Source organism: Geotrypetes seraphini, chromosome 4 (assembly GCF_902459505.1).
Source record: "Geotrypetes seraphini chromosome 4, aGeoSer1.1, whole genome shotgun sequence".
Classification (NCBI taxonomy): domain Eukaryota; kingdom Metazoa; phylum Chordata; class Amphibia; order Gymnophiona; family Dermophiidae; genus Geotrypetes; species Geotrypetes seraphini.
Window position 1 is genome coordinate 132,175,344 of NC_047087.1, and position 72,089 is coordinate 132,247,432.

General features: G+C 44.8%; 1 protein-coding gene across 3 annotated transcripts; it reads right to left on the bottom strand.

Moving 5' to 3' along the window:
• Positions 1-8,219: 8,219 nt before the first annotated feature.
• ZBTB21 (zinc finger and BTB domain containing 21) lies at positions 8,220-49,992 on the bottom strand. Of its 3 annotated transcripts, none has more exons than XM_033943142.1 (2): positions 49,834-49,992; positions 8,220-11,967 (listed from the first exon to the last, which is right to left on the bottom strand). In XM_033943142.1, the coding sequence occupies exon 2, from the start codon at positions 11,952-11,954 to the stop codon at positions 8,787-8,789; it is 3,168 nt and encodes a 1,055-aa protein (XP_033799033.1). In that variant the 5' UTR covers positions 11,955-11,967; positions 49,834-49,992; the 3' UTR covers positions 8,220-8,786. The 3 variants fall into 3 exon arrangements, with proteins under 3 accessions (XP_033799033.1, XP_033799034.1, XP_033799032.1); XM_033943143.1 differs by having other exon boundaries at positions 49,875-49,986; XM_033943141.1 differs by having other exon boundaries at positions 49,733-49,835.
• Between the last annotated feature and the right edge of the window lie 22,097 nt (positions 49,993-72,089).

Here is a 72,089-nt window from a genome sequence, read left to right on the forward strand (position 1 = left end):
AGTGTCCCAGACGTTTTCCTCAGTCCACCATGTTTCCGTGATGCCTATGATGTCAACGTTATCTTTTTGTGCCATAGCTTCTTATTCCTAAGGCTCCTTGCGTTCGTGTACATACACTTGAGTTTGCAGCAATTTAACCCTACCCTCTCTTTACTGTCCTATTCCTAATCCACAACCAAACATTGGCTCATATCCTAAGACTTTTAAAAATTTTCTCAAGTCTCTCATGAGGAACTTTATTGGAAGCTTTCTGGAAATCTAGATATGCTACATCAACCGGCTCACCTTCAGTTTGCCCACATGTTTATTCACACCTTCAAAAAAAAGATTAGTGAGGCAAGACTCCCTTGGCAGAACCCATGCTGACTCTGTCTTATTAAACCATGTTTGTCTACGTGTTTCCATAATTTTATTCTTTATAATAGTTTCTACTATTTTGCCGAGCCCTGAAGTCAGGCTTAGCAGTCTGTAATTTTCCAGATCACCCCTGGAACTCTTTTTAAAAATTGTGTTACATTGGCTATTCTCCAATCTTTAGGTCTTTACTGACAGGTTACAGACAACAGTGAGGCTGCCAATATGAATGTTGTAAGTCATGCAAATGTAGTCAGAAAATGTACTACACCATCCCTATATTGCAACACATCACATCTTTAATTTTGTAGTGCACATGTACAGGGAAAAGAAAAAAGGGTTACACCCATAAGGTGGCCTGCCATAACCATGACTATGAGCAAAGCCATCCAGAACAACTAGTCAAAGCAAATTAGGAAATTTTTCATCAACCCAGAGCATATTAAAAAAAACACCCTGACATAACTCTGGGGTCAAGGTTTTGCATAGGTTCATAGAAATATTTTTAATATACTTGATGTATGTCTACGTCAACAGCCAGCATTATAAAGTATATGGGAACATGACCTGTTGGCATGGCTGTGTTGGAGCAGCTGATTCAAAGCAGCTGTCATAGCACAGGACTGCTGGTTGCAAGTATAGGCAGTCCCCGGGTTAAGAACAATTTATGTTTTTAAAACTGTTTTTGTCGGATTTGTATGTAACTCAGAACTTGTAGATGTTAAGATTCTTGCTGCTTACCTCTGCTCCCAGCTGACAAAAGGGCCAACTGCCAGTGTTCCCTCTAAGGTAAGCTTGCACAATCATACACTGTTCTTAATGTGCCATGCATCATTCCTGAATCTGCTACAGGAAAAGTGTAGGAGTCTAAGCCACTGGAAATACTGCTCAGTGAAATCAAATAAAGCCGCAACTGCGTTCTTAAGTATGAGTTGTACTTAAGTCAGGTGTCTTTAACTCGGGGACTGCAAGTATTTTCAGAGAACAGGACTTCTGTATGCCCAGTTGCAGAGGCTGTTCAGGGAGGGGAACTCCCACCCCCCTTCATTGCTCCCACTGATATTAACCTTCAATTGGAGCCTGGGGCAGCCTACCTGAAGTCTTTAGACAGAAGGGAGATGTGGGCTAGCCCTGGTACTGCCTTTGAGGGGGGAGGGAGGACTTCCAGGATCTACCAGGATCTACTAGTCCTCACCCCAAGAAGGGCTGGATTTGTCTGGATTCAGCTCCCAACCCCATCACTACAGCTGGGGACATCGGTATCCAGCACTCCTTCCCCTCCAAAGCACAGGATCTAACAGGACCCAGCAATCCTTCCCTTCCAAATGCACAGTATCTTCCAGGATCCACAAGAATATGCCAGGATCTGAGAGGATCTTGCACTTCTTCCCCTTCACAAAACAGGATCTGGTAGGATCCAGCAATCCTCACCCCAAGAAGGGCTGAATCTGCCTGGATTTGGCTCCCTGCTCCATGAATACGGCTGGAAATACCTGTTATCAGCACTCCTTTCCCACCAACAGTACAGGATTCTGCACTCCTTTCCCACCAAAAGCACAAGATCCAGCACATCATTCCTACGAAAAAGCACAGGATCTTCCAGAATCCAACAGAATATGCCAGGATCTAGCAGTCCTCATGCGAAGAAGGGCTATATCTGCCTGGATTGAGCATCTTTCACTACAAGGCTGGAAACACCTGTATTCAGCACTCCTGCCCCACCAAAAGCACAGCATCATCCAGGATCCACCAGATTATATTACTACTACTTATCATTTCTATAGCACGACTAGGCATAGGCAGTGCTATACATCAAAAAGGAGAGATACTGAGAAGCTGCACAGTGAATACACTTGTAGGTCAATAAGAGAAGTTTGAACTGTATATGGAAATGGATAGGGAGTCAATGAAGTGACTTGAGAGGCGTGGTGTGTACATAGCGACATTGGTGGAATATGAGGTGTGCAGTTGAGTTCTGGACAGATTGAAGCGGGGAGAGATGGTTTAGTGGAAGGCCAGTGAGAAGCAGGTTGCAGTAGTCTAGATGAGAGGTGATGAGGGTCTTAGCAGTGGCCACAGGAAGGGTTGGATTTTAGCAATATTGTAGAGAAATGACAGGTTTTGACAGTCTCTTGATTTGTGAAAAGAAGAGGGATGAATCAAAGATCACCTTGAGGTTGCGAGCTAACAGAACAGAGAGGATGAGGGCATTGCCCACAGAAATAGAGATGGGAGACGAGGAGAGGTGGGCTTAGGAGAAAAGATAAGGAGCTCTGTCTTGGCCATGTTTAGCTTTAGATGGCGGTGAAACATCAGGTAGCTATGTCAGATAGGCAGGCTGAGACTCAGGCCTGAATGTCTGTACAGATTTCAGGTGTAGAGAGATAGATCTGTGAGTCATTGGCATAGAGGTGATACTGAAAGCCATGGGAGATTAGAGCACCAAGGGAAGAAGTGTAAATGGAAAAAAGAAGTGGTCCATGGAGGTACTCCAACTGATAGTGGGATGGTGGTGGAGGAGGATCCACCAAAGCATATACTAAAAGTGCAATGGGAAAGATAGGAAGAAAACCATGAGCTAACAGAGCCCTGAAACCCAAGCGAGGACAGCATATCAATGAGAAGGCAATGATCTACCATATCAAAAGCTTCAGATACATCAAGGAGGATGAGGATGGAGTAGAGACCTTTGAATCTGGCCAGGAGACTTTAGTAAGGGCACTTTATGTAGAATGAAGAGGGCAAAAACCCAATTGAAGCAAGTGGACAGTGCGAGACGAAAGTCAAAACAATGGCTGTGAACAGTACGTTCAATTAGCTTGGATAAGAAGGGGAGGAGGAAATGGGACAATAGTTGCAGGGGTAGGTAAAGTCCAACAAGGGTTTTTTGAGTAGTGGCACAATAGCATGTTTGAAGACGTCAGGCACTATTGCGGTGGAAAGTGATAGTTTGAGGATATGGCAGATAGAGGGGACGACAGTAGTAGAGATAGTGATAAGTACAATAGATGAGTGGGGATGGGATCAGATAAACAAGTGATGAGTTTGGAGGAGAAAAGAAAATGAGTGGTTTATCTTAATGGTGATTTCAGGAAAGGAAGAGAAGGCAATGAGGGCCGAGGGGGGTTGATGGAGAAGCTGTGGGAGGTGGCTCGATTGAGAACTCAAGGTTAATTTTGTGAACCTTGTCATAAATGCACTCAACCATAGTCCTGGGGGAAAGTGACAAAGGGGTTGGAGGTGGGGGACCTTGAATAAGGAATTCAATGTGGCAAAGAGACAGTGAGGGTTGGAGCCGAGTCAGGTGGGTATAGTAGTCTTGCTTGGCTAGGGTTACCAGATGTCCGGATTTCCTCCGACATGCCCTCCCTCTCCCTTCTTTTACCCTCCCCTAAACATAGAAATTTGTGACAGTGTAAAAGCTGATCGAATAAGCAAGGAGCATACTTATCAACTTCAAGCAGAACTGTGCTTAAATTTCAACTGGGTCTGCAAAGAGAGGTCTTTAGAAATACTTTGATCTTTCTGAAGTAACATATGCATATAGGGGTAGATACACACAGAGTGCAAATTATATAATGGTAGTTTTATATGGAACTGCCATTATAGAATACTAGTGAAAGTCCACAGTTTCGAGCACTTGCATCATGCCAAAGGCTGGTATTTAAGTGCTGGCACCTTACTGCTGACAGCAAGGCACAAAATTGCTAGTATTCTATAACCTGTGCACCTAAGTCATAGTCATGTATGAGCCACCTATGCCTCTCCCACAGCCATGCCCCCTGGAAGTTATGCACAACAGAAATCTCATGCACAGCTTCTAGAATAGCCACTAAAGTCTACTGTATGCGTAACTGACAACTGGTGCCAATTAACACCGATTTAAACCAATAATACTCCTATTAACATCCAATTATTGAATTCAATTGAATGTGCAACTGACCTAATTTTATAAACTGGGTACACAACTTTGCACAATAAGCATAAGGATATTGGGGATTATTGAACCATCTCATATACAGCTTCAAAACTATTGTGGTAAAAGCTTCTAGCCACTGAGTTTCTGGTCTTTTCCCCTTGTGTCTTTTAAAAGTATTATAAGCTGCTTCATAAAGCATGATATAAATTTAAACAATAGTTTGAAAAATCTTTGAGTGGATTGATATTATAGAGTGACTAATAGGATTGTGATTCTCAAGATAATGGCACAGATTCAAACAACTTTTAAAGGAGAAGCATTGGACTACAGATTGGAACCTGAGGTCTTTAATAAACTTGAGCAATTCAAAAACATTAGAATCTAGGTTAGGAGATGTCCTCAAATAGGAGGCAGAGCTGCATCAGATGGGATACCCTGGTCAAGGCTGAAGTCAGATGTTGGTGACTGTGGGTCTCCCTAATCCCATAGAATAGTTTTTAAGAGATGAAAGAGGCAAGAAAGAAATTGTTTTCTAGAAACGTGGAGACTCTTTTGCTAAAACATAGTGCATATTTGGTGGACATTAGCATCTGCTAACCATAGATATAAAATAGGATGCTCAGTATTTAGCATGCACTAGGCTTTAGTAAAAAGACCCCTTGATCTTGAGAGGATTGGACTTGCTTTGCACCAGCATAATTTCAGTGGACCAATTTCAGAAGGATGATGATAAGAGATTCCTGGTAACTCTCTGCATTGCCACATTATGTAAAAGGAATATGGGTGATCTGGAAGTGGCAAAAGACACTAAGGGGGAGGACTCATTCACTAAAACTAGAACCAACGTCATGGATAAGTGAAAAGAAAAATGTAGTACTATATTCTTCTTTACCAGGTTTCCATGACTACATATAGGTAAAATACTACAAAACCGATGAAACAAAGACAAACTCTAAATATATAACAAGAAAGGAAAAAATGTGTTCGTCTAGGCAAAGAAAATATTTTCAATGTAAAAAATATGGGGAAATGTGTTTCAGAAGCTTCTTATCAGAGCAGGAAAACAAACTCAAAGAGACTGAGGCTACTACTGTGTATAAGAAGGGGCACGTATACTCCAAACTTTAATTCCAAGTACTGGGAGAGTTGACACATTCTGGTGTCATCTGAAAATAATGATGATATAATTTGTGTGCACAATTCAGTCCAGCTTATTGATGGAGAATGAGGGCCAGATGCAATAAACAGGATCAGTAAGACAGCGTGGGTCCGCTCCAATCCGATCTATTGATGCACTAAATATTTTGCATGAAAATGATTAGTGTGGAGGTTAATCATAATTCTCATCTCTCCCGTCCAATTGATCACTGTGAGAGTGACTCACACGTGCACAGACCCGGCAGGGGAAGCCTGGACAGTTGAGAGGCAGAAGAAGCCTCAACGCAGCCTCCTGCCATTCAGCTGTTCGGGGCAGGACACCTTTTCTTTTCTTTAAATGGGCACAGAAGCTGTGTGCCTGTTACACAAGCACAATATCTGCCCTATTAAAAAAAGGCCCTCCCCCCTGCCCCGCTGATGACGTCCTCCCCGACAAACCAGCACTGGGGACTGACCTCCCCCCCCCCCTCGCATGAGAAAAATATTGGCAGAATGGATGCCCACTCCCTGACAATGGGAGCCCCCCTGCACCAAGCATCACCCCTTTGAACCATCCTCTACCATCCCCCTCCCACCAAAAAAGGTAGGATGGATGCCTCCCCCTCCTGCTACTGGTTGCTCCCCCCCTACGCCCCCCCGGTTCTTTTTTCACAAGTTGGGAGCAGGAGAGATGCAGTGCCACTTGCTCCAAGGTCCGCCAGTCCAAAATGGCAGGCCTTCCCTGCGATGCACTGGGGAGGGAAAGGCCTTCCATTTTGGACTGACGGGCCTTGGAGCAGGTGGGACCGTATCCCTCCTGCTCCCAACTTATGAAAAAGGGACCGGGTGGGTTTGGCTGGGGGTTCGAGGGAGTGGGCATCCTCATGCCTTTTTTTTGTGGAAGGGGGAAGAGGGTAGGGTAGAGGATGTTTCAGGGGCTGGGCTGCCTGGTGCGGAGGGGGGTGGCTCCATTTTCAGGAGGGAGTTGGCATCCCTCCTGCCATTTTTTCTCACACAGGGAGGTGGTGTCGGCATGGCAGTAGGGAGTGGGCATCCCTCCTGATGTTTTCGCTTTCAAAGGGGGGGAGGATCGGTTCCTGGTGCCAGTTCATCGGGGGAGATAGCAGGGAGGGCCATCATTAGCGGGGGGGGGGCTCTCTCTCTTTTTTTAATGAGACAGATATAGTATGTGTGAAATACACACAGAGCATCTGTGCCCATTAAAAAAAGGGCTGAACTATCGGTAGTAGGTAAGCGACTGGTCATGACCAGTCGCTTTCTTTGGATCACTAAAATCCCTGGGTTATTTTTATGTGCATAGCCAAATGATGTTAGTGCATCAATTGATTGGCTAGGGGTTTTAGCTAATTTGTATGGCCGGATCGGAAATTGGGCAATCGAGGGGAAAACACATGGCAAGCCATTTTGTCCATCGGGTCGGCAAATGCCATCATTGCTAAAGCAGTCAAAACTGGTTTAGCAACAATCGCCGACTTTAGTGCATCTGGGCCTGAGTCAAACATGTGAAATATAATTACTGTTAATACTACTAGTGAAAAAATTCACAGGGGTAAGGTTTTCTATAAGATGTTTCCCATTTTGTGGAGGTGGGCAAAGTGCTCAGTATATCTAGACATATAAGAAGAAATTAATGCAGCATATTTTGTTTTTTTTCTGAGATTCATATGATCTCATAAAAAAAATGTAAACTAGACATTCACTACCCCAAAGATGTTGCTTACAATACAGTCCCACTTCATTTGTTTTGGACTTACAGAAGAAAGCAAGCTAGTTTTATATATGCTTACAAAATAATAATAATAATAATAATCAACTGCAGCAAATAAAGAAAATACTAGACAGCAACTTAATTTTATTTTGGACCCTGGCTAGAAACTTTGCTAGTGCCATTTATTCCAGTTAAGTGATTTGAAAAACCGACTGGTATCACATTTGTATTTTCTAGCCACTGTAACTACTATGATTTTAACCAGTTAAAATATAAAACACAAAACACAATGTTTCACAAAAGCATAGAAAGTTGCAGAAAAAATCCTACATTCATACATATATATAAAAAAAAAAAGTTCAACAGTTGTAGTGTGGCATTTCTTAAATGCCTTTCTGCTTAGAACTAGATACATACATTTTATTTTGAAATGTAAAAAATACACAATTTATTCATTTGTATAGATAGGTATTTATATAATGATTATTTTAGATTAAAACTTTGTTCAAAACTGCTATCTTTGGACTAGATGCACTAAGCATTTTCTCAGACACAAAATAGGGAAAACATTTTAGTTCATCTGGCCCCTTAGTCATTACAGTCAAACTGAGTGCAACAATAACGCTTTCTGTCCCAGATCTTAATGCAGTTAGCTCTGTATTTTAAATTTTCACACACACTTGCTCAGATATTGACTCCATACTTGGTACAAAACAGAGAAAACCTGAAATAGTAAACCCTTCAATATCCATTACAATGTTAGTCTGTATTTAAAAATCACAGCTGCAATTTGCCATATTAATAAATGCTGCTTTATAATAATTACTATAAGTATTGAGGCACCAAAAGGACATTACTTCTTAAATACACTAATACAGAAGTACACTTTCATTTCCAGTGACCTCATTAGAACTGTATCACCTGTAACCATGATACTTAATGGCTGCTGACCAGCGTGATGCTCAAACAGTATCTAATATTGCTGATTTGATTTTCTTTAGTACTTTGTACAACCTCCAGGTAGTAAGAAGACAATACCCTCACATTGCATGAAAAAAACCCAACTTTTGTTTCTATTACATATCAGGTTAACTCAGTTGAGGTTCATGGGGTTGGGTTTTTTTTTTATATTATTGCTAAGAATGACTAAGACCTAACACTCCATCCAATTCTTCTTTGAGGTCAAGTGTTGATATTCAGAAAGCTAAATGACTGTTCCCTTCAGATGATGATGATGATTATAGTCCATAGTTCAAATCCAAGCCATTGGCATGTCCTTTTCCATTTCTCTTTTGCAATCACCATGAAACAAGGGATTGTGCATACAAGATGTGATCATTCCGTTCAATATTAATGGAATATCTTATTATCTGTCTAGAAAGGTCTCAGCCCATCAGTTGTAATTCCTATTGTTCTAAGCCTCTTAGAATTCTGTATAATACTACTTCAGTTATTTACTTTACTCTTTACATTCAGCCAGCACTAGCAACTTACTGTCTTCTCTCCGATCAGGTTTTTTTTTAAAATCTACTCCACATTTCTGGACTGCTGTGAGTGCATTGTATGAAGATTTTATGCTTGTGGGATTACAAGGAAATGTCTCCCATTTATCACTTTGTGTTTTCCATTTTATGCGTTCTAGAGTATCTAGAGGTGAGTCCGTTCGTGGCTCCAAAGACTAAATGCAGTTTTGAATGTCCTATGACACAGTTTGCACATATACTGCCTTTTAAAGGTGATAGCCGAAAGTGGTGGGGCATGATAAAAGAGTGTGTCTGATTCTTGGGGAGCAAACAATTTCTCAGTAGTATTTGGGCGCTCATGGATATTTGGCGGGCCATCAGGTTCAATAGGCTGAATTTTGGGCAGAGGAGGTGGGGGAGGAGGTGGAGGCGGTGGTGATGGAGAATTAGATGTTGGACAAGTCTCCACTTCTTTACATGGTAGTTGTTCTCCAGTTTGTGGCATATGTGACTGGAAGTGACTCCACAAACGAAAGTTGGTTCGGAAAGCCTTTTTACACACGTGGCAAATAAATGGCTTAACAGAACACAAGAGCTCTTGGTGACGTTCCAGCTGTTTGTGCACAGTAAATATTTTTCCACATTTTTCGCATGGCCACATGCCAGTTTCTTTATGAGCCGCTACATCCTTAGGCTTTAAATTGGTGTCAGAAATATCATCATCATCATCATCATCATCTTCTTCATCTTCAGGCTCTTCTTTGATCTGAATATTAAATTGTTTGGTAACACTTAGATCTTCAGGTAGGCAAGCAGAGTCCTCAGAATCAAAGTTCATTTGTTCAGAAGAATCACTGAAGACACCATCCTCTTTTGAAGCAACAATGTTATTTATTTTGCCAGAGTCTGAGAGAGATTGTTGTCTTGGAGCATTGCTCATTTCCCCATTGTGATCCAATATGGGAAGAGAGAAGTTTTCTGATGGGGCCATTGTGTTTTGATTATGAACTTCCACTTGATGACGCCAAATACTAAAGGATGACTTAAATGTGCGCATGCACTCAAGACAGGTCAGCTTTTTATATTCACACTTATTTTCATGTTCATGCTTCATATCCGAGGTTGTAAATCTTAAGCTGCAGTAGGGGCAGACAGTGGCATTTCTACATAGTCGTTCATGATTTTCTTGCTCCGATACAGAGGAGAATTTGGTGTTACAGAGCCGACACGTATATATCATTTTGCTTTCAACTGGGCTCTTTATAGCAAGCTCTTTTGGCTTGATAGCTTTGTTGCCAATTGGTTTTTCCCCTGGATGCATTTTGATATGCTGTTTGAATTGTGACAGAAATCGATATGTTTTCCCACAGTATGTACAAATATAGGCACCTTTGGTTCTTGGTCTTAAATTCCTTTTAATTGCTTGGGATTGGGAAGTTGACTGTGCCTGAAAACCCTGTTTGCCTCGTCGAAGCTTGACTATCAAAGCTTTTTTAATCTCTCTTTCTCTTACTATGTCAATTAATTTTCTTTGGAACTTTTCATCTAAGACAGCTTGTGAGCTTGAAGCTGGTGAGGGGTTCTTCACAATACCATGCTGTGTCTGGCAATGTGTCCACACTTTGAAATTTGTATGAAATCTCTTATGACAAATATCACAAGCATATGGTTTCTCTGGATTATGGTACATGTTGACATGGCGATGAAGACCCGCAGTGGATCTAAATATTTTAAGGCAATGTTTGCATTTAAATTTTTTACTGCGTCTCATTTCTTCCAACTCACTATATTCATCTTTATCATCATCAGAACCTGCAAAGTCAGCATCAAGGCATGGACTTGAAATTTCACCCAAGTTATCATCTGGCCCAGAATTGCTCTCAGTTTCTTTCAGTTGTTTGGCGGCTAGTCTTCTATCTGCTCGGTGTCTGCGCTTCGCAGGAAGTCTAATCAAATTCCTCTGACTTTCTTCAGTTTTATACAGAAAGTCTCTACTGGTAGATGGTGAAGTATCTCCCACTGTAAAACTTATTATTTCAGAAGGCTCTAAAAGGGGGCTGTTGGGCTCAGACTTTATTTGCACCTCACTTACTGATGAGTCTACTTCCCTATCAACTGACTGAGAGGCACTAAAGGACCTAAGGCGATGCGAATATAGTACCTGTGCCTTGTCATCTGTGATTGCTCTATCCTTTGAATCTGTTGTGGACAGCTTTTCAGATAAAGAACTAATGTTTTCTTTTACTGAGCCATCAGATGTTGCTAATGAACCATCTAAAGATTTTAAGTCAATAGATGAATAGACAGGAACTTGACTATCCATAGAGAGAGACCTTCGCAAGAGGCTTTTCACAAGTGGGCCGCTCCTATCAATACTCTGGTTTTCAGCTTCTGATTCATTAGATGGGACTACTAATCCTAATTTTGAGTAGTACAGTAAATTCCTGTCCTCACCTTGACTAGTATTACTTCCTTTTCCAAACTGACGTAATAAATATGGAGAGTCTGAAGAACCACGCAGAGAAGGAAAAACATGTTGTGTTTTTTTGGATGACATACCTTTCTCTGTTAGAAGTTCAACATTCACACGTAGCTTATTTGTAGCTTCCTTTACAACCGCAGGCTTTGGCAACAAAACTGGATACTTTTTCACCCCGCCACTTCGACTTTGGTCACTTTGTGGTTTTGATGGCTCAAGAAGTTTTGTGTAGCTGGCAGGATCTTTTAACCATCTCTTTTCATTTTGTAACATACTATATAGTGGTTCAGTTGATTTTGTTGTGCGAGATAGGTTGGTGTTTGTCTTGGATGTAATGGAGGAGGAGGGCTTAGAATGTGGTTTTATGTCACTCTGTGTGTGATTGGCATTCTTCTCTTGTGCTTCATTTCGACTCTGGCAAACAATGACACTTCTTTGCTGAGTACTGTTTTCATCTTCATCTTGAAATGATGTCCTCTTGCTGGGACATGAACCAAAAGGTGCTTGAGGAGTCTTGGACAATATATTTGTGAGGAAGGAGATACCAAGGCTGTAGCCTAGTTCTTGTACAGCTGCAAGACTACTCTTCTCCACAAATAAGGATGAAGAATAAATATAATTTAACACATTATCAAATGCATCCGCTTCACAGAAGTCAAGCTGAAACACAGACTGAGATTCATTCTGTTTATTTGTGAATAGGGAATGGAAGTATTCACTGCTTGCAGCCAAAACATTTTTATGAGCACGAAATTTTTGGTCTCCCACTATTAGAACAACATCACACAGCTGCCCTTTTAGACGTTCCTCATTCAGAGCACTTAAGAGAGAAATAGCATGTGCTGGGTTTATATAATGCAAAATCCCTTCCATGATGTAAGTGTATCTGAAAGACAAAAGGAAACACATTTAATCAATAACTTTTTAAAAAGTATTTATTGCCCCAAACATAACCATAAAATAGGTAAATGTTCAACATGCATTTTGCATGAGATACAATAGCAAAAATATCATGTTAACTGGGTTGTACTAAATTTGAACAGCTTAGCCTTTCCTTAGGATTTTTTTTCCCAATACTGTAGTATGAATTGGATACAGGATGCTAGCAAATTCACCAAAGTGTAGGCCTTGTATAAATTAGAACACTGTTTTTACCTCTATTATGTATAAGAGAATACATTAATCTCCATCACTCTCTGACACCTTAAAACCTGTTGCAATTCCTCCATAGAATTCTGTAATTTCCACTTTTGCGTTTTAAACTAGCAGCTGCATTTGCACTTCTAATTCCATATGTCTGTATACATACATGTAATCAAGATGTACTTTATTGAGATAATGGGGAAAAAAGCTAATTATTTATGTATTTATTTACTGATTGAAGACTTACTATACCACTTTTAGCTGACAAAGCAGGACAAAATGGTGTACAATTCTAAAAAAAAAAAATTCAATAGGAAATAACCTTTCACACTGACAAATCACAGTAAAAGTGTTAGACAGCAGTTAGGAAGTGAGCAGTTCAGACCAGAGAAACCTTATTCTCAGCTGGGGTGTACCTGTTGCAGCTCTGAAGTGTAGAAGGGAAAGCTCTCTATGAATGGATAAAGGCAGTGAGTTCCAGAGTGCAGGGGCTGTAAAAAAGAAGGCACTATGGCACATAGACTCATAGCGGCCCACCTGTGGGCTGGGAAGGACCATACAGTAATCATTGAAGGAGTGCAGTGTCTGGAATGTATGGGATGTTTAAGGATTGTAAATAGGAAGGAGTTCCCATACAGAAGGCTTTGAAAGCTAGAAGCAAAATCTTGAACTTAACTTTGAATTTGACTGGTAAACAATGATGTTCTTTTGAGTAGAGGTGCAACATGCACAGATCGACCGGAATAACAGAGTAGGTGGATGGCAGAATTCTGTAGGGTTTGAAGTTTCATCAGAAGGGAAAGACATAAGCCAGAATAAGGAAAAATTATGTTCTTACCTGTTAATTTTCTTTCCTTTAAATGCAGCAGATAAATCCAGAGACTAGTGGGATAGTAGACATCTACCAGCAGGTGGAGATAGAGAAACTGATTAACAGGTGGTCATATTGGTTGGCACTCCTCCTGTATCTTCAGTATTGCTCCTTGCCCAAGCATCCGGAACTAGGAAATATTGAGCATGTAAAAAACTTCTTTCCATCAACAAATTGCAAAGGGTAAGATACAGGATACAACTACCAACAATAACAAAATGCAAACTTGCAACAGATAAACTGACAGACCGCATGCAGAAAAGGGTGGGGCTCTGGATTCATCTGTTGCATCTAAAGGAAAGAAAATTAACAGGTAAGAACATAATTTTTCCTTCCTTAGCAACAGTAGCAGATGAATCCAGAGACTAGTGGGATGTAGCAAAGCAATCCTCAATCTGGGTGGGAAGAAAATGCAGCCTCCGCAATGACCGCAGCACTGAATTCAGTCTCCGCACGCGCTACGACATCCAACTGATAATGCTTAGAAAATGTATTCTTAAAAGACCAAGTAGCCGCACAACAAATCTCCAAGGAAAGACCCTAGATTCAGCCCAAGAGGTAGCCATCGCTCTGATCGAATGGGCATGAAGCTCTCCTGGCAACTGCTTCCCTGCCATCGAGTAAGCGGAAGCAATGGTCTCTTTGACCCAACGAGCGATTGAAGCCTTGGACGCCGCCATACCTTTGTTGCGTCCCGCGAATAACACAAAGAAGTGATCTGAACGCTGAAAGTCGTTAGTAACCTGTAGATAATGTAGAAGAATTCTACGCACATCTAGGAAACGCAATGAAGAGAAGCGGCCCCCCCAGTCCTCCTTCCGAAAAGCAGGAAGAAAGAGATACTGATTAACATGAAAGGAAGATACCACCTTAGGAAGAAACGTTAGCACAAGCCGAACTGACACCCCTGAATCTGAAATGCACAAAAAAGGAACCCTGCAAGACTCCGAAACCCGTCGGGCGGAAGCCATAGCCACTAGAAACATCGCTTTCAATGTGGCATCCTTCAGAGTAGCATTGGATAACGGTTCAAATGGGGCTTTCTGCAACCCCCCAAGGACAAGCTTAAGACTCCACTCAGGACAGGTCTTCTTAACAGGTGGCCTAATATGGTGTACCCCTTTCAGGAAGCGAACAACATCTGGCTGAGATGCCAGTGAAGAATGAGATAAACGGCCTCTGTAACAAGCAATGGCCGCCACCTGAACTTTAAGGGAGTTGTAGGCCAACCCTTTGGCTACTCCGTCCTGCAGAAAGGAAAGAATATTAGACAGAGAAGCCTGGAAGGGAGAAATACCCTGAGGAGCACACAACGAATCAAAAACCCGCCAGACACGAGCATAGGATGCGGACGTAGATCTCTTCTTTTCTTGGAGAAGAGTCGAAACAACTTGATCCGAATAACCCTTCCTCCTCAGCCGCGACCTTTCAAGAGCCAGGCCGTAAGATCAACGTGGGATGAATTTTACATGTTGATCGGACCCTGAGTGAGTAAGTTCGGAGTCACCGGAAATCGTAACAGATCGCCTATCGAAAGACCAATCAGATCCACATACCAAGGATGGCGCAGCCAATCCAGAGCTACAGGATTACCATGCTCTGAAAGCGAGATATGCAATGCAACACCTGACCTATTATCAGCCAAGGAGGAAACACATAGAGGAGACAACCCCAAGGCCAAAGAAGAGCCAAAGCGTCTACCCCTTCCAACTCCCACTCCCTGTGCCTGCTGAAGAACCGAGGAAGCTTTTTATTTCTAGATGAGGCCATGAGATCTATCTCTGGAAGACCCCACCTCTGAACTATCAGGTCGAATGCCTGATGGGAGAGTTCCCATTCACCGGGGTCTAGAAGATTTCTGCTGAGGAAGTCCGTCTGAACATTTGCTTGCCCCGCAATGTGCGCCGCCGAGAGAAGGGGAAGATGCACTTCCGCCCACTGAAGCAGAACCATCACCTCGCTGGCTAATTGAGGACTTCGTGTACCTCCTTGCCGGTTGATATAGGCCACTGCCGTGACACTGTCCGAAAAGACCCTTGTCGGCCGGTCCTGAATCATGAACTGAAATGCCTGAAGCGCTAGATGGATCGCTCTCAACTCTAGCAGATTGATCGACCACTGAGCCTCCTCCCGAGACCAGACTCCCTGCGCTGATGATTGAAGGCATCGAGTTCCCCATCCCAGTAGACTGGCATCCGTCGTAACTATGACTCAGTCCGGAGTCGCAAGTGGCACTCCTTTGAACAGATTGAACTCGTCAAGCCACCAATGCGTGCTGATCGATGCTTGAGAAGTCCACTGGAGACGACGATTGTAGTCCTGAGACACTGGGGACCACTGCGAGAGCAGGGACTGCTGCAACGGTCTCATGTGGAAGCGAGCCCAGGGCACCACCACCAGAGCCACCACCATTGAACCCAGAACTTGCACATAATCCCACACTCTCGGTCGTGGCGATTGGAGAAGCTGTTGAATTTGAGACTTCAACTTCCCTCCCCAGTCTTTGGGCAGAAACACCTTCCCCACTCTCGTGTCGGAACTGCACTCCCAGATGCTCCAACGATTGGGATGGGGTAAGAGAGCTCTTTTGAAAGTTGATGTCTCACCCCCAAAGATTGAAGAAGGGAAATCACCCTGTGGGTCACCGTCAAACTCTCCTGTCAGGAAGACGCACAGATCAACCAGTATTCCAAGTAAGGATGTACTCAAATCCCCTCTTTGAGAAGAAACGCCGCCACCACTACCATCACCTTCAAAAAGGTGCGGGGTGCTGTAGCGAGGCCAAAAGGCATTGCCCGAAACTGATAATGCTGGCACAGGACCATAAAGCAAAGAAACCGCTGATACGGCAGCCAAATTGGAATATGCAAATAAACCTCTTTGAGATTGAGGGACGTAAGGAACTCTCCTGGTTGAACCCTGCAATGACCGATCGCACCGTTTCCATCTGGAAATGTCTGACTTTGAAAAATTGGTTGATACGTTTGAGATCCAGCACTGGTCTGATCGACCATCCCTTCTTGGGCACAATGAAGTAAATGAAATCACAGCCCTGAGATCCAGAAGAACTTGAAGGGTGACCTGTACTGACTCTCTCTTGGCTGCCCCTGTGCAAGGGGATACCAAGAAAGAATCTGCGACGGGAGAGGAAAACTCTAATTTGGAACCCTCTCAAATAATGTCCAGCACCCACTGATCTGACGTTATCTCGGCCCACTCAGCTAAGAAGGATGACAGCCGACCTCCTAAGGAAATAATGGAGGGAGCTGCTATCCCGACATTGGGGATTGCGTACGGCCAGAGTATGGACTGGCTGAACCGCTGTGCATTTTGCAGGACGAAAGGACGGTTTTCCAGGTCTATCTCTCTTAACATCCCTGAAACGAGGTCTGGCAGACGAGGTTCTCAAAGGAGGTTTCAGCTTATCCTCCGGCAACCTTTGCGTTTTGGTATCCCCAAAATCCTTTACTAACTTATCCAAATCTTCACCAAACAACAGACAACCCTTAAAAGGGAGCTTCATGAGCCTAAGCTTTGAAGCCGCATCCGCCGCCCAGTTACGGAGCTACAAATATCTACGAGAAACTACTGAAAGAGACATTTGTTTTGCAGAAGCACGAATAATATCATATAAGGCGTCCGCCAAATCTGCTAGACCTGACTCCATATCTGCCAAGTCAGATGGAAGAGAAACCCCCGTCTCCATCATCTTATCCGCCAATTGTTGATTCCATTGGAGACAAGCCCATGCAGCATAGGTACTGCACACAGCAGCCTGCAAAGTCACCGCTGCTACGTCAAAGGACATCTTAAGTGAAGATTCAATCTTCCTATCCTGGGCACCTTTTATGCACCCCTCAACCGGCAATGTAGTCTTTTTGGCAACCGCGGCCACAAAAGCGTCCACCCTCGGGAGCTTAAACTTCTCTAGTTCGTCCTGAGCAAGAGGATACAACTGCCGCATGGCTTTTGTCATCCAGAGCCCAGCCTCTGGCATGTCCCATTGAGCTGTAATAAGTTCCTGGATGGCCTCATGAACTGGAAAAGACCTAGGTGGTTTTCGTGTTCCCGCCATAAGGGGGTTAGCCGACCCCGATACTTAAGGATCCTCCTGAGAGATGTTTAACCCTTGCAATGCTTTAGAAATCAAAGAGGAAAGTTCTTCTCTGTGAAAAAGATGGAGCGCTGTAGGATCATCTATTTCCCTACCTAGCGCCTCCTGCATGTCCAAGTCTGGAACTTCACCCTTTTCCAAAGACTCCGGAAGAGCCAGGGCCAAAGGGGAGACCGACGCAGGATCCACGTCATCCGCAGGAGCCAGTCTGCGACGCTTAGCCGGCTGAGACTGCCCAGGAGTAGCAGAAGTAGATGGGAGTAAAGAAAAATTTAAATCCAATGGACGTGCAGGCTGAGAGCTCTGCAATAAAAAGGCCCGGTGCATCAACATAATAAACTCAGGCGAAAAAGCACCCTGAGTCAACCCCGCCGGTACGACCTGCATCTGATCCTGCATAGAAACTGCGTCTGTAACAAGGTCAGACGAACCGCCGACCTTTTCCTAGCTGCCGATGTGCAGTGAAGCGTAGTGGGCTCAACCACGACCGAAGGCGAGCTCGACTGCACTTCATCAGCGCGGGAAACAGCAGACTTGCAAACCAGCAAAGCAAGATCTTCTGCCGAAGCGTCAGCACACTCGGCGGTACACAGACCCAACGGTGTCCTGTGCTTCCCACAGCGCGAACACCTCTTAACCGCCTCTGTCACCATTTTTTTCTTTTCAAAGTACAAACACCAGACGCTGCAAGGTACTACGGAAAACAAACTCATAGAGCCAAACTGCCTACAAATATTGCGGCCAACACTCAAAAACCTGCGAGAAGGAAAAGACTTACTCACCCAATAAACTCTCACCCACCTGAACAGGAAAGAAGTTATAGCTGGCAGTTGTAAGCTGTAAGCTAACAGGAAAGTACTGCACAGCTCACACATTGTGGGACTTTTTTTTTTTTTTTTTTAAAGGAAAGAAGAAAATTAGAGCCCAAATTAAACCACTCAATCCACCGGAAGGGAGGGTGGAGCAGGGACTTGGGATGGCCCAGGTGTAACTCCCAAAGCTAGTACCACTCAGCCAGTCACCCCGGTCAATCTGAAGAGAAAAATTCTCAACAGAAGACAAAGAGTGCACTTCAGGATTGCCTCAGGCACCACCAGAATTCAGGAGCTAGTGGAATAGCTACTATCACCTGCTGGGAGATAGAGCATACTGAAGATACAGGAGGAGTGCCAACCAATATGACCACCTGTTAATCAGTTTCTCTATCTCCACCTGCTGATAGATGTCTACTATCCCACTAGTCTCTGGATTCATCTGCTGCTGTTGCTAAGGAAACAATATTACAATAATGGGTTCACAAAGGGGAGGTCTTGTCAATCCAACCTGATCAGCTTCTTTGACTGGGTGACGAGGAAGCTGGATATTGGAGAGTCCCTGGACGTCGTGTACTTAGATTTCAGCAAAGCATTCGATAGCGTACCACACCGCAGGTTGTTGAGCAAGATGAGCTCTATAGGTTTGGGTGATACCTTGACTACATGGGTGGGGGACTGGCTAGGAGGTAGACTTCAGAGGGTGGTGGTGAATGGCTCCCCCTCCGAAACGACAGAGGTGATCAGTGGAGTACTGCAGGGCTCGGTCTTGGGCCCAATCTTATTCAACATCTTCATAAGGGACTTGGCTGAGGGGCTTCAGGGTAAATTAACGTTATTCGCCGATGACGCCAAATTATGCAATATAGTAGACAAGAACACAACAGGACCTGACATCAAATCCAAGACCGATAGTATGGCACACAACCTCCTCCTACTGGAGAATTGGTCCAGGACCTGGCAACTAAATTTCAATGCCAAAAAATGCAAGGTCATGCACCTTGGCAACAAAAATCCATGTAAGACTTACACTCTTAATGGTGAGAGCCTAGAGAGAACTGTAGCGGAGCGAGACTTAGGGGTAATCATCAGTGAGGACATGAAGACTGCTACTCAAGTGGAGAAAGTTTCATCTAAGGCCAGACAAATCATAGGTTGCATACGCAGGAGTTTCGTTAGCCGTAAGCCCGAAGTCATAATGCCATTATATAGGTCCATGGTGAGACCCCATCTGGAATACTGTGTACAATTCTGGAGACCACATTACCACAAAGATGTGCTGAGACTTGAATCGGTCCAGCGAATGGCCACATGGATGGTCACAGGCTCAGGGATCTCCCATATGAGGAACGGCTGAATAAATTGCAGCTCTACTCCCTAGAGGAACGCAGGGAGAGGGGGGACATGATCGAAACATTCAAATACCTCACGCGCCGTATCGAGGTGGGGGAGGATATCTTCTTCTTCAAGGAACCCACGTCAACACGAGGGCATCCGAGGAAAATCAGGAGAGGGACATTGCATGGCGACACCAGGAAATACTTCTTCACCGAGAGGGTGGTGGATCGATGGAATGGTCTTCCGAGACAGGTAATTGAGGCCAGCAGTGTGCCTGATTTTAAAGCTAAATGGGATCGAAAGGTGGGATCTCTTCACAAAGGGAGGTAGGGGAGGGTCATTGGTGTGGGCAGACTTGATGGGCCTTGGCCCTTATCTGCCGTCACTTTCTATGTTTATTTTCTATGTTTCTATAATCAGGTCTGGATAAAAAATAAAAAGGATAAGAGAGATTGGAAGGAACTGTGATCAAACCAGACTGTACAAAGTTGGCACAATGTGAAGAAGCCCGCTTTATACATAGCTGGAACTTGAGGGGCAAAGGATAACTAGTAATCAAAAATAATTCTCAGGTAAGTTGTGCTTAAGATAGCGTTTCCCAACTTCTTCAAGCCAAGTACTCCCTAGACTGAAAAATTTTTAACTGAGTTCCCCTGAGCTCTGAGCAGCAGAGATTTTGAAATTAACATTTTATTGTTAAACAGGAACTAACCAAGCAACATACATAAAAAATACAGTTCACTGCAACTGGCATACAGACCAAGGCATATTTGGCACGATCTGTTTATATTTCAGTCTCATATAAACTGGCCTCTTTAACAGGTGGTAAGCCATTCTTACAAACTGAGTGAAAATGAAAAATAACACTTAGACAGGGCCTATTTATAATTACAGGAGAAAGGGAAGAGCCCCTCAAAAGTTGCCATTAGTGACCTATTCAGTTTCATCTTTATCCTGGGAAAATGAAACATGAAATCTGACTAGTCACTATGTGCATGTTTTCTCACACACATCCCCACCTGCCCTTAACCACCCTGCCCTTGTCTCTTTCTCTCTCTCACACGCACACACACACTCACAATCTACTTGCCCTTCTCTCTATTTCTCTCTCTCACCTGCCCTCAGCCACTCTGCCTTCACTTCTCAGAGAGCTTGTTAATTTTGCTATCTTATGAGATTGGGAGATTGATATGTGTTGAGGTTCAAGAAGAAATAGCAGTTTCTGCAAAATGTCTAAAGCCGTGTCTGATGCTATAACAAACTATATTAAAAATCTTTTTAATAACACCTCAGTAAGACCACTGCAAAACACTATGCACAAACTTGTGCAAAAAAACCAAAACAAAGAGAGTTGGAACCTTATCATAGCATAAACAGCACTAACTTCCAGGACTCACAGAGCAATAACCTTGTGTGAAAAATGCACTGTAAATATTACACCTAGTGAGAAAAAAGAACAACGGAACTGATGCAAGATTTCTACACAGAAGCATTCCAATTAATAAATTTAGAATGAAATACTTTTTTCTACCTTTGTTATCCGAGTATTTTATTTTTTATCATTCACTTTGGTTGCAATGTCTCTGGGTTTTCTCTATTTTGTTTTCTTCTATCTTCACAGGGTGTCCTGTCCATTTGATATATCTTCTCTCTCCATGCCCACCTCTCTCATCTCCCCTTTGTGTCTTTGTCTTTTTGTATCCCTGTGATCAGTATTGCCTTTCTGTGTCCTCATCCCCTCCCCATCCAACATTACCTCCCTGTGTTTCTGTCTGTATCCTCCCTCCATGCCTAGCATCACTTCTCTGTGCATGGTCTTTCTATTCTTCTCTGTCCACACCCTGTAACCTGGGGCTTGCATAACTCCCTATCTATTTCTTGCCCTCCCCCTGCAATCCACATCTTTCCCTCCTTGAGTCTAGTGTTGCCCCTCTTCCACCGATCCAGTCTCTCTATCTCTCTCTTGCTCTCACCAGTCCAGCACCACATTTCCCTCTTCCACTTTAAGTTCCGTAACATCTCTCCTTCTCCCTCCTCTACCCCCAGTCCAGGAGCACCTCTTCTCCCTTTTCTGCTCCCAGTTCAGTATCACTTGTCCCTCTCACCTCCACTGCCCCCAGTCCAGCAGCACCTCTCCCTATCTCCCCCCCTCATGTCCAACAGCACCTCTCCCTCTCACCTTACCCCATCTAATGTGCAGCACCTCTCCTTCTCCTTTCCTCTGCTTCCAGTCCAGCAGCTCCTCTCCTTCCTCCACTCCCAGTCCAGCAGTACCTCTCCCTCTCATCTCCCCCTATTACCAGTCCAGTACCTCTCCTCACCTCCCTCATCACCCATGTCCAGCAGTACCTCTCTTTCTTCCTCCCCTGTCCCCAGTCCAGCAGCACCTCTCCCTTCCCCTCATCTAGCAGCACCCCCTTCCCCCCTGACTAGCAGCAGAACCTCCCTCCCCCTCAACTAGCAGCAGAATCTCCCTCTCCTGACTAGACTGATAGACAAGTTACAATAATAATAATTTAAAAAAGACCAGCTGCTGCTAGTTGGGGAGGGGGGGGGGAAGAAGTGCTGCCGCTCGGCCAGAATAGGGGAGACAAAATGATAACGGTGGCAGCAAAAGATACCTCGCACCGTGTACCCCCCCCCCCCCCCCGGTATACGTAGTGTTGAGAACCTCTGGCCTAAGAGATGTAAAGTAGAGATTTGGTGAGATAGGGATCCTATAAGCCAACAGGCAATAGTCTTTTCTGGTTTGAGAACTAACCAATTTTCTGCCAACCAAAACGCAATCTTGCCCAAGCATACTTTTAATCCCTTTCACTTCTGACTATGAAGTGAAATGAGATATGCAGGAACGTGAACACAGCTGAAAAACTTGGTTGTAAATTGCATTTCCTGTTTTATTGCCTGTCTACAGTTAACTGAAAGAAGCTTCACTTAGAACAGGGGTGTCAAATTCAATCACATAAGGGGCCGAAATCTAAAACATAGGCTAAGTCGTGGGCCGAATTTTTTTATTAAGATACTTAGGGGTCCTTTTATTAAGGTACGCTAACCGATTTAGCGGGTGCTAAATGTGCACCTTAATAAAAAGGCCCCTTAGTCTTTGTAGAAATATAGAGTTACAACTCCTCCAACCCCACACTGGCTCTGTGATGTAAACAAAATATAAAAGACTTCATCTCTCTTTTATGTCCTAGTTCACGCTTGCTCTCTAACATCTCTTGCAGGATACAAATTTCAAATCTGACATATTATAAATCACAAAACAGAAAATAAAATGATTTTTTCTACTTTTGTTGTCTGGTCATTATTCAAATCATGTTGTGGTCCCAGGCTCTGGTTGTCTTCTGATAACTCGTTTGCCAGGGTATCCTTCTTTCTTCTTCCCTTCCGTTTCCCTTCCCTCCCCCGGAGGTCTGGCATCTTTCCTTATTTTTTTCTCCATCCCCGCAGCTGCAGCGATGGACCCCCAGATCCACCATCTCTCCTTTTCTCAACTACCCTTTCATCCAGCATCTCTCCCTCCTTTCCCACCATCCCAGGGTCCACCATCTCTCCCTTTCTCTTCCCAACTACCCTCCTATCCAGTATCACTATCCCCCCTCCACACCATCCCTTGTGTCCAACTTCTCTCCCTTTCTGTTCCTTCCCTCCCTCCATCCCATTGTCCACCATCTCTCCTCTTGTTTTTAGATCCATTATTTCTTCTCGCCCCCATCAGTCTGGCATATGCACATCTCTTTAGACCCCTTCTTCCCTCCCTCCGTGTGCTTCTACACCAGGGCCTGCCACCGCCGCAACCCCCTCCCCCCCAAAGGCCTACATGTTTCCCCCCTTCTTTACACCAGGGCCCGCCTTCTTTCTTGCGAAGCAGCCTGCAGAGGATCGCCGGTGCTGTAGCAAATCTAGCAGGTTGCCGTCAGTCTCCGCAGCACGTTCCCTCTGCCGCGGTCCCGCCCCTTTTATGACATATGGGACCGCAGCAGAGGGAACGTGCTGTGGAGCTGACCGGTGATCCTCTGCAAGCTGCTTTGAAGGTGAGACCGGGAAGCCGGGATGGAGGGAGGGAAGGAACAGAGGGCAAAATCTCAGGCCATGGGCCTGAATTCGACACCCCTGATCTAAACAGTGTGATAAGACGGTGGCTGTAGCCAGAAGAATGTTAGGCTGTACAGAAAAAGGTGCAACCAGCAGAAGAAGGGAGGTGTTGATGCCCCTGTATAGGTCATTGGACATTGGAGGCTGTATCTGGCAAAGGATATAAAAAGACTTGAAGCGATCCAGAGGAAGGCGATGAAAATGGTAAGAGATTTGAACAAAAAGAAGTATGAAAAGACACTAGAAGACCTAAATATGTATACTCTGGAGGAGGGGAGCATTAATATAGAACCAAATCTTTTCCAGAGAAGAAAAAAATGGTAAAACTAGAGGTTACAGGGAGGAAGACTTAGGAGCAATGTTAGGAAATACTTCTTCACGGAGAAGGTGGTAGATACCTAGAATGCCCTCCCGAGGGAAGTAGTGGAAAGGAAAATGGTGATGGAATTCAAAAAAAGTGTGGGATAAAAATAGAGGACCTCTAATTAGAAAATGAAGGATGTAAATTAAAGAACTAAAGGCCGCTACTGGACGGATCTGCACGGTCTGGGTCCCATATATGGTGATTTAGGTGTAGGATGGGCTGGGATGGGCATCCACTAATATGGAACATGTGGATGTTACTGGCCAGAATTTATGGTAGATATCCTGCAAACAACTGGATGGTTGAATAGGATGGAGTGAGCTTGGATGGCAACTTCAGCATTTGGAACCTAGGACAATACCAGACTTTACAGTCTACGGCCCAGAAATATCAAAGAAGAGACAAGTTAATCTAATCATGTATTTTTTAATGGGTATAACTTATGGGCAGACTGAATGGACCATTCAGGTCTTTATCTGCTGCCATTTACTATGTTACTTCCATTTAAAGCAATGGAAGTAAAACCCAGATGTCTCAATCTGTTCTCCTTACTTCCATTACTTTCCATGCTCTAAAATACATTTTTTGCTCCAATAGGATGCAAAGTCAGTGCTCTATAACTGAAAAGGATAGTAAGATCATTTCAGAAGCCCTACATAACAATTTCACATGTATATAAATAGCGATGTTTATGTGTGTAGCTTGTGGCACTTTACATGTGGAATTGCTGCAGAATGCCTGAATTTAAAGAGGGCATATTTTGGTGGCCCCCAAAAAACAAACATCCCTCCCCTTTTATGAAGCCACATTCGGCTTTTTTATCACAGTGGTAAAAGCTCACATGAATTCTACGAGCGTTGGAACTTTTACTGCAGTAAAAACCTGGATGTCTCAATCCGCAGCAAATACTGCCACAGCTGGCAATAAAAAAGCCAAACACAGCTTCATAAAAGGGGGCCATATATTTTTAAAATTTCTCCATTGAAAGTTACACCTGCTCCAAGACAGATGTGTGAGCTACCTGCTGATTTGTACCTGTCTCTAGTGACTGAGGAGGCAAATGTGCTTATCTAATCTAATCTAATGCTTGGCTTTATATATCGAGACATCAGTCCAAGAAAACTCAACTCGGTTTACAATAATTAACTTATCAAATAGAAACCATAAAGAATAAGACTAAGTTTTGGAACATTAATTTTCAAAGTGTTTAGGAAATAAAATAGTTTTTAAAGATTTACGAAAAAGTTGGAGAGAACCGGAACTCCTTAAAAAGAGTGGAAGATCATTCCAAAGTTGAGAGAGCTTAAAAATCAGAGACTGAGTAAAAATCTTGACTCCTTTTATCCCTTTCTTGGAAGGAAGAGATAATTTTAATTGTTGATTACCTCTTGCAAAGGAAAATCTGTAAATGTTCCAAGATAAAGGGAGAAGAGGAGGAGTAAAAGATACCATATAGGATTTCAAAAACAACACAAGCACATTTGAATTGAAATCTAAAATAAACCGGGAGCCATGTGGTCAAATTTACATTTCCCAAAAATCAATTTTGCAGCAGTGTTTTAAATCAGTTGCAATCTATGGAGACAAGTTTTTGTGATACTGAGGTAAATAACATTACAATAATCGAGATGAGATCAAGTTTCAAGTTTATTAAGTCTTGATGAATCGCCTATAAATTTGCTAGGCGATGTACAATAAAAATAACATGTATTAATAAATGAAACAAGTACAATATTAAAATTGACATAAAATCAAATTTGTTGTATAGACAAGAAACATACTTTCCAAACTACTCAAAAAACCTAAATTCACAATAATGTGAAGGTAAAACAAACACGACATGTGAGGATAAATAGGGAAATAGTTACAATTTTGATAGAGGAGAGGAATAAACATAAAAGGAAAAAAACAAAAGGTGGGAAAAAAGATGGCTGTTTTTTTTTTTTTTTATTTATTCTAAAAAAAAGAAAAAAACCGAAAATGTAAATAAGAATGTCAAATTTTTACTGCTCATAATCACCATACGCATCTTTGAAAAGAAAAGTTTTTAACATTTTTTTGAATTGAGTTAGGTCTTTTAGTTCTCTGATGTGTTGGGGTAGAAGATTCCAAGATTGAGGGGCATTAACTGAAAACATATCCTGTCTTCTAGTTCCTATCATTTTAATAGAAGGAACTGAAAGAAGATTAGTTGAAGAAGAACGAAGAGAGCGTGTCGTACTATAGGGAATAAGCCATCTGTTAATGAATTGGGGTTCGTTGTAGTTTAAGGCTTTGAACACTAGAAGCAACAATTTAAAAGTGAATCGATGGCTTATGGGAAGCCAATGAGATTTAACCAACAGCGGAGTAACATGATCGTATTTTTTTTTTTTGTGAATTAGTTTCACGGCGGTGTTTTGTATGAGCTGCAGCCTTCTTTTTTCTTTCAAAGTTGTATTAAAGAGGAGAGAATTGCAGTAGTCTAATTTCGTCATAACGAGGGAATGAATGAGAATGTTGATTGCTTCTGGTTCTAAGAATTTAGTTAGTGATAATATACTTGACTGAACTAATATGGAAAAATGTCGATGATGAAAGAGATGTCTAACTTTCCTCAATAAACGCAGGTTAAAGAAGCACTTTTTGACCACAGAGTTGATTTGATCCTTAAAAGAAAGAGAGGAGTCAAGAAGGACTCCCAAAACCTTAGCAGAAAACTCAATTTGTAGAGAGGAACCAGAAACCAAAGCTACAGAAGAAAGAAGACAATCCAATTTTGGGCCTAACCATAATACTGTAATTTGGTTTTGGTTGCATTAAGCTTCATCCGGACAGACTGTGCCCAGGCTTGAAGTTTTGATATACAGAGGTTTACTTTAGAAACTAAGTCAATAGTGTCTGGATCTATCTCTATCAGTATGAAAATGTCATCCGCATAAGTGAGTAAAGTTTCCCCAAGATGACAACTTAAGGATATTCAGGGTAGTCATGTAAAGATTCAAAAAAAATTGGAGAAAGTGGGGAACCCTGAGGAACCCCACAAGGAGACTGCCAGGAGTTAGAAGTATTACCTTCAAAATTCACTGAATAAGAGCGATATAGAAGAAATTTAGAGAACCAGTCCAAAACTGCCTGGTGGCGACCGATGTCTGAAAGCAACTGAAGAAGAATGCCATGATGGACTACATTGAACGCTGAAGAAAGATCAAACTTAAGTAGAATTGAGTATTTATTTTGGAGACGGATTTGTTGAATTTTTGAAAGAAGAGAAATCAGTAAGGTTTCAGTACTAAAATTGGAACGAAACCCATGTTGGAATGATTCTAACATTTTTGTCAATAAAGGTATGTTGGCGATTGGGCGATAATAAGAAGGAATTGTAGGATCTAAATCTGCTTTTTTTAGAAGTGTTATTTGTCCCATAGAGTATGAAAAGTATCTGTTTTCCAGAGAAAAGTTCAGAAAGGCAGTTAGCCACATTATAGCTTGAGAGGAGATATTAAGAAATAGATAGGATGGGAAAGGGTCCAATGAACATTTGCATCCTTTCACAAAATCTAGAAATTTGAAATTTGGGTACTAGAGTAAATGAGTGCCAATAGCGATCAGCTGGTATTTCCTTTGTGAAGTGTTTGAAATGTATGGGGAAATACTCAATTTCACTTATAGAAAAAGATTGTCTAATAAGAGATTTTTTTTGGAAAAAGCAAGTTAAGATTTCAGCAGAAGGGGATGAGGAGTGGTCAGTTTTAGAGTCAGTATTAGCCAGGGAGTGGACTTGGATATATTACAACCGTAGTAGGATTTTCTCACTTTCTTGAGTTCAGAATTATAAGATCCGATTGCACATCTCCAATTTGATTTGTCCAAGTCTGAGCGAGATTTTTTTCCATTTTTTTCTAGCTTTCTACAGTTTTGTTTCAAAACTCTGTGGAGAGGTGAAAACCAAGGTGCATCCTGAGCATCAGTTATAGTTTTAGTTACGACTAGGTCTGTGTAACCATTAGGTAAATTGGGCCATCAGCTTCTTGAGGACTGCAAACAGTAGCTACAGACAAAGCAAAGTTCTGATAACCATACAAAATTAAAGATCTATTAGTATTTACTTTTACCCACAGAAAGAATAGATAATTTAGGTCAATTTCCCAAAAGCTGTTTTCTAAAATAATTGGGCTACATACAAATATACCAATTAAGGTTTTATTTTAAAAAAACATGCTTATTTATCTTGAATGCGCCACTTATACAAAAATTGAAGTTTAATTCTATCTTTGGACCTTGTTCTTGACTTGATACCTCTCTACTTTTTTGCTGCTTTGACTTAGGTGGGGTCTTATTCATCCTTCTCTTTGTTTCATAAAGCACAGTTACTTACCGTAACAGGTGTTATCCAGGGATAGCAGGCAGATATTCTCACACGGACAGTGGTAAAAGTGTATAGGCACTAAGATTTTTAGAAATTTTACGACTGCTCACACCACACATCCCCAAGTGCCTTCCTGCCCAACGTCAGCTTGCGAGGTCATCAGTTCTATGACCAAGGAAAGAAGCCAACTAGGAGAGGTGGGCGGGTTCTGAGAATACCTGCTTGCTATCTCTGGATAACACCTATTATGGTAAGTAACTGTGCTTCATCCTTAGACAAGCAGGCAGCATATTCTCACATTTGGGACTCCCTAGCTTTAGTAAAGGGATGGAGGGAGAGTTGGTCTCTAAGGAAATAAACACTTGTTGCCTCACAAGAAAATCAGGTATACTGTCTGATATGAGTAGGCGGAGGCAAGGAAATGAAATAAATACAGACTAAGTAGAAGAGCCCTATCCTCAAGAAGAGGAGAAAGGGAAGACCCCAGCGAATACTATAGTAATGGAGATTGTAAATAATAGATAACCTCATGGCGGCAGGGGAATCCAAGCATAGGCGAGAGATACCAGGAAGATTCAAAAAGAAAATAATAAATGGATACTGGCAAATGCACATATTATGGATGACCAGACCAAAAAGAGTAAGTAAGCCCAGATGTGGCTCGAGAAGACACAGACGGGAGTGAAAGGGAAATTTGTCAAGCAAAATGAAAGCATGGTTACCATTGGTTAGAATAGTTTCAAGGAAACTAGGAAAAAACACAGTAATAAGGAGAGAAAAACATTACTGTGGCCCAAAGAAAGAAATAGTGGCAAACTGGGAACAAAGCTATATGTTAAAAATGCTCCTATTGAGGTCTGTGAGAAAGCACTGGTATGTCTTGACCAGAGTTAGTGCAAGGATGGCAAGAAGTAGAACTTCCTAAGAAATACACTGGAAAAAAGGGAAACCAGCAAAGAAGTGTAGTAAAGCCATTGTGAATGGAATGGAAATGTGCGAAATCCCCTTAAGGAAGGGAAAGCACAATTACTTACCGTAACAGGTGTTATCCAGGGACAGCAGGCAGATATTCTCTACATGTGGGTGACGTCATCCACGGAGCCCCGTCGCGGACAGTGTTTCAAGCAAACTTGAGTGAAGATCTCAAGTTTGCTAGCACTGCCCACACATGCATGCCTTCCTGCTCCACTAGAGGGAGCATCCCCTCCTCGTGGTCTTCAGTTCAGATAGCTAGCAAAGAAGCCAACCTCGGGGAGGTGGGAGGGTTGCGAGAATATCTGCCTGCTGTCCTGGATACACCTGTTACGGTAAGTAACTGTGCTTTATCCCAGGACAAGCAAGCAGCATATTCTCTACATGCGGGTGACCTCCAAGCTAACCAAAAAGGGACGGAGGGAAAGTTGGCAATTTATGAAAACAGATTGCGCAAAACCGACTGGCCAAACTGGCCGTCGCGCCTGGAAAAGGCGTCCAGACAGTAGTGAGAGGTGAAGGTATGAACGAAGACCAAGTGGCAGTCTTGCCGATCTCCTCAATAGGCGTGGACCTGAGGAAAGCGACAGACGCCGCCATTGCTCGGACTTTATGCCCCGTGACCCAACCTTGCAGCGAGAGATCAGCCTGAGCGTAGCAAAAAGAAATACAAGCAGCCAACCAGTTGGATAAAGTGCGCTTGGAAACAGGGCGGCCCAACCGATTAGGATCAAAAGAGGATTAGTGTTATGGATCCAAGATGGCCGAATACTAGTAGGTCTGAGCACACTCTCCCCAAGCTCGGCTTACTTATTTTACTTTTTTTTTGGTATAATTCTACCTTGTTTAGCTATGCCGAAGAGGAGAGGAAGGAGCGCTGGTGGAGCCTCACAGCGCTCTCGAACGGCTGTCTTCGGCAACATTGAAGAGCTTGTCCGGAGAATGCAGCAAACGCCAACAACATCGTCGGGGAGTTCCCTGCAGGAGGCGCGCAGTGGTGGCGAGTCTGCGTCGTTCTCCATGGGGCCAGAAACATCTCTAAGCCCCGACGTGAGAGCACCTCCCCCACGCCCTCAGTCCACCAGTTCGCCGCGAGCGGAGGCACTCCCGGAAGTTGGAGTTTTCCTCCTCCCGGAGGCTCAGGAGATGAAAAGGGGAACTGTGTTGCCGGGGCCCTTGCTGCAGCAGGGAAGCCTGATTGCGGAGACTGAGGAGGAAGCGGAGGGGGAAGCAGGAACCAAACAGGACGTTGGAAGAGACAGTTTGCCAGTGGGTGAGCTAAATCAACCTAAGTTACACTATCTTCAAATAGAGAAGCCCCAGGAGGTAATATTAGACTCTTTGTGGGATTTAGTGGCTAACTTGGCAAAGTCTATAAGTCCACAGTTACAACAATTTGAAAATAAATTTAACAAACATGAGACTGAAATTAAAGATTTGAAAAGAGAAATTGAGGACTCTAAGACCTCAATACAGAATGTATTTCAAGATATAAAGGTTTCTAAACAAACTATTGAGACATTAATTAAAGATAATACTGATTTAAGAAGGAAAATGGAGGTAATGGAAAATTTTTCCCGGAATAACAATCTTAGGCTGATTAATTTTCCTAAGGTGCCTATGATAGCCCCTAGAGAAATGCTTAAGCGTTATATGATTGAAATATTGGAACTTTCTGAAGAAACATTACCACCATTTACAAAAGTTTATTACCTTCCAAATAAGAAATTGCAACAGCAACAACAACAACAGAATACGGGACAGGACTCTATGAATTTATCTAATATTCTGGAAACATCGGATAAAGAATTGGCGGAACCAGCAACTTTACTCATAACAGTAGTGCTCGCGCCAGATAAAAACTGGTTGCTGAGACTTTTCTTTAAGAATAAACAAAAAGAATTTCTAGGTTATAAAATACAGATGTTCCCAGATTTGGCCAAGGAGACCCAGCGGAGGAGACGTGAATTTTTGCTAAGGAAACCTGGTGTTTTGGCTCTAGGGGCTACGTTTTACTTGCGACATCCATGTAAATGTGTAATTAATTATCGTTCACATAAATTTGTCTTCTTTGAGCCATCTCAACTGACAACCTTTCTATCAACTTCAAGTTTGGAGAAAGGTGGAACATGAGTGCTTAGATTAAGGAAAGGTATATTTTCAGTCTACTAGTAATAATTTACTTAATTTAATTTATCTCAGTATTACTTGCCCACCATCCACCTTGAATCCTATTTGTGGACTTGAGTAGAGATTTAGCTTATATTTGATGTTTGATTGAAGTATTATGTTTAATTATCAATTCTTTAGCTGAATTTCCTTTCTGTACAAGTTATGCTTGATTATATTGAAAAAATTCAATAAATATATATAAATAATAGGATCAAAAGAGATGAAAAGTTGGGGAGTCGTCCGATGAGACTCGGTGCAGCGAAGGTAAAAGGCCAACGCCCGCTTACAGTCAAGAGTGTGAAGCGCCACCTCTCCAGGATGAGAGTGGGGCTTCGGAAAAAACATCGGAAGAACAATGAACTGATTGATATGAAAGTCCGAAACAACCTTGGGCAAGAACTTTGGATGAGTACGGAGGACCACCTTTTCATGATGGAATACAGTAAAAGGTGGGTCCGCAATCAGAGACTGCAGCTCACTGACTCTGCGAGCAGACGTGAGAGCAACCAGGAAAATCACCTTCCAGGTGAGGAACTTCAGATGAGCCTTATCAATGGGTTCAAACGGAGGTTTCATCAATTGAGCCAGAACCACATTACGATCCCAAACCACTGTAGGGGGCTTGAGTGGCGGATGAATATTGAAGAGACCCTTCATAAAGCGGGAAACCATCGGATGGATGGAAAGTGGCTTCCCATCAAGCGGCCGATGAAAGGCAGCAATCGCACTTAGATGGACTCGAATAGATGTTGATTTGAGGTCAGACCGAGACAGGTGGAACAGATAATCAAGCACTGACGGCAAGGAAGCAGAGAGCGGTTCCATGCGGTGCTCAGCACACCATGCAGCAAATCTGGACCATTTTTGGGAATAGCATTGACGAGTGGAGCTCTTCCAAGAGGCCTCCAGAACATCCCTCACCGACTGAGAAAAGTCTAAGGCGGAAGACATGTGGAGAGGAACCAAGCTGTTAAGTGTAGAGACTGCAGATTGGGATACAACAGCGAACCCCGACTCTGAGACAGCAGAGAAGGAAACACAGGCAGAAGCAGAGGCTCCCTGACACTGAGCTGGAGGAGCAGGGAAAACCACGGTTGCCTGGGTCACCGAGGAGCAATCAAGATCATGATTGCACGAACCGACTTGAGGTGTACCAGAGTCCTGAGAATCAGCGGAAAGGGTGGGAACGCATAGAGGAACCCGCCCGTCCAGTCGAGAAGGAAAGCGTCCGCCTCGAGACGATCCCGGGAGAACATCCTCGAGCAGTAGCGAGGCAACTTGTGATTGAGGGGCGAAGTGAACAGATCTACTTGTGGAGTTCCCCACCAAACAAACACCTGCTGCAGAGTCCGAGAATGAAGTGACCATTCGTGCGGCTGAAGAAGGTGACTCAATTTGTCCGCCAGACAATTCTGCTCGCCCTGGATATACACCGCCCGAAGAAAGACGTTGTGGCAGAGCGCCCACCGCCAAAGTCGAAGGGCCTCCTTGCACAGCGAGAGGGAACCCGTCCCCCCTTGCTTGTTCACGTAATACATCGCCACCTGGTTGTCCGTACGCACCAGGACGACGCAATCCTGCAGCAAATGACGAAAGGCCACCATGGCGCAGTAAATGGCCCGGAGCTCCAGAATGTTGATGTGGCAGCGACGGTCTGCACTTGACCACAGACCCTGAGTCCAAAGGCCGTCAAGGTGCGTTCCCCAAGCGTACGCCGAGGAGTCCGTCGTCAGAACCTTCTGATGCAGGGCGTGAGAAAAATCAAACCCCTGGACAGATTGGACGAGTTGGTCCACCAAAGGAGCGATCGTTTCAAGGAGGGAGTCACTGCAACGATCCTGCTGCCACTGAGACGCCAGGGTCCACTGAGGGACACGCAGTTGCAACCTGGCAAACGGCGTGACGTAAACGGTGGAGGCCATGTGTCCCAGAAGGATCATCATCTGCCTGGCTGAAACCGACGACCTCTGCAGCACCAGCTAACTCAGCCGCAGGAGAACGGCTTGCCGCGGCGGAGGCAAGAAGGACCAGAGATGGACCGTGTCCAGCACCGCCCCGATGAACTGTAGGGACTGAGAGGGGCACAACTGGGACTTGGGGAAGTTGATCTCGAACCCCAGACTCTGGAGGAAGGTAAAGCACAGTTACTTACCGTAACAGATGTTATACAGGGACAGCAGGCATATATTCTTACATGTGGGTGACGTCATCTACGGAGCCCCGATGCGGACAGCTTTTTCAAGCAAACTTGATTGAAGAGTTTAAAGTTTGCTCTGCTGCTCCACGCATGTGTGCCTTCCTGCTCCACTAGAGGGCGCGTCCCCTCCTCGTGGTCTCCAGTTCACTTAACCAGCAAAGAAGCCAACTTCGGGGAGGCGGGCGGGTTGTGAGAATATATGCCTGCTGTCCCTGGATAACACCTGTTATGGTAAGTAACTGTGCTTTATCCCAGGACAAGCAGGCATGATATTCTCACATGTGGGTGACCTCCAAGCTAACTGAAAAGGGATGGAGGGAAGTTGGCAATTTAAGAAAACAGATTACGCAATACCAATTGGCCAAACCGGCCATCGCTCCTGGACAATGTATCCAGACAGTAGTGGGAGGTGAAAGTATGAACCGAAGACCATGTGGCAGCCTTGCAGATTTCCTCAATAGGCGTGGACCGGAGGAAGGCTACGGAGGCTGCCATCGCTCGGACCTTATGTCCCGTTACTCGGCCGTGCAGCGCGAGACCAGCCTGAGCGTAGCAAAAGGAAATACAAGCAGCCAACCAGTTGGACCAGGTGCGCTTGGAAACTGGGTGACCCAACCGATTAGGGTCGAAGGACAAAAACAATTGTGGGACTGACCAATGAGACTGAGTGCGTTGAAGGTAAAAGGCCAATGCTCTCTTACAGTCAAGGGTGTGGAGCGCCACCTCTCCGGGGTGAGGGTGGGGCTTTGGGAAAAACACGGGCAAAACAATGGCCTGGTTGAGATGGAAATCAGACACCACTTTGGGCAAGAACTTAGGATGAGTGCGGAGAACCACCTTGTCGTGGTGGAATACAGTGAAAGGCGGGTCCACCACCAGGGCCTGTAGCTCACTAACCCGCCAAGCGGAAGTGAGTGCAAGCAGGAATATCACCTTCCAAGTGAGAAATTTAAGATGGCATTTGTCTAGCGGCTCAAATGGAGGTTTCATGAGTTGAGCCAGAACCACATTAAGGTCCCAAACCACCGGGGGAGGTTTGAGAGGAGGGTGGACATTCAAAAGACCTTTCATGAAACGAGAAACTAAGGGGTGGAGTGAAAGGGCTTTTCCCTCTAGGGGCTGATGAAAGGCAGCAATCGCACTAAGGTGTACTCGAATGGAGTTGGTCTTCAGGCCGGAGTGAGATAAGTGAAATAAATACTCCAGGACCAAAGAGACCGGACCGACACCGGGTCTTGGCTGTGAGAGGAGCACCAGGACGAGAATCTGGTCCACTTTTGGGAATAGCAGATTCTAGTCGAGGCCTTTCTCGAGGCCTCCAATATCTCCTTGACTGATTGAGACATCGGAAGAGAAGTCAGGGGGAAAGAAACCAAGCATTTAGATGAAGAGACTGAAGATTGGGATGTAACAGTGAGCCCTGACTTTGCGATAGCAGAGAGGGAAACAGAGGCAGAGGCAGCGGATCTCTGGCACTGAGTTGCAGTAGAAGGGAAAACCAAGGCTGGCGTGGCCACCGAGGGGTGATCAAGATCAGAGTGGCTCGCACCGATTTGAGGTGGACCAGCATCCGCAGAATCAGAGGAAAAGGCGGAAACGCGTACAGAAATCTTCCCTCCCAATCCAGGAGGAAGGCGTCAACCTCCAAATGGTCCGGGGAGTATATCCGGGAGCAGAAGTGAGGCAGCTTGTGATTGAGGGGGGAGGCGAATAGATCTATCTGAGGCATCCCCCACCTTTCGAACACCTGTCGCAAGGTCTGAGAGTGCAGTGACCACTCGTGCGGTTGGAGGAGGCGGCTGAGTCTGTCTGCCAGACAATTCTGCTCTCCTTGTATGTACACCGCTCGAAGGAAGATGTTGTTTGCGACCGCCCACTTCCAGAGGCGCAGAGCTTCCTGACAGAGGGACCAAGACTCTGTCCCCCCTTGCTTGTTTACGTAGTACATTGCCACCTGGTTGTCGGTCCGGACGAGAACCACCCGGTCGTGTAGCAGATGTTGGAAGGCCACGGCAGCGAGGTAGATGGCCCGAAGTTCCAGCACGTTGATGTGACAGCGACGATCCTCTGCTGACCACATTCCCTGAGTGCGTAGGCCGTCCAGATGAGCCCCCCAAGCGTACTCCTACGAGTCCGTGGTGAGTACCTTGCTGTGTGGAGGGGCTAGAAAGAGCAAACCTTTGGAAAGATTTGAAGAGTCGGCCCACCAGCGGAGCGATCGTTGCAAGGAAGGAGTCACTTGCACGGGGCGGTTGATCGGGTCCCGGTCCTGATGCCATTGAGAGGCCAGAGTCCATTGAGGGATCCGCAGATGGAGACGGGCGAAGGGTATGACGTGGACGGTAGAGGCCAGGTGGCCCAGAAGCGTCATCATCTGCTGCGCTGAGACCGAGGTCAGCAGCGAAATCCGTCGACTCAGACTTACTAACGCCTCCAGACGCAGAGGGGGAAGGAAGGAACGGAGGCGGGTCGTGTCCAGCACGGCTCCGATGAACTGTAATGATTGAGAGGGGTGCAGCTGGGATTTTGGGAAGTTTACCTCGAACCGCAGACCCTGAAGGTAGATAATAGTCTGTCGGGTCGCTGAGATAGCCCCCTCCCTGGACGGGGCTTTGATCAGCCAGTCGTCCAGGTAGGGGAATACCTGAAGACCCTGAGAGCGCAAGGCAGCTGCGACCACCATGAGGCACTTCGTGAAGACCCGAGGTGACGATGCTAGGCCAAAGGGAAGGATTCGGTATTGTAGATGAAGGTCTCCCACCTGAAAATGCAGAAACCTGCGGTGAGCGGGATGCACTGGAACATGTGTGTAGGCCTCCTTCAGATCGAGGGAGCAGAGCCAATCGCCCTCGTCGATCAGAGGATAGAGAATTGGTAGGGAAAGCATTCAAAACTTTTCCCGCACCAGGAATTTGTTGAGTCGTCTCAAGTCTAGAATTGGGCGCAGGTCTCCCGTCTTCTTCAGCACCAGGAAGTAGCGGGAGTAGAACCCTTTCCCCCGTTGGTCGGGGGGAACCTCTTCCACTGCCCGCAGGTGAAGCAGGTCTTGAGCTTCTGAGAGAAGGAGGGGTAACTGAGCCCGATTGGGAGGGCACACTCTTGGAGGGCTGTCTGGAGGAATGTCCCGAAAGTTGAGAGAGTATCCTGATGAGATCACGCCAAGGACCCATGCGTCCGACGTGACTTGTTCCCAGCGAGGGTAGAAGGCTCTGAGGCGACCCCCGATGGGAAGGAGGCCTGGGACTGTGGCGGAGGGGGCCAGCCCCCATCCGCGTATCCCGTCAAAAGGACGGGGATGGTTTGGCAGTTGCCGGCGGTTGGGACTTGGGTGGAGCCCGATGGTGAGCTTGCGGACGTCGAGGTGGAGGCCGCGAAAAGGCAGGGGTAGATTTTTGTGGACAGCGGCGCGGGGGGGGGCCCTGAACGGCCTGGACGCGGGAGGTTTAGGCTTAGGCCTGACGAGGGAGGCAAACGAGCGTTCGTGTTTCGAAAGGCGTTTCGTAGCTGCCTCGATGGTATCGTCAAAAAGTTCTTTGCCCACACAGGGGAGGTTAGCCAACCGGTCGTGTAAGTTGGGGTCCATGTCTACCAGGCACAACCAGGCTAGACGGCGCATGGCGATAGCGAAGGCTGCCACCCTGGAGGAAAGTTCAAAGCCATCATAGGAGCCCCTCGGAGACGATGCCGGGGTACGAGGTACCGATCGATGACGAATCGGCGACCTGGACCCGGACTCCCTCAGCGAAAGCCTGGGACCTCGGTTCGGAGCCCCGGACCGAGGGGGAGATAAGATAATCTGAGGGTTGGAGAGTGATAACTCCGTCACCTTCAGTGGTTCCGCACGAGTCGTCGGGGAACAGCCCCGTAGAGTGGGAGAACTCCGGGCCTTCTTCGAGGTACGGCGGTTCGAGGTATCGATCATTTTGGAGCGACGCTTCGCTCCGCGGCGGTCAGTGGAGGGAGAGCGTCTCGAGCGCCTCGGCGAGGAATCCGAGGAGGATGGGATGTGGCGAGGCTGGCGCACCTTGCCCCAAGGGGGCTCGACGCGAGGCTCAGGCTGGTCCGGCGCACACGAGGTCGAGGCTGGTTGTAGCTGGGCCAGAGCAGCGGATAGCTCCGACGAGATCATCGCCCGGAGCAAGTCCTGGAAAACGGGTATGGACAGCATCGAGGGCATGTCCGATGCCGCATTGCACTCCACCGAGGGCGACCTCGATTTTGAGTATTCCTGGGTGGTGGAGGCACGTCCCGAGGGCTTGGAGGACTTCGCCGGGGCCGAAGGTATGGAACTTCCACCCTGTGCCGCCGGTGTCCCCGAGGCTGGCTTCTTTGCCGGCGCGGATTCTGAAGAAGGAAGAGGAGACTTACCCGGAGCCGAGGCTTTTTGCGTACCCGAGGACTTCGGGGTCGAGTCTTGAGGCGTTGCCGAGGTATTCGGGGCTGAGGCCAAGGCCGGGGCCGAGGCCGACCTCGAGGCCGAGGTGGTCTGGTTGGCGGTAAAAAGATCCGCCATGCAGGCTTTCCTCCGACGGAGGGCCCGGTTCTGAAAAGTAGCGCACTGGGGACAAGAATCGGTTGGATGGGCGGCCCCCAGGCAGAGGATGCACCGGCGATGCGGGTCTGTGATGGAAAGAAGCCGCTCGCACTGGGTGCACTTTTTAAAACCGGTCAGAGGCCGGGACATAGGAAACGAAACTGGCCGCGGCCGGAGTAGCCACGCGGCCACGGCGACCCGGAAGCTTCCGGGTCGGTCCAATGAAGCAGGAACAAATAATAAAACAAGAAAAAACGCGCACTGCGACTTAATCGATAAAAAGAAAAAACAAATCGCGGTGCTAAAAGGCAGTTGGGGCAGAGCCTAAAAATACACGACTTCTAGGCTCAGCGGAAAAATTTGAACTGGAGACCACGAGGAGGGGACGCGCCCTTTAGTGGAGCAGGAAGGCACGCATGCGTGGAGCAGCAGAGCAAACTTAAAAATCTTCAATCAAGTTTGCTTGAAAAAGCTGTCCGCATCGGGGCTCCGTGGATGACGTCACCCACATGTGAGAATATCATGCCTGGTTGTCCTGGGATAATAGTCTGACGGGTTGCTGAAATAACCCCCTCCCTCGACGGGGCCTTGATAAGCCAGTCGTCGAGGTACGGGAAAACATGAAGGCCCCGCGACTGGAGGGCAGCCGCCACCACAACGAGGCACTTCGTAAAGACTCGTGGGGAGGAAGCGAGCCCGAATGGGAGGACCCGATACTGCAAGTGAAGGTTCCCCACCCGAAAGCAGAGAAACCGTCGGGAAGCCGGATGGATCGGAACGTGAGTGTAGGCTTCTTTCAGATCCAGGGAACACAATCAGTCCCCCTCGTCCATCAAAGGATACAAGTTAGGAAGCGAAAGCATGCGGAACTTCTCCCGAACCAGGAACTTGTTCAACTTTCGGAGATCCAGGATAGGACGAAGGTCCCCGGTCTTTTTGGGAACCAGGAAGTACCTGGAATACACTCCCGAGCCCTGCTGACAAGGGGGAACCGGTTCCACCGCCCGGAGACAAAGAAGGGCGTGCGCTGCCTGAAGTAGCAGAGGCAGCTGATCCCCTTCCGTAAGCGACTCTCTCGGAGGCCTATCCGGCGGAAGAGTATGGAAGTTGAGGGAGTAGCCTCCCCGAATGACGGAGAGGACCCAAGAGTCCGAAGTAATCTCCTCCCAATGATGCGCAAAAGCACGCAGACGTCCCCCTATCGGCAGAGGGGAAACCGCCAGGGCGGGGGAGGCCCGCCCGGCAGCGAGTCAAAAGGACGGCGAGGGTTTGGTCGCCGAAGGAGTAGGAGGTTTAGGAGGGGCCCGCTGTTGTTGCGGCCTCCAAGGAGGAGGACGATGAAAGGCAGACGTAGACTTTTGCAGGTATCGCTGTGGAAGCGGGCAGTAGGACTTAGGCGGAGCAGGCTTCGCCTTAGGTCGGACCAAGGAAGCAAAGGAGCATTCATGTTCCGAGAGATGCTTAGTAGCGGCTTTGATGGAATCATTGAACAACTAGTTCCCGAGGCAGGGAAGGTTGGCCAACTGGTCCTGCAGGTTCGGATCCATATCAACGATGCGGTGCCATGCCAGGCGCCGCATGGTGACCGCAAAGGCCAAGACCCTAGATGACAATTCATCCAGGCATCATAGGAGGCCTGGAACATGTACAGCCTCAGCTGTGCTAGAATGTCCACAAACTGGCGAAAATCTGCCCAGCGCTTGGTAGGCAAATCCGCCTTAAAAGAGGGAAGAGCCTTAACACACCACTTGAGATAGGATGTAAAGGTAAAGCTGTAATTCAGAACTCTGTTCGCCATCATAGAGTTATCATAAAGGCGTCTCCCAAACTTGTCCATCGTCCGGCCCTCTCTGCCCGGCGGGACAGCTGCATACACCTTGGAGGGATGAGACTTCTTTAGACTCCACCACCAAAGACTGGTGGGAAAGCTGAGCCTTTTCAAAGCCCTTACAGGGCACCATACGGTATTGAGATTCCATTTTAGATGGAATGGCAGGAATAGCACACGGGGTCTCCAAGTTGCAGAAAAAAGTCTGTTGAAACACCGGGTTCAAGGGAAGCCGCAGGGATTCCCGGGGAGAATAGGGAAGCTCCAACTCCTCCAAATATTCTTTAGTATACTTGGAATCCGACTGGAGGTCCAAGTTCAATGCCTTCCCCATATCCAGAACAAAACGGGTGAAGGAGGAAGGTCTGCTCTCAGATTGGCTCCCCTGGGGGGTAGTCGAGCGAGACCGCAAGGCAGCAGAAAAGGAGGGGGAAGCCTCCCTGGAATACTGTGGAGGGATATCGGAATCCACCCTCCAAGACATCGAAGAAGCCCCGCTAAAGGAGCGGGGGGGGGGGGGGGGGAATCGACGAAAACCGGCGTTTGGAGGTACCCTCGGGGGGGAGGACCCTGGTGTCCGGGCCCTCGAGGCTCCGTAACCCTTCGAGGAGGCTGGATCCCCAGAGGTCAGCGCCTCACGAACAGGAGAGCGCAGCAGATTCGGGTTGGACAAGGTAAGGTCCGAAGCTTTAATGGACCCGGTAGTGTGAGGACCCGGGACCTACCCCCACTTCGAGGGGGATGCCCGGGGACGCTTCGCGAAACGCCTCGATGGATACCTCGATCAAGGTCGATCCGAGGGAGAAGCGTGCCTCAAGGGAAGCGGCGAGGAATCCGACGAGGAGAGCCGCCGAGACCGGCGTACCCATTCCCGAGGAACCTCGACAGGGCACTCAGGCTGGTCAATAGCGCACGAGGTCGAGGCCGGCGCAAGGTGAGCCAACGCTGAGGAGAGCTCCGAGGAAATGATCGCCTTCAACACCTCCTCAAACATCGGCACCGTGACCATGGAAGGCCGAGTAGGTGCAGCAGTGCGTGCCACCGGGGGCGACCTCGAGGAAGAGTATTCCCGTATGGTGGAAGCACGCTTGGAGGACTTCGAAGATGGTCTCGTCGAGGCCTGCGGGACTACACTCACCGCCTGGATGGCCAGAGACTCCGAGGAAGGCTTCTTCGGTAGCTAAACTGAACCTGAAGAAGAAAGAGGGGACTTACCCGGCGCCGTCTTCTAGGCCGAGACCGGGGTCAAAGCAGGAGCGGCCTCCATCGCAAAGAGCTCCTTAATCCGGGCCTCACGGCGGTGAAGAGCCCGAGATTGGAGTGTGGCACAGCGAGGACAGGAGTCCGTCGGGTGATCCGCTCCGAGGCAGAGAATACACCAGTGGTGCGGGTCTGTGATCAAAATAACCTGACCGCACTGGGAACACTTTTTAAACCTGGTGAGAGGCCGGGACATAAGTCAAAAATATGGCCGTGGCCATGCGAGGCCAGGCGGCCACAGCGAACCAGGAGTCCCCGGTCGCCGAAGCAAAACAAAATTTTTTTACAAACGTGGAGAAAAGATAAACAACAAACCGCACAACGACTCCCGAAGAAAATAAAGAAGCTGCGGTGCTAGAAAGGCACTTAGAGAACGCAGAGAAGAGAGACAGGGCTTTCTGGCTCCACGGAAAACTAAGAACTGAAGACCACGAGGAGGGGATGTGCCCTCTAGTGGAGCAGGAAGGCACGCATGCGTGGGCAGTGCTAGCAAACTTGAGATCTTCAATCAAGTTTGCTTGAAACGCTGTCTGCGACGGGGCTCCGTGGATGACGTCACCCACATGTAGAGAATATGCTGCCTGCTTGTCCTGGGATAAACAAAGAAAGGAATATGGAAAGGAATTGCAGAAACCAGTCTCATCTTCTATTGAAAAAAAATGAGGAGAGTAGTGAGCTCAGAAACTTGAGAATCAAGTAAGAGAATAGATGAGAGTAGAGACACTTCACTTCATCTTTGCACTCAAGTCTCTACTCTTCAATCCATCTCAGTGAGACAGATGATGCAACTCATAGCTCACATGGCCTCCACAGCTCATGCAACCCCCTTCGCAAGACTTCATCTCAGAACAGCTCAGTGGACTCTAGCATCTGAATGGTCTCAAGTTCTCAATCCCTTATGAAAGGAAGGAAGGGGGGGGGGGGAAGGAGAAGAGCTACCATAATTTGGTTGTGAAAAGTGGAGAAGTACAGCAAGAAAAAATACATGTAGTAATGGAAGTAAACTGTAGAATAATCAAAATACAGTTGTATTCTGTTCTCAAATTTATTTTCTTTTAATGAGAATAGAAAAAAAAGAAACAAACTAGACAATAAAGTCAAGCCTATTAATGAACTGCTTGATACCAAACTATTAGTTTACCCCTGAAGTTAAAGATATCAACTGAAGGTGAAGGAACACCATAGAGTTGAAGGCGACCAAATAAAGGCAATGTGCCTGTGAGTTAGAGTTGCTTCATAGGTTTTTATTAAGAAGCAAGAGAGGTAGGCAGAGCTACACAAAGAAGGTGGCCACAAAGCAACAGAGAGAAATAGAGTAACCATGCGACCAGTATTATACACAGATAATATGAGAGTAAAAGAAACTCTGCAAGAAAGGATAGCAAGGCTGGCAATAGAACAGAAAGTTCAGTAGCCCAGCGGAAAGGAATCGTAGACTCAGTACGAGGCATTAATTTTGCATTGTAGTAGTAGAAGCCAGATAAACCATGGAGAGCACTTACTATTGGGAACTTTAATTCCAGCTGAAAACATGTGATAGATACTAAGAGTGGAAGAAATCAGACACATTGTCGTAGGGGAATGAAAACTAATAGTACCACACAGGAAATGCACAGAATTGACTTTGGAACCTTGAAGAGGGAGTGCATAATAGTTACTGCAAACAGCACAGAGCTCCTAAGTAAAAGAAATAAGTGAAATGTAACTTGGAGTGATTGCAACGATCTATAAAACCAATATCACAGGATGTGAATGGTAGCATTGTCAGATAACCAAGATAGATTTTGATTGGAAATCCTTTGAAGTTCAGCGTACTGTAGTCACCAGCAGAGATTTCGATTTATATAGCTGATGGAGAGAGTTTACATGCTCTCGGCCTTAGCCAAGAAGGAAGCCCTGTTGGTTCTTGTGAGCCACAGAGAAAAATGGAAGGTCAGGGACGAAGATTACTTTAACAGAGAAATATAACACATCAGCAGGGTAGGGACTTGGAACCGATAATAGAACTGAAATTGAATTTGGATCAGGGTCGGTTTACAGAGCCCTGCACGTGATCACTGAGCAATGGTGCCAACATGCACTCTTGTCTCTGTTCTTAGATATACTACATAGCAGTAGAGAACAATAAAGCTCCAAAGGGTAACGATATATAATTCAGTATGTCCCTTTTCAGCAGAAGCCTAGCTGCAGAAAAAAAAGGGGTAATTTAGAAGTACCGAATGGATGTCGAAAATATGAGTGTGAACCTGTTAATAATCTAGTTAGCTGGTACTGAACATCCCAGAATGGACGAGGAAAGTTTAAGAACAGATCTAAGATTATAAAGGTAAAAAAGGATCCTAAATAGGATGTGTACTGGCCTCCTCCTCTCCTACAGCCAAGTTCCAAGAAGGAGATGGACTGAAGGTTGATCTGGACATTGTCCGTTTGACATTAGAAAAAGGACAGTAGAGTAGGATATTCCAAAAGAATAGTGTGAATATCTCCTGGAATACTTATTAGCATTAATGGTACAGTATTAAATGTTATGTATTGAGTAATCTGGTTGATCCTGCTTAGGGAACTGAATTAGTGAATCGTCTATATAATATTTTACATCTTCAAGCCTCAGCAGAGAATATGGATGAAACAGACAGTTAAGGGAAAGAAGACAATCAACGTGAGAGGTTGTACCACAATAGTGACTCTTTTTGACAATGGAAAAAATGTGGGAGGGGATCCAACTTAACAGGCTCTACACCCAGATTAGAACCCTCCATTAGAATCCTGGTAATGTAATATAGCAGAGTTGTTGTGATGGATTGGATAGACGATCCATCCTAAGTCATTCTACAGGTTATGATCACATGATGGAGTAACAAATGAGTCATGCCATGCTTAATAGGGTCCAAACTAAGCAGAAAAAACATGTCCTGTTTACTTCATGGTTATAGTGCACAAAAAAAAGGGGAATATCACTTTATAGGCTCTACACCACAGGTGTCAAAGTCGGTCCTCGAGGGCCGGAATCCAGTCGGGTTTTCAGGATTTCCCCAATGAATCTGCATGAGATCTGTTTGCATGCACTGCTTTCAATGCATATTCATTGGGGAAATCCAGAAAACCCGACTGGATTCCGGCCCTCGAGGAGGGACTTTGACACCCCTGCTCTACACCCATGGCGGATCCCTGAAATAGTATCAATGGTGCTGTGAATGTGAGTATGCGCAGTGGAGAACCATGAGTAAAAGTTCCAGTTTCAAAGTGGCAATCATGGAGTAACAATGATGCAGCCCAGGAAGCTCAGTATGTTAGAGCTGGAAATCGGGAAACTCAATTGAGGGTCGATACAGGCAAATATGCTGGGAGCAACAGTAAGGGAAAGAAGAGTCCAGTTCTTAAAGAGCGCATCCTGAGTACAGATGGAACTAAAGAAGTCTATCACAATTGAAGAGATCAAGTATCAGTGGTCTGGACTCCGTATCTGACAATTATGTGCCTCAGGAAAGCTCTAAGACATACTGAAGGAAAAAGAGAAGAAGAGAGGGATTTGAAGGAATGTCATAGGATCCTGGAGCAAATAATGTAGATCAGGGGTAGGGAACTCCGGTCCTTGAGAGCCGTATTCCAGTCGGGTTTTCAGGATTTCCCCATTGAATATACATTGAAAGCAGTGCATGCAAATAGATCTCATGCATATTCATTGGGGAAATCCTGAAAACCCAACTGGCTCTCGAGGATCGGAGTTCCCTACCCCTAATGTAGATTCACACTCAGTGCTTTCAGAAATATGCATGAAGACAGGTCAGATGGCATAAGTAGAATCCTAGATGTTTCGGGATTGAGAGCGTCAAGAAGTATTCTTTCAAGTTTTCGATGGGGAGCTTCCATGTCTACTGGAAAAGTGTCAATAGTGGTGTGTCAGTGTAGACCTGGTAGAGAATGACATGGTGGCTGTTACCTGCGGCTAGTCCTGGGTAGCCATGGGTAACCCGCTGAAACTAGGAGGGAAAAGTGCTCACTGTGGGTACGGGGACAAGGCCATCCACCGCCTCGTGGAGCGGTGAATGGCCTTGTCCCCGCAGTTAAGGGAGGGAACGCGCGCGGTCACCAATCATGCACGGCCCCCTCCCTCCTTCCTGCCCACCTGAATCTATCTATCTATCTCCCTCCCTCCCCCTTACCTTCGCAGCGCGTTTTGTGTAACTTCTTTACAAAGCTGTCGGAGTTGCGTCAGAAGAGAAGCTTCCGCCCATACACGCATGCTACTGTTTGCAGGCTTCGACAGCTTTGAAGAAGTTACTCAAAACACGCCATGAAGGTAAAAAGGAGGGAGCGAGATAGATAGATTCAGGTAGGTAGGTAGGAAGGAGGGAGGGGGCCGCGTGAGGGGTGCCAAAGGGCGGTGGAGGAAAGGAACAGACGCAGAAAGGGGGGTGGAGAGGAAAAGACGCTGAAAGGGCATGGGTAAGACAGAGTGGGGAGAAGACGCTGAAGGGAAATGGGGAAGACAGAGTGAGGAGAAGACGCTGAAGGGAATGGGGAAGAGAGAGAGTGGGAAGAAGCAGCTGGAAGGGAAGAAGACAGAGATGCCAGACTATGGGGGAGTGGAGGGAAGAAGATGGGTGTCATACCAATTGGGGGGGTGAAGGGAGAGGCACAGTAACAGAGCAAATGGAAGACGCAGAGAGAAGACAGACAGTGGATGGAAGGAATTGAATGAGAAGATGAAGGAAGCAGAAACCAGATAACAAAGGTCGAAAAAAAATTCCTATTTATTTATTTATTTTGCTTTAGGATAAAGTAGTATTTATAAAAATTTATAAACAAAGCCCTGCCAGCTGAACATCTCTTTCTCTAGTTCAGCAGCCAGAACTTTGATTTATAAGGAAGGAATAAGCTAAATATTGCAGTACTGAGGCTTGTATGGATGCTGCGGGGACAGTTGTCGTGGGGTGGGGACAGTGGTTGCAGGGACAGGGCGGGAACAGTGGTCACGGGGACAGAGATGGTTGTCGCAGGGACAGGGCAGTGACGGGGACAAATTTTTTCCCCATGTCATTCTCTAATCGGTACCATGTAGCTTCAAATTGCTGTACTTAGGCTGGGCCGGTACCAAGGGAAACAATGTAATCACCAGTATTGAGTGCAATTTATGTCACTGAGCTCCCTTCAGCAAAACTCATTGAGTTGTTCCTTAAAGATTTGCACCAGTACCTTTTGGTCAATAGCTGGCACTATCGGTGCAGCAGCTGCAGCACTGGATCGATGGCGTCAAGGGAAAGAAAAATCATAACGTGATGATGTTCCCTTGAGATCTCGATGATCATCAATGCTGTGATTAAAAAACTGGAGTTGGTACCCTTGGCCTGTACATGCTACATTCAGCATGGGCTGGTACCGAGGGATTCGAAGTTAGCAGCAGGGTCGCTTGCAAGCGATATTCAGTTAATCCTGGAAATAGTTCACCGGTACCATTGGCACATCCATGGGTACCTACAATGCTGTCAAGGCTAACTCAATGTAGCTCCTTTGATGCTGAAGAAACAATGAATAGATGCACTGTCGATGTATGAAGAGGAGGCACCAGTACCATATATCGCTAGCTGGTACAGAAGGTGCAGCAGTTGTTGAAGCAAGGTTACCTCAATAGGCGATGTGCTTCAGAAATGACAACCTGCATTGAAGAACGATGGCGTCGATGAAAGGCATGCATCAAATAGGCTCGATGCCAGATATGCTAATGAAGCTATTTGAAGTCGATGCCCTCTGCGATGACGTCAATGAAAAGCATACATCAAATAGACTTGATAGTAAATATGCCACAGATACTATTCGATGTTGATGTTCACCAGTATCATAAGAACATAAGAAATGCCGCTGCTGGGTCAGACCAGTGGTCCATCGTGCCCAGCAGTCCACTCCTGTGATGGCCCCCAGGTCAAAGACTAGCGCCCTAACTGAGACCAGCCCCACCTGCGCACTCTCTGGTTCCGCTGGAACTTGTCTAACTGTCTTGAATCCCTGGAGGGTGTTTTCCCCTACGAGCCTCTGGAAGAGCGTTCCAGTTTTCCACCACTCTCTGGGTGAAAAAGAATTTCCTTACGTTTGTACGGAATCTATCCCCTTTTAACTTTAGAGAGTGCCCTCTCATTCTCCCTACCTTGGAGAGGGTGAACAACCTGTCTTTATCTACTAAGTCTATTCTCTTCAGTTTCCCTAATCTCTCACTGTATGACAACTCCTCCAGCCCCTTAACCATTCTAGTCGCTCTTCTCTGGACCCTTTTGAGTAGTACTGTGTCCTTCTTCAAGTATCGACTGGAATCGGCACTGTCCAAGTAGCTGGAAATTCGACTCCAAGCCTAATATTTCTAAAAGAGAGGAAGAAAACATTCTGGTAGTTTGTTATTATTGGTTTTCTCCTTCTAGTTCTTTATTTGTATATTGTGCTGGAGTCAGGGCCAGCTGGAAGGACGAGACCGTGATGGAGTAGAAAGAAGGCTGAAAAACCATTGACGCCGACGGCAGAGGCAAAGGTTTCTGTAAGTTGTCTAAGGGCCCTTTGACACCGAAACACATTAATTAAATTAATTTTTTTAAAAAAATAAGGTAGTAGAAACAACGAATAAGTATGAAAATAATTGAAAAAAGAAGCAGGAAGGCAAACTTGAGGGAATGAAGATAGGATACCTTGTCTTCACTCCACGGAAAACGAAAAATTGACGACCTAACAAGCCGACGTTGGGCGGGAAGGCACTTGTGCATGCACGGTGCGGGCCAGGATGAACTTTCTAAAAATCTTAAAGTGGCAATACACTTTTACCATTGTCCATACTGGGCTCCGTAGATGACGTCACCCACATATTAGAATATGCTGCTTGCTTGTCTAAGGATAATTACCGGTACGCATTTTTTAAGACTATGGGATGGGTGGTATTGGAGGCTATATCATGATTGTAAAATTTTTGTTAAATAATTTTTATTAGGTTCACAACAACACAACCAAATTAAAAGAACTCAAGGCAAGATACCACAACAGCACCATGGCACACCACCGAGGCGGGGGAGGGGGGGAAACCCACATACTCGGGTTTTGATTCTATAAAAGGCACCAAGCCAACTTAGGTGCCTAAGTTATTTCAAAAGTTTAATTGGTGCTTTCAGGTAGATGCCTACCAAAACATGGATGTGGTAGGGGCAGATTATCAGTGGATTTTGTGTGTAGGTTCCTAAAGTGAACTTAAGCGCTGGTATTTAGGCCAGGAAAACCCTGGCATAAATAGGGGGCACTTAAGTCCTCATTAGATATGATTCTATAAACAGCACCTAATTAAAGATTGACAAGTACTAGGTACCATGTTCTTTGATGCCTATGTTTTAGGTGTGTTTTATAGAATCCTGGCCTGGGTTTAAACCCCCACCCCCCCCTTCTCAGATATCCCAAACCCACCCATGATTTTTATCTTAATCTCAGGGGTGGGGGAATTTGATTTTGTTGATGGAAGCACAACTAGGATGCCTAATACCTTTGCACTGGCCCAGCTACCATCATCTCAAAAATATTGAAGAAAAAAATTTGATTGCAGTTGGCTGCTTAATTGGCTCCAGTATTTTACAAAAGGCTCCCTGTTCAACAGATCCTTAAAGTATCTGTGGAATTGTAAATATGCTGACCTGGACATACCAAGCATACCTTGACATCCTATGCAAAGTATGGTTTGTGTGTCACACTGTTATTGAACCTATTATGTATGAACCTCTTTAGTACAAAGTCATAAAATTGTGTGTCCATATTGTATATTGAATTCTATATTATATAGATTTTTAATCTTTGACAGTAAAAGGACCAAAAAGAATCTTTCCTCAGCTCATGGTAAACCCTGCGTTGCTCAGCTCCTGATCTGAAAAATCTGCAAAGCTGTCATTAAGTTTCCATGACTTAATAGAACAAATTTACACTCAAAATTTCTTTAAAAAGATTGTTCCTTTCAGTAATCTATAACATCAGTGTCTTATGTGGCCATTTTTCTAAATTTATAATACTGAAAACACACACAAAAAAACCCTACAGCAACAAAGAACCGACAAACCTACAAATATATTCAGTGTTAAAAAAGCAGAGATTTGCTTAACTTTCTAGCTAAACATATAAATTATGTGTGGGAAACAGAAGCAAAAATTATTCAGCAACATCATCAACACTAAAACTCTCCATATACACAAGTGCAAATGATGACTCCATTGACTAGCATAATTAGGGACATGCGCAAAGATGTCGTGACCGCCAATCACTGCTGTGCACGCGCAGCTATGCTTTACTCCCAGGACATCTGTATTGCAGCGCACGCGCAGCTCAGAGAACAACGAGTCTCGGATTAAACAGCAAGCACGCGCATTTCCCATGGTAGAGCTCCAGCCGCTGCAGGGGGCGAGCATGCGCACCGGTAGGTCCTTCCGCCACCGTGGGTCGCAGGCATGCGCGATAGCGCAGACACTTCCCGACAAGGGCCTAGAGCATGCGCAAGTTGAAGTCAGGCTGGTGCGTTTCAAAATTTGCGCATGCGTTCCAGTAAGCTATGAGACCACAGCCCCGCTGGTAGAGGAAAAAAGAGAAATCACCTCAGAGTTACGTCAAGAAAAGACGCCTTTGCCAAAGCGAAACAAGCGGCGTCCACCATCCCATTGTTTTAAATAAGAGTGCTAGTTAAACTTTTACTCACTGTCGATTCGCCCCGCAAATGGACGGGGGCCCTTTTCCCACCTTTTCTCTCAGAATACGTCGGCGCGCGCGGCTGCCGTGATTCCATCCATCTTGAATTTGACGTCATCCCACACCAGAGATGAGGTCATCGCATGGAGCGCTCGTCACGTGCGCAGACTTCCGATTGGTTGGGCTAGCCGAGGGGGTTGGGCAGGTATATTCGCTGGCTCGCGCGCCTTAAATTGGGAAAGTCCCGGGCTAGATTCTATTTATGTCGGCTTGTGGCGCTAGAATTGCTGTGCGCGTGTCTGTATGGTAGTTCTGCGTGATTCAGCTTTGGAGACATTGGGTGTGCGGCTGTGAAGTATTCCTCATAGCTCTACGGGGCTACAGGAGGCCGACGGGATTGAAAAATAATTGTCATCATGCTTCTCTCCTCTTGATTAAATACATGTTTCTTTTACAGAGAAAGAACTAATTGTATTTCATTTTGAAACAGTGATGCATTAGTGTCTAAAAGTTTTTGGCGGAAAATTTGTGTTTAAGATTGCAGCCCTGTCTAGGATACTTGCTCTCCAAATCGGGATGGTGGTTCGAATCCCCTTTAGATCCAGTAATGAGGAAAGAGATGAGGGAAATCACTTCCCACCAAGTGTCTCAATAATATCATGTTTAAGAGACAGAAACTTTCCCTTAGATGATTTGTTTTCCTCTAGAAAACTAGATGCCACTACTCAGAAGTGCAAGGCTATCTGATCTGGGCATGGGATTACTTTTCAGACCCTACAGTAGTCCAATCCAAATAAGCCACTAGAGCAGTGGTCTCAAACTTGCGGCCTGCCAGGTACTATTTTGAGGCCCTTGGTATGTTTATCATAATCACAAAAGTAAAATAAAACAGTTTCTTGATCATATGTCTCTTTAGCTATAAATTACAATATCAATATTAAGACTTAGCTGAAAGGAAAGATGTATAAACTATAAAGAGTTTACCTCATGCAAAATTGTCATTTCTTTATTAACTATTTTTTCTGAGGCTCTCCCACATACCTAAAAATCCAAAATGTGGCCCTGCACTAGAGCTATCAAGTTATTCAGTTCCAGGAGGGAGAGATTTTGGCCAGCTCTGGTTTAAAACTTAACATCCCACCGTAGTGTGGTATTTGAAGACCCTGATTCTACCCATTGAAATTAGCTTTGCAGGTTCTAATGCTTAAGTAAAGGTACAGTGACAAATACAGTGGTACCTTGGTTTGCGAGCATAATGCGTTCCAGAAGAATCAGAATCAGAATTTAGAATCAGAAAATAATATTAAAGATTGAACTAGGCCAGTTACTGGGCAGACTTGTACGGTCTGTGTCTGTGTATGGCCGTTTGGAGGAGGATGGGCAGGGGAGGGCTTCAATGGCTGGGAGGGTGTAGATGGGCTGGAGTAAGTCTTAACAGAGATTTCGGCAGTTGGAACCCAAGCACAGTACCGGGTAAAGCTTTGGATTCTCGCCCAGAAATAGCTAAGAAGAAAAAAAAAAAAAAAAAAAAAATTTTTTAAATTGAATCAGGTTGGGCAGACTGGATGGACCATTCGGGTCTTTATCTGCCGTCATCTACTATGTTACTATGTTACTATGTTTAGAAGCATGCTCGTAAAGCAAAGCACTCGTATATCAAACCGAATTTCCCCATAGGAAGTAAGAGAAACTCGGATGATTGGGTCAACATCCCAAAAACAGACCCCCCCCTCCCCCCAGGCCACTGGCGCTGCTCGCTTCCACCCCACCCTGGGAACCGGCTTTTTATTCCCCCGTGGCCCACCCCCAAACCCTTACCTCCTGCGGACACTGGCATGCACCAACCCACTGGACATTTTTATCCCTTCCCTAAGTGTTTTCCTTTTTTGTCTCTCACTTTTATATTATAAATTGTAATTTCTTCCCCTACCTATCCCTATGTTTCCAGTTCTTGTCAAAATTGTTTTTGTCCCGTTAGTCTCTATTTATTTTAATATTTCTTTTATATTGTAATTTTAATTACTTGTACATCGCTTTGAATAACGACAAAGCGATTAATCAAATACATATTAAACTTGAAACTTGATAACAGCCACTTGATGGAGAATTAGCAGACAACAGTAAAGTTGGAACCAATACGATGGAAAATAAAACATCCAGACAACAAAGGTAGAAGAAAACCATTTTATTTTAAATGTTTTAAGTGGAATATGGATAATTACAAAAATGTTGTTTACATTTTGACAAATGTTTCAGAATTTTGAATTTATTTGCACTGAATTTTGAATTTTTTGTGCAGAATTCCACCAGGAGTATCTACCGTAGTGTCTCCCCTGGGACCATCCTGAGGCAGAAACATGCAACACAGCCCCTAGAGTTCCTATTCTGCCCATTTTGTTGCAGCCAAGCATGGAAAGCAATGGACAGACAGTTTTGGAGCCCTCGCCTCCCTTGTGTTGCTGCACTGCTCTCACATAGCTTGCTATGCCCCTGATCTCCCCCTCCCCCTGGTCTGGTCTCTTTCTCTTTCTCTCTCTCTTTCTCATCCTCTTGCCCCAGGTACAGTATTTCTCCTCTCTTCTCTCTTCCCTAGTCCAGTCATGATCTTTTCCCCTTTGCTTTTTCTCTCTTGTGACACAAAATAACATCAAATACACTAGTGGTCAAAATTGTGGCAATACCAAGCATTTTAGGCATTACTAGGGTTACCGGATATCATGAAGTAAAAACCTGGACACGTGGCCCCACCCCCAGCAACGCCCCCTTCCACCCCAGCCCCGCCCCCACACAAACCTCTTAAGCTCGCAGCTGTGTCTGGGAGGGCCTCTGAGCATGCACAGATGTGACGCAATATCACATGCATGTGCACATGTGTGTAACATCATCGTATCACATCTGCGCATGCTCGGAGACCCTCCCAAACACAGCCCTGAGCTGAAAACCCAGATAAACTTCTTATAGTTTAGAAAGATATCCAGACACCCAGACATGTCTGGGTAAATCCGGATATCTGGTAACACTTAGGTTTTACACTTAAAAAAACAAAACAAACCAAACATGGCTACAACATCATAATTCTATTTCCAGTGCAATAGGAATGGTATGCTGAACTTTAGGGTACTCTGTCCATTCTCAACGAGCATACAGCAGAAAGATGTTAATCAGAGCTTTTGAAACCTTCTTCTCCCGGGAGTCTGCTGCCCCCTTCAGTTTCTCTTTCTTCAGGTGAGCATGAAAGGTGTCTTCTGATCTGCTCGGTATATTTCTATTTTGTTTTGCGATAGTTTTGCTGGGGTATTTTGCTCTAGTTGCGGTCTTTTTCGTGAAATCAAAGATCCCTTTCGATAAGAGGCTACTCTGCCTCGTGGAGAGGAACAGATTTTAAATCTATAGCGGGCAGGTGTATCCTTCAGGGGCCCCTTTCAGCTAACCTGCTGAAGATTAGTGGAGCTCAGAGTTCACTCCCCTGGTGTTTGCTTGCCCCCTTGACTTGGTCAGGGGCTTGAGCACAGGCTGTTTAGGTGCTAATAGTGTTCCTTTGGGGCGCTCAAAATGCCAGCTGGGTTTTGACCCCCCTCCCTCCCCTTTATAATGAGAGGTCTGGGGGATTGAGGATTGGTCCTTGGAGGTTCAACTGGCAGTTCCCAGTGAAGTGGCTGAGTTACTGGAAACAGAGGGCCTTTCATAGAACAGCTACACTTGAGAAGAGCTGAAGCAGGCAGCGGCACCATTTCCCCAGCACATGGTCTGTGAGTAAAGCAGCCTGTGGGAAAAATCAGTAGTGGTGGTGAGGTCTTCAAAAGCTATTTTTAACTGTTTCTACAGCTAGTGCCCTGGTCTCCCCTAAAAACTGTTTTTTTAAAGTTTTTTGGTCAGCCTTGAGGTGATTTTAAGCTATTTTATAGCACAAAAATTCATCAGCGGTGCCATCTTGGATTTTCCCAATTTTTTTTTCTAAGTTTTCAGACTTCTCCAAAACACCTCATTTTGCTACCCCTATATCATGCCTTGTTTGTGAAGGATGGGTAGTGGAAGAGTACCCTTGCACCATGTGTAAGCGAAGCGGAGAGGCAGGAACTTCAAGTTTATCTCCCACATGGCCTTTGGGGCATGGCACATGGCTTTTGAGCCTGTTAGAGGAGTGTAAATTTCCTCAGGAGCCTCATAACAGCAGGACGGCACACTGAACTGGCTCAGAGGCTTCTCAGCCAAAGAAGAGGCATCTCCTCTCTTTTAAAGGGGAAGGAAAGTTGCCTACTAAGGCCTTTATCCCAGAGTACATTATTCTTCTCTGGCAGGCCTATGCCAATGGCCAAAATATACAATTTAGGTCTGCTGAAAAGCGATCCTTGGCATACACCTTTAAGAATCCTCAGAGTGCTTTTTTGTGAGAACGGAGCTGCTCCCTGACTCTGATTGTCAGACAGCGATTTAGGGGACAAAAGTTCAGTCTTGATTCTCTTACTGTGTCAAAGCAAGGCCTCTCTGATGGGAGATTGGCCTCCTATGTTGAGGAATAAGGATGGAGTTCTGGCAGCGGACCCAAGAGAGGATCCCTGTATAAGGCAGCTGGCTGTTCAAGTCTTTGGCCCTGCCAGACATTATTACTGAGTCTCTTCGTGCGCTCAAGATTAAACCGCCTCAGCCCCCAGTCATCTCAGTGTTTTCTTTTGAGTAGGGTCTGATCTCAGCCCACATCTTTTCTGTGGTACCCAGACATGAAACTCCCAGTTAAAGAACCCTGGAAGTTCCAAAAGGCTCTCTGAAAGGGGCGAAAACCATGACTAGGCTGTTGCCAATGGATCAAGAATTCCAATAAATGTTTGCTATGCCAAAGATAGACTCTCAGGTGGCACAGGTGACAAAATGCATATCCCTACCCAGTGAGGGAGAAGTCATGCTGAAGGATACACAGGACCACAGAGTAGATAATAGTCCTCAAGAGGCACTTTGAGGCCCTGGCCCTAAGAGTGAAGATGGCATCAGCTGCTTCTTTCATAGTACACGCCTTCTACTCATGGCTGCGAACCCTGGACATGACAGTGGCTGAGCCATGATCTCAGCTAGTGCTGGCAGGGGGTAGACTATGTGGTTAAGGCACTTTATGATGTACTTAGAGTCATGGTGAGAGTCTCCACATACTTCATCTCCGCCTGATGCATGCTGTGGATCAGACAATAGGCGGGCCATTCATCCTCCAAGGCTATGCTTAGCAGATTCCCCTTCAAGGGACAGATGCATTTTGGCAAAGGCCTGGATAATCTTATCATTCCAAGTTCGTACCAGACAGCAAACCTAGCGGCTAGAAGCTGGAACTAGAGCTCTTTTCGGGGGTCTCAGTGTTTTCGCCTTATGCATCAGGAGGCTTGTCTCAGAGAACCAAAATCCAAAATACAGGTTCTGGGCCACAATTACAGTCAAGAAGCCGCAATGATGCCAGACCTCCAGCCGTCCTTCAGAAAATTGGAGGTCGGCTTTTAGACTTTCTGGAGGCCTGGGAAAGCATAATGACAGATCCTTGGGTCTTGAATATTGTCAGAGAAGGTTACAAGACAAAGTTTGCATACTTCTCTCTGACTGGTTTGTGGACTCTCCAGTGGGCCGACCAGATTGGGCAGTCCAAGTCCAGGTAACGTTAAACAGTTTGCTGGATATTCAAGTCATAGAACCAGTTCTAGAAGAACATTTAGGCAGATACTTGATATACCTTGTCTACAGCGTGGCACCACCTACGGGTACTGGGCTCATTGGTTGACATAGAAGTAGTACCCTGGGCAAGGGCACATATGTATCCACTTCAGGATGTTTTGTTATCTCATTGGTCTCCCCAGAGGGACTCCCTACAGGCCCCTCTACCCTGGACAGAGGCAGCCTGCAGTAGCATGAGCTGGTGGTTCCACCCACAGTCTCTAGCAAAAGGAATTCCACTTCCGATCAATTCCTGAGACACACTTGACAACGGATGCTAGTCTGTTCGGCTGGGGGGCGCACTTCAGTGTTCACCTGGTGCAAGGGAAATGGACACCAGTGGAAGTGGTCGATAAACAGGTTAGAACTGAGAGCAGTCTGCCTGGCTCTGCAAAACCTACAGTCAATGCTGGAAAACAGAGCCATAAGAGTATTCTCAGACTGCTACAGCAGCAGCCTATGTCAATCAGCAGGAAGGTGCCAGAAGCACATTGCTTCAACTAGAGGTAAAACTACTGTTTACATGGGCAGAAAAGCATCTGCTGGCCACCACGGTGGCATGCATAGCTGGAGTGGACAATGTGCAAGCGAACTACCTCAGCAGACAGATATTGGACCTGGGAAAGTGGTTGTTAGCCCGTTGGGTGCTCCAAGACATTGTCGGATGGTAGGGTAGTCTAACATTCAATCTGATGGCTACGACATGCAACAAGAAAGCGCCTCGATTTTTCAGCCAAAGATACAAGACCGGAAGTGAAGAGCTGGATGCCTTGGTGCAACCATAGCCGAAGTCTGGATTGCTATATGTGTTTCTTTTTTCCTACATGACCCCTGATAGGCTGGGTGGTCTGGTGCATAGCATCTCACCCAGGGAAGGTGATCTCATAGCCCTGGATTGGCCAAGTCATCCTTGGTATGTGGATCTAGTACGCCTACAAATGGATGAATGTCTCCGGCTTCTAGATTCAGAATCTTGTTTCCCATACTCCCCTGGAAAAGCATATTTTTGGCGCAGGGCATCTCCTACTAAGGCTAGAAGAGTAACCATTTTCATACCATTAGGTAGTATTAAATTCCTAAATGCATCTTGCACCCGTGACTCCTTGCTCAATGTAACAAATTTGTGAGCATCTATAGGGTCTAAATTAATTCCTCCAGCCCCTTGATCATATAACCAAACAGCCCACGTTATAAGAGGTTCTCCTGTTCGTTATGCAAATCTAAAATATCTGTCATTTCCTTTTGAGTAAAATCTATTGTTTCTTCTGCATACAATTCTAGTTGCCCCCACCCCCCTCATCCTATTCACGTGTCATTTTCCATTTAGCAATTGGATCAATTTTCAAGTATGTCTTAGGTGGGGGACTATCCTCTGATTCATCAGTCTCAGAAGTATCCCATATATTACTATCTCAATATTCAGGATCCCAATTTTCACTAGTAACTGCAGCTTGTACCTTTTTCAGATTTATTTTTCCCTTCCTCTTTTAATTTTATTTCTAGCAATTTTTGTAGCTGCCTTCTCTGTATGCTGTTGATAGTGTTCTAATTTATCATTAAAAATTTTTACTTGAACTTGTGCCGTATCAAGGCTTGCTTGTAATTGTACAATTTGTTTCTGTTGTTCTTCAATTTTCTGATGCATTGTTCTATAGGCAGACAACAGGATCCAGCCTCGCCTACCTATGACATTAACTTCCCTTCCTTTCTCTACTGGAATTTTCTGCAAACAGTCCAGTACGATTGTTGGCTCGGCATTCCTAAATCCCCTCTCCAGGATTCACACAATCCGGCACAACAGGACCATTCATTTGCCAGCATTGGTATGGTTGATCAGTTCATCGCAGTATGCTTTGAGAAACTTCTTGTTGCTATGTTTGCAAAATATTGTGTGTCACAACTTGACAAAAGATACCCCACTCCTGGTACCAAATGTTTTGCTTTCGGTATCTGTGTGTCAGTTAACTAGGACACCAAATGTGATACAAAGTACAAACTTTTATCCTCTGTATATTCTGACAAAATGCTTGTGCACCTATACATAAGTTAAACATAAATTAAATATACATCACTGCTGGAGTTGTATGCCTCATCTATGCCAGTGACTGGTTGCAGTCAAGCACAGTGAACTCAGCGGGCAAAAACCCTGGACATCCACAGAAAAGATCTCTGAGTTTGAATGCCACCTGCTCCTGCTTTTCAAGCTGGATAATTAACTCATAATTAATAAGGCTGGCATTTTGTGGACAGAACATCTACTGTGTTTGGACACATTCACAGGAACTGGCCAGATTCCAGAGAGAACTAGTGAAGATTTCCTGGAATTTACAGGTGTGATAGGTGTCACAAATGATATGAAAACTGAGTTGTTGGATTAAACCAATGATAGACTTTGTGAATAAATCAAAACTTAAGCGAATATATATTACAGCTTGGGAATTCAGATGAGAGATCTAGTGAAAAAGCCTGAGACCTTGTAATTAAAGATTGGCATATTTAAATTGCTGTATCAGCATGCAAGCTGTGTGCTAAGGAAGTTTGATAGGTTGATTTTATAATTTTTAAGACAAGGGTATATTTATGAGCCATTGTCCATATACAAGAGGACGTATGAATTCAGAGATAACAAGTTTCCCAGAGAAGAACAGGAAACCTGTTCTTGTGCGGAGAACCAGTGTTTCTATAGATCAGGATGCAGGCTGGTATAGACATGATTGATTTCTGAAAAGGTTAAAGAAATCAAAAGTTATTTAGAAGTCATATGGCAAAAAAGAGTAACACTGACATCTACTGGTCTTGATGCACAAGTGAATTGACTGTCTTTTACATTGATTTTACTTTTGGTCCAGGACATAGAGAGTTAACCAATAATTATATTGAAAATATATGTTTTTGTAAATGTACCAGGCTCCACAGGATGTACATGTTTGGAAAGTCTGTATGTCATGCTATTGTATGTTAATGCTGAAAGTAATGTTAGAGGCTAGGATAAATGTATAGCTTTTCAGATTTTTATTTTGAAGGAATTGGAACAGGAGAATGTAATGCGTCCTCTCATTCCTTCCTTGGATACAAAATTACTTTAATTTTATGTTTACTTTGCATTTATTAAATAAACTCAAATATTCTGTTAATTGAAGAATTCAGTGTTTTGTGTCCAACTTAACAAGCCACCAGGATGGGAATATCTCTCTTCTGCATAAGAGAGGAATTTTCATCCTGTGGAACGTCTCCTGAACCTGTATCCAGGTAAATAGCAGCCGCCCTGGATAGAACCAAAGACAGTGTCATTCCTGTCCCCAGGCCCTAATGTATCAATAATTAAGTGAGTTAATTGCACACATGGAATAAATATTGTATATATGCTTTCAACTTTACTCAAAGCTTTACTTTTCAGAATGGCTTGTATATGAAGTAATCATAGTAAATGAAATGGCAGCAGATAAAGACCCGAACTCTCCATCCAGTGTGCCCATAAGTTATACCCATTAAAAAATACATGATTAGATTAACTTGCCTATGCTTTGATATTTCTGGGCTGTAGACTGTAAAATCTGGTATTGTCCTAGGTTCCAAATGCTGAAGTTGCTGTCCAAGCTCACTCCAGCCTATCTAACCATCCTGTTCTTTGCAGGATATCTACCATAAAGTCTGGCCAGTAACATCCTCAAGTTCCATATTAGTGGAGTTCACATTGATGCCCAACCCAGCCCATCCTTAACCGAATCACAATATATGGGACACAGACCTTGCAGGTCTGTCTAGTACTGGCCTTAGTTCTTTAATTTACATCCTTTGTTTTCTAATTAGGAATCCTCTATTTTTATCCCATGCTCTTTTGAATTCCATCACTGTTTTCCTCTCCACCACTTCCCTTGGGAGGGCATTCCAGGCATCTACCACCCTCTCTGTGAGGAAGAATTTCCTAACATTGCTCCTAAGTCTTCCTTCCTGTAACCTCAAATTATGCCCTCTAGTTGTACCATTTTTTCTTCTCCGGAAAATATTTGGTTCTATATTAATGCCTTTCAAGTATTTAAACGTCTGTATCATATCTCCCCTGTCCCTCCTCTCCTCCAGAGTATACATATTTAGGTCTTCCCGTCTCTTCACTTCTTTTTGTTCAAACCTCTTACCATTTTTGTTGCCTTCCTCTGGACCACTTCAAGTCTTTTTATATCCTTCGCCATATATGGCCTCCAAAACTGAACACTGATATATCCTTCGCCAGATATGGCCTCCAAAACTGAACTCCAAGTGCAGCCTGACCAATGACCTATACAAGGGCATCAATACCACCCTTCTTCTACTGGTTATTGCTCTTTCTATACAGTCTAGCATCCTTCTGGCTACAATCACCGCCTTATCACACTGTTTAGATGCCTTTAGATCATCAGACACAATTGCTCCAAGGTCCCTCTCTCCATCTGTGCTTATCAGCCTCTCACCTCCTGAACGGACACGTATCAGAACTTTAGTAAGCGTCCTTAGGCATATGTTGTTTAAAGATGCAAAGGTAGGCCCTGTTTATCTTTCCCTTCCTTGAAGATGGTACAAGGACAGAGAATGTTTAAACAGAGTTGTAGTGAAGTGAATTCAATTGTTTTGTTAAGCCGTATTTACAGACAGCTTTAGTTAAGAAGCTCTGCTGGTCAAGGCTTTTTCTTACCTTTTGGACTTCAATCTCTAGCTAGGAAAAATGCTGATGTGTTTAAAGTTTCATGTGACCTTACGTCACATGCTGACACATGCTGGCAAACCTGATTCGTATAAATATGTGAAACTCATAATAAAAGACGGACATATTTGAAAGATGGTTTCTGGTCTTTAAGATGTGTCCCCAGGTACCTGACTTACATATGACAGAGACGGAGAAAGTATGGGGCAGGAATTGGGACCTGAATCCTTTTCAGTTGGGGGCTTGTCCGCGATGGGCAGATGATATCACCAATATTTTGTGAGTATTTCTGAATTTTTTCTGTTCTTTAATACTCACTGGGTAGTGGTGACCTGTACCCAACCCCTTATTTTAAGTTCAAGCTTTGGGTTCTATTATGGAGTTTTTTTGGGAAAAATCTCGGGGTACTTTCGGTAAGCACCCCTCATATATATACGCAGCTGCCATTCTTTCGGGAAGAATGAATTTATTTATAGAACCCCCCCCTGCCCACTCTGTCATTTGTAAGGTTAAAAACTTTTATAGAGTTTAAGATTTTATTGTCTCTTATTACTGTACCTCGCTTATAAGGTAAGATAAGCGAATATTTTTGCATTGTTATATTGCTTTTGTAATGAGTCATAAAGGCACTTACTCCTAGACAAATGAGACTTGTACGGCTGTGTGTGTGTATGACATTTTTCCTTCAGTTCCCATCTTTCTGTGTCACCAATGTTTAATACTGAGGTAGGACAGGCTGTTATGTGGAATGAATTGAATGCGCTGTTTGAATCAGTCTAAGATCTTTCCCTTGTAGTTTGTACACAAGCCCTAATTTTGTGCGTTTTTTCTACCGGCTGCTTTCTTTGTGTTCTGTGCTGGATCATAAAAAAAAAAAAAAAAGAAACAAGAAAAAGAAAAAATTCCGTTTTAAAGGTTTTCTTTCTTGTGCAGAGCAAAGCTAATCTGTTCTTTGCTTTCATTATCAGGGTCTGTGCATGAATGTTTTTGTCCCTTCCCCCAGACTTCTCTGTTTGGGCTTCCACTGACCCCCTATAGTGCTTCTTTGAAGTTACTCATTCTTGGTTTTATAAAGCAGTAAGGTGAGATTCCACTGCTCGTCTCTTGACTTTTCTCCGGCATTATCAAAACCACCATCTCTTCTTATAATACGCCCGTCGCTCTTGTTGCCAAAGCTGATGGCATTCCCTGTTTCGTCCTAGATTTAGGGCTGTTAATGTTTTGGTAATTCTCATTGCACTTATGTTTCTTCCACCATTCCATCGGCAGCCAATGATTTTTTTCTGTCATTTTCCTAAAGAATGTTTTATTTTTAGTCCCTTTGGTGAGGCTTTTCAGCTCCTTTTTTGCCTTCACCTTTAAGCAACAGTATACCTAGTGTGGAATGTCCTTTTGGCTATTCTACAAGTCATGCACTGCCCCTCATGGTTCTATTCTTATTTTGTACAACTTTTTGTGTTCCATAATTCAGGAGACCTGTCAGGCTGATAGTTTGTACCTTTTATAATGGTTGTCTGTGTGTGGTCACAAGGTGTCATGAAATAAACTGCACTGGTGTACATCTGAAGTGAAATACCTGGGTTTTGTCCTGTCTCATGGTCAGAGGAAAATCTGCACTTTCTGCATTGCTGCTGTTCTGCCCCGCCCAGCTAACAAGAAAGACATGCTTACTTTTCTTGCTATGATTGGTCACTGCCGCCAATGGATCTCTGCTTGTTCCTTCTATGACCAGATTCTGAGACAGACCCTGGTTTCTGAAATGACTGCTCTTATCAGATGGACTTATGAAATGTTGGACATTTAAGATGTGCTTTGGTTTCTAGCTCAAGTTTGGGTTTTCCTGCTTATGCCCACATGTTTTATCTCTTTGTTTGGGACTATTGTAACACCATGAAGGGAGAACATGGCGGTAAGTTACGCTCTGTTGCCTTTTTTATAGTCACTCCTGTTCAAGTTCCCTGGCTGCTTGTGCTATGGTGGTAGAGATGGTTACTTTTCTGATCCTAGGTCACCCCATTACCCTTCATACTTTTCACGATGTCCAAGCCCTTCTTTTAAATAGGCTTCTGGGTCTCATGGGTGAACAGGATTCTCTTCCTCTCTTTTTTCACAGCTTCAGTCCTTTGTTACCACCCCCTCCTCTGAATTTGATGCCTGGCGTTTGGCAGGTGCCCAAAGCCGCCCTTCTGGACGGACTTTGGTGCAAAGAGGGGAAACCCTGGATACCAGCTGCTAGCTCTTCCTTATTCATTGCTCAATATCATGGTATTGGTTATCGTAGTGCTCGCTCGACATTTTAACTTCTTGCTAGTGATATCTTCATTCTTGACCTTTTGCTCCTTGATACAGATATATAGCTCGATAATTACAGCTGGCACGGTTGTGAATTGAAAATAAATTGGAAAATACAATTCCTTTCTATTGTTTTAGCTGAAATTAGGATGTCGCTAATTTAAAATGTTTTTTCCGGATTTATACATAGCCATCCCAGATCCGTTTTGGCACAGATATTTCTAATGTTTTCCACGGGTCCTCTTTATCACTGCAGAGATAGAGACGCTCCAAAGAGACATTAGCTTTATGCCTTTTTCCAAATATGAGATGGTTATGATATACATTATTTGTAGTTTTGGTTTTTTTATATCAATGTGTTTATTTGCAGAGTTAAATTCAGCCCTGCACACTTGACAGATGGAGTAATAGCTCCACGCTTAAAAACTTTATGTTTTGTCTGTGTCATGTCTACTTGTTTCAGTTTAGTGGGTACCCCAGGATACATAATGGCCATTTCTAGAGCTCTTTTTCCACTTCTTACTAGCCTAACTGCGCAATGTTCTTTTACTTTTAGCTTTTATATTCTGAATATAGTTTAGTTAGGGGTTATAAGAAAAAGTTTTACTTTATGCAGCGTTTATTTCGTGGTGTTCCCTACATATGATCCATTCAATATACATTTCTGAATACATTCAGTACATCAGTATGGTCTCTCTGAAGTGCATAATAGTTATATGAAGCACGAAAAAACATATCCTTTTGGATTGTTCAATTAAGAACCTTAAGTAAGTGAGTATTGTCTCTCTTTTGCCATGGCTATGCCAAGTAAATGAATTGGTATTGTTACATGTTGCCACATTCAGTACAGGTAACATGGTTTCTCTTGTTTTCTATCTCTTATTTGGATCACATTGGAGTACAGCTGCTGAATGATATTTGGAATGCTTTTCAAGCATTTCTTTTCAAGTATCTCTTTCTGTATGCACAGACATCTGGCTGCTCTCCCTTTGAGATTCTCACGGGATGACCTTTCCCCGCCCCATGGGTAGATTTTCCCTTGATACAGGAGGAATACGTCCAAAAGCTAATTGAAATATTAGGGCTTGTTCAAAGAAACGTGTCTTGCACTTCTCCTTTCTCTCCACAGATTCCTACCCATTTTTTCCAGCCTGGTGATTGTCCAGCAGCTTTCCAAGGATCGGAAGCAGACGGATTTCCCCTTTGGCCTTCCCACTACTGTGATCGCTGTGCCCAGGCCCGCTGCACTCACTGAGGAGTTTCCTGTTTGGATCCACGCAAGTCGCTTGAAGAGGGTTAACCTAAAACCCCAGAAGCAAGTCTTCCCTGCGCAGATTTCGCCTCCTCCAGTAGAACAACATGATGATCTCATTGCAGCATTCTACCAACTTTATCATTCTCTTACTGGCACCGCTGCTGCTAGTTTTTCTCCCTGTATGGATCATTTCTAACTGGGTCTACAGGGATGATGTGTTCTGGGTCCACGACACTTTCTGCCCATACCCATCTGTAAATGACACTCCTACTGTAAACAGCACCCCCGACACCTCTTTGCGAACGACGTCAAGCTGGACTACTCCCTCGCAAAGGCTGTCCTTCAATTGGAATCCAGAAAAGACCGATGCTACCCTTTGGTATAATTCCAGCAGTGTGCAAGTTGCCACCTTCTCCTTTGAGTATTGTGACATTGTGGACTGTTCATCAATTGATATCCCAAGGCTGTGCCATTGGTCCTCATAGATTCCTAAAACTAAGGACATATATGTATATGTTACTGACTTACGTTGGGGGGATAAGTGTGCATTCTGGGGAGTGGTAGGGTGGAATATTAATACTGACTGGGTTTATAAACTAGAAAATACCCTGAAAAACAGTGGACCAAAATGGTAAATCACTGCTTACTTGTATGACCCTTCATAAGGTTGGACACTGTTATAGGAAAAGTGTTCCTGTACAAATTATTAAGCTTTCTCTTACTATTGACAACCCTAGACCTACTGATGAAGGTATGTACATTATGGACATGTGGTTTAAGGGTGGGTCTAGCTATCCGACTCATCAGTTTTCTTATGGGATCTATCTACCTCCACTCATCTTCTCCCGCCATTTTGTGGGGGCCCCAAAAAATGCTAACCCACTGGCCCCTACATTCAATAAACTTACTGACATGATGGCTATTGCCAATCCCACTTTTGAAGATATTGTGGCTGTTGAGGTAGGGTTTTCAGAACGTAACCTTTGGTTAGAATGGATGAAATTCACTGCTGATCAACATGATAAGAGTAATTGTTACATATGTGCTCAAGCTAGACCCCATCTAGGAACCGTACCTCTGGACCTCCCTCCTGGTATCCAACCATGCCTTTTTGGGTTATTTACCTATCCTCTTTGTGCACTGTAGTGTTCTAAATACCCTTTGTTGCCAGGACAGCAAAAGCTTGATATTGCCGTTATCATCTATAAGGGCAATTACATATGTCATGTTTCTAATCTGACACAGGGTAGTTTTGTAGGTAATTTACCCCCAGGTTATTGTTCTGTCTTGGCTCATAGGTATGCCCCATTGTTGCTGCATCAGATTTGATATTTACTGGCTTTATGGAGACTTTTGGCTCCCTGTTAAGCTACCCAGCCAGTGGATAGGCCAGTGCACTTTAGTTAAGGTTACCATGCTCCTGCATATTCTTTCTGAAAGGCATCCTTCCTATTCACATGGTTTTTCCTTTTATTTGTCTTGATATAAATCTGATCACATGTATACATAGATGCTATAGGGGTCCCAAGAGGGGTCCCAGATGAATTTAAGGCCCGAGCTCAGGTTAAGGCTGGGTTTGAGTTCCTTATTCCCTTTATTACTATTAATAAGAATGTTGATCGGATTAGTTAAAATTATTATAATCAGCAACGCTTTGTGAACTATTCTAGGAACGCCTTGCAAAGTATTACTGATCAATTAGGCTCCACTTCTCAGATGGTTCTCAAAATCATATGGCCCTAGATATGATTCTAGCTGAGAATTCTGAAAAATTCTCCTCAGTATTTTATGCTGTTGTACTTTTCTTTCTGACAATATAGGTCCTCCTATGGACATTCAGAAATTAGCAGACCTCTTTGCTGAGTTCAAATGTAACTCTGATTTATCTAATTCTTGGGATCAGCACTTTAGTTGAATGCATAATCTCTTATTATTTGCACTCTTGTCTTGACTGCTCATGTACTGTGTTATTCGTATTACAGCTCCTAAAAGACCCCTCCTTGAGAGACATACCTAGGGTATCACTCCCTTCCAGCTCATGCTGTGTATTTGTGACGTCATTTACATGACGTAAGAGGGGAATTGAACGGACACGTATCAGAACTTTAGTAAGCGTCCTTAGGCATATGTTGTTTAAAGATGCAAAGGTAGGCCCTGTTTATCTTTCCCTTCCTTGAAGATGGTACAAGGACAGAGAATGTTTAAACAGAGTTGTAGTGAAGTGAATTCAATTGTTTTGTTAAGCCGTATTTACAGACAGCTTTAGTTAAGAAGCTCTGCTGGTCAAGGCTTTTTCTTACCTTTTGGACTTCAATCTCTAGCTAGGAAAAATGCTGATGTGTTTAAAGTTTCATGTGACCTTACGTCACATGCTGACACATGCTGGCAAACCTGATTCGTATAAATATGTGAAACTCATAATAAAAGACGGACATATTTGAAAGATGGTTTCTGGTCTTTAAGATGTGTCCCCAGGTACCTGACTTACATATGACAGAGACGGAGAAAGTATGGGGCAGGAATTGGGACCTGAATCCTTTTCACCTCCCACCACATAGGGTTCCCTTAGATTTCTTCCCCCCAAATGCATCACTCTGCACTTCGCATTGAATTTTAGTTACCAGACTCTAGACTAGGGGTGCACAACTTCGGCCCTTGCCAGGCCAGGTTTTCAGGATTTCCCAAATGAATATGCATGAGATCAATATGCATACAATGGAGCCAGTGCAGGCAATTAGATCTCATGCATATTTATTGGGGAAATCCTGAAAACCTGACTTGGTTGCAGCCCTCGTTGCCCACTCGTGTAAGCTAGCACATCTGTGAAGCTGGAGATAGCCGGACAAGCTTCAGCATCTGCAGAACGGAGATGGGTTGAGGTCAATTTGTGGTAATCTTTCCTCTTCTCATTCCAAAGTCTGTCAGAATTCAGCATACACACAACCATCCAACAGCCACACACCCACTAAAAAAAACCACATTATTCTATAGTGTGGGGGTATGTTTGAAGGTGGGGAGTAGGCGTGCCCTGCTCTAATCAGTTAGCACATGGGCATTGGCGTGCACTGACCGATTAGTTTAGGATTAGTACGAGAGCCCTTACTACCTACAAAATAGGTGATGGTAAGGGGCTTTTGCGCCAATGGCCACATGCTAATGTCAAAATTAGCATGTGGCTATTAATAGGGAAAGCCAAATTGCAGCCATTTTAGAGCCACATTAAAAGTGGCCTCAGCACTGGGTAACCCATGTGCTAAAATTAGCGCAGGCCATTTGTAATAAAAGGGCTCCTCAATGCCCCAAAAGCTTGTTTAAAAAATAGCATCTTAAGTTGTGATTTAAAATTAGGAAAATATAATTCTCTTTGAATATGACGAAGCAAATTATTCAACTGAAAGGTGCCACAAAAAAACAGAGGCACATTTTTTAGTTGACTCCAACCTGGCCAATCTTAGACCAAGCAATACTAGGCAATAGTCATTCAAAGACTGAAGCGTTCTATTTGGAATATAAGGAATTATTAGCGAAATAATTTGGGGCTCTCATCCTTAAACCCTTAAATGTCAGAATAAGGAGTATAAATAATATCTTAAGATGAACAGGCAACCATTGGAACCTTTTCAGCAGTGGAGTAGCATGATCAAATTTCTACATTCTATAGATTAAATGTATGTCTATATTTTGAAGTCTTTGTAAATGTTGTATAGTAAAACCTTGGATTGCAAGTAACTTTTTATTAAATTTTAACTTGATATACAAGCAATGTCTTGCAATACAAGTACATACGGTATATACACATCACAACTGAGCTGATGGTTCTTCTCCCTCTGACACTGCAAGAGTGTAGTGACTGTTCTAAATGAGCAAAGTCTTGCAATACGAGTACATATAGCAGGGGTGTCCAATGTCGGTCCTCGAGGGCCGCAATCCAGTCGGGTTTTCAGGATTTCCCCAATGAATATGCATGAGATCTATTAGCATACAATGAAAGCAGTGCATGCAAATAGACCTCATGTATATTCATTGGGGAAATCCTGAAAATCCGACTGGACTGCGGCCCTCGAGGACCGACATTGGATACCCCTGACATATAGTATACAAGCGTCACATCATCACAACTGAGCCAATGGTTCTTCTCTCTCTGACGCTGCAGGAGTGTAATCACTGTTCTAAATGAGCAAAGTCTTGCAATGCAAGTACGTATAGTATTTTGTATTAATGATTTGGATGGTGGAACAAATCGTATGAATTTCCATTATTTCCCATGGGGAAATTCACTTTGATATATGAGTGCTTTGAATTACAAGCATGCTTCTGGAACGAATTATGCTCGCAAACCAAGGTTTTACTGTACATTGTTTTGTAGATAGTCTAACAGTCTCTCAGAGTGACCCATCCTGTCTAAGGCACTAAATCCTAAATATAATATATGAAAGGAGGAGTCCTCAGTGTGGAAGGTAAGTGAAGGGAGAGAATTCTCCAGTGCTTTACATATCAACGGAAAAGAGGTATCAGAGGGGGCGGGGCCTGATTCTCCAGTGAAATGAAAAGACCCTACCATCAGATGGAATGTGGTGAGGAGGCCATAAAGATTGACACTGTGAGAAAGTGGGAATGCTAGGCTGCATTTATGAGGTCACAAATACCTTCTATAACCTATGGGCCAATGGATGATGATGTAACCAGGCCAGGGGTACAGGGAGCACCATTGAGATTAGAAGCCACAACCTCAGGAGACAGTCCCAGCAGGACAGCCCTCATAGAAATTTGCTGACCCTTAGAAATGTGAGGCTCAGAACTGCTCACTTACTTTGCACAGGTTGGAACAGTGTTAGGCATGTTGGGGCAATTGGATAGGCATATTTCCATAATGAATACATATTTGTATGGCTATTGTTCTATGACAGTCTTTTGTGACCAGGTGTTCTACCATTCATGTCTACCTCAGCAAAGATGTATGCATTTATATTTGATTCATGACTACAAAAAAGAACAAAATAAATATCAGATATCTACCTCTAAACTGGGAGTCATGTTTGATTCCTTTATGTCATTTCACTGACCTGCACCTAACAAAAGGGCAAGCAGGCAGCCAACTAAAAGAGGGAATGTGGCCATCTTGTAAGTGAGATCTGGTTGAGAGCAGGTCCATGTCACATGCAGGACCCGAGACAGAGGTTGTGTTAGTCACAATTCAAGAAAAAGGGGAGAGATGTAGACATGTGGGCTTGTGACTTTGATGATTTGCAATGGAAGTAACACCTGACTGTCTGAATAGCTCCTCCTTTCTAGAGTCCGCTGCTAACCCTAGACTGAAGGGACATATGATTGACTCATATAAAGGAGAGCTGGTGACTGCTGTGCAGTGCTGTCTATCATATGCAATCAGTTAGATCCCATAAGAGCTACACATGTGCAAGGTCAGGCACCAGGAAGCAGACCAGTGTCAACTGAGAGGGTATTCCCCCCTCAAAAAAAAAAATTTGGCGTGCACAAGCACCCTGCAGTAGCAGTGGAGCCAACAACAAGGCCACACATACACATGTGCCAAGGATCAAGGATGTGTAAGGAAAGAATTCCAGGAGAGAGGGAGGGGGAGTGGGTAAGGTGAGGCAATCATTGGAGGAAGGAGGTGGCATCGTGGGATAAGGAGGTGTGTTCCCCAGGATTGATGTGCAGGTGTTCCTCTGTAGTGAGTGTCTGTAGTATCTGCAATACAATAGCCAGGTCCTGAAAAAGAGGAAGGAGGTTTTCAGTTGCTGGGACATCTTACAGCTGCATGTGCAATATTACAGGGTGTGTGTGTGTGTGTGTGTGTGTGTGAGAGAGAGAGGGATCTACACAGTACTAGAGCCCCATAATAATAGTGGATCACAGCAACTGGCCATGTACCCCTGTATGTTATTATCACAGAAGTCAATAGAAGTGATAGGTACCTGGCAAAAAACCCAACGGTAACATCATTCCATGCTGCCTATCCAGGAAACGCAGTGGCGGACTTTTCTTCCAGGAACCTCTCACAGTCTTTGCAGATGTCAGACCTTTGCCCTCACCCTGTTATGGCCCCTATGCAGAATGATTCTCTTCCCCCCCCCCCCCCCCGCCCGTGCTCTTATAAATGCTGTTTCAAAAAGGCTTTTCAGAGGGGAAACAGCAACCTGAGCCCCAGACATTTCTATAAGCATTTAAAACATCACAGATGAAGCAGGAATAGTAGCTTACCTGAATACAGCAACAGGCTTGAAAAGGCAGACCATGTAATCTGTAGCAAATGAGTTAGGAATGGATCAGAAGATAGGAAGGTGTCTTAGAACAGATAGGAGACGGAAGTTAGTGCTGATGTAGACGAATCCTGTCCCCCTGGGTTTAAATGTGCCAATAAACGAACAAAAAATCTTGCTTAGATGGCAGAAAATTGGCTAGATGTCTTTCTGATTTGTCCATAATCGACCACATGGACGTCTTACGTAAAGTGCTTAATTGCCAATAAAAACATCTAACCTCATATTATCATATGTGTAGGTACTTTGACACCATGGCTCCCAAACCAGTCAAACCTCTGTCCCGTAAGCCAAACTTCTTCCAGGCTGAGACAGAAATGCTGGTGCAGGAGGTGCACACACACTACCAGCAGCTCTTCTCGCCCCAAGGAGAAAGACTTAGGGCATACTCCAAGGGCAAAGTCTGGGCGGGGATAACTGAGCGCCTAAAAGCAGTCCACCGCCATAACCGAGATGTGGAGGACTACAAGAAGAAATGGAGAGCCATCAAAAGGGAAGTCAGAGCTAAGGTGGGCAACCAGCCTCCAGATGCTGACATGGCAGACCTCAGCCCCATGGAGCAGCTGGTGCTCACCTTTGTGTCAGCAACCTCCACCTATGGTGTGGGCACACAGGACACATCAGCTGCCGTACCTGCACAGCCTTCTGGTATGTACTTGTCTTAATCCCCAGTCTGACAGCTATGTCCCATATTCAGAGAAACTTCTCTTTCATCCTTCTTCTCCTACTCCTCTAATGGGTCTGTGAGTACACCTGCTGTTCAAACCTTTAAATAACACCTGTTTGGTACTGCTCCATGTGCTGGTCCCAGAGCATGTGGTTGCATGGAATTAGATTCTTACACCCTTATACTGACAGTTTGGAACATTTGCTATGATCAGCAGATGTGCTCAGGCACTCCTTCCATCCCCTTCATAATGTCACCAACACACCTCCCTATGGTAGCTGGGTATGTAGTCACACACCTTTGGGATGCATGCTATTGGCAACTCATCTCACCTAGACACAGGTAGCGCACCTGGAGGGAGTAGGACAAACTGTGGTATGCCGTGACTTCCATATGTGCTTTTCCCCTATGCAGATGGCAGCTCTGAAGTGGATCAGCCAGGATGTAGTGCCATCAACGCACAAACTGTGCAGGGGCAGCAGGATGAGGCAGGTGTGCAGGCAGGTGCAACACTCAGCCAGCAGGAACCTCAGGAGTCCCAGGACACCCAAACACAGAAGCCTCCCAATGGGGATGAGGACCCGCTAATTCTCCTACTGCCTCAGCAGTTTGCCGATGTGGCTTGGGATTCTGAGGAGGGCAGTGAGGGAGCACAGCCTGGCCACTGGAGGGCACCCGCTGGCCCAAAAGCTACTGGGCACAATCTGAGCCTGGAGGAATATTGGCAGCAGAAGCTCCAGATGCTGAGACAGGGTATAGAGACAAAACAGCAATCATTGGAGGCCCAACGGGAGAGCAATGAACTTCAGAGGCAGCTTTGGCATGCCAAAACTGCCATCGCTGCAAAGCTGGAAGGCCTCCAGAGTAAGCTGAGAGCTAGGAACTGTTCTCCCACCACAGGCCAGTACACTCATCAAGTGCCTGCACCACCCTCCAGAACTGGCTTAGTGGCAACAGTACGCAAAGCCACTGAGAAAAGAAACCACCCCCCAGATCTGGGGGCCTGTTCCACGCCTGCCTTCCTCCAGTCCATTAAAATGTCCAGCTTTTGTACAGCAGGCACATCAGGACACTGACTCCAGCACTGATAGTGTCAGCTCAGACACTGATGTGGCCTCCAGTTGCTCCAGAAGCTTCAGCTCTATCTAGAGGGGGAGCTGGGAGGGCTGTCAGGAGCTGTGGGAGACCACAGGGGCAGGGGAAGGGGAGGTAGATAAGGGTCTTGTGTTGATGGGGTGGGTAGGGGGTATTAGGGTGGGGGTGAGGATGTGTGTATGTAGGGGTGGTGTTGTGCACACACTTTTGGAAAATAAAGGTGTTTGTTTAAAAGAACCTATTGTCCGTGCTGTTTACAAGCTTCAGTTTATCTACACTGAAGCTCACAATAGTGTGTGGTGTTTTTGCA

Coding starts and splice junctions, on each gene's coding strand:
- ZBTB21 (XM_033943141.1), bottom strand. CDS start 49,791: ATGGTGGACGCCGCTTGTTTCGCTTTGGCAAAGGCGTCTTTTCTTGAC. Junction 11,968..49,732: donor TTTCTTGACGTAACTCTGAG/GTGATTTCTCTT, acceptor TTTGTCTTTCAG/ATACACTTACATCATGGAAG.